Source organism: Gadus chalcogrammus, unplaced genomic scaffold (genome assembly GCF_026213295.1).
Source record: "Gadus chalcogrammus isolate NIFS_2021 unplaced genomic scaffold, NIFS_Gcha_1.0 GACHA120, whole genome shotgun sequence".
Lineage (NCBI taxonomy): Eukaryota > Metazoa > Chordata > Actinopteri > Gadiformes > Gadidae > Gadus > Gadus chalcogrammus.
Genome location: NW_026613555.1, coordinates 11,246 through 83,334, shown reverse-complemented (window position 1 = coordinate 83,334; position 72,089 = coordinate 11,246). Strand labels below are relative to the sequence as shown.

At 42.7% G+C, this 72,089-nt stretch overlaps 2 protein-coding genes across 3 annotated transcripts; both read left to right on the top strand.

The window, feature by feature from the left end:
* The first annotated feature begins 22,971 nt into the window (after nucleotides 1-22,971).
* On the top strand, nucleotides 22,972-27,296 carry LOC130378936 (uncharacterized). Of its 2 annotated transcripts, XR_008895009.1 has the most exons (6): nucleotides 22,972-23,209; nucleotides 23,479-23,621; nucleotides 23,972-24,086; nucleotides 24,267-24,424; nucleotides 24,698-24,830; nucleotides 24,954-27,292. XR_008895009.1 is itself a non-coding variant. In XM_056585541.1 (4 exons), exons 1-4 carry the CDS (start codon nucleotides 23,952-23,954, stop codon nucleotides 25,266-25,268), a joined length of 741 nt encoding a protein of 246 aa, XP_056441516.1. In that variant the 5' UTR covers nucleotides 23,634-23,951; the 3' UTR covers nucleotides 25,269-27,296. The 2 variants fall into 2 exon arrangements, 1 of the variants encoding a protein (XP_056441516.1); XM_056585541.1 differs by lacking the exons at nucleotides 22,972-23,209; nucleotides 23,479-23,621 and having other exon boundaries at nucleotides 23,634-24,086; nucleotides 24,954-27,296.
* A 17,567-nt stretch (nucleotides 27,297-44,863) lies between these two features.
* On the top strand, nucleotides 44,864-63,672 carry LOC130378935 (uncharacterized). The gene is made up of 8 exons (XM_056585540.1): nucleotides 44,864-45,153; nucleotides 46,134-46,326; nucleotides 46,713-46,799; nucleotides 49,210-51,172; nucleotides 51,312-51,437; nucleotides 51,561-51,638; nucleotides 52,320-52,358; nucleotides 63,365-63,672. Exons 4-8 carry the CDS (start codon nucleotides 49,426-49,428, stop codon nucleotides 63,670-63,672), a joined length of 2,298 nt encoding a protein of 765 aa, XP_056441515.1. The 5' UTR covers nucleotides 44,864-45,153; nucleotides 46,134-46,326; nucleotides 46,713-46,799; nucleotides 49,210-49,425.
* Nucleotides 63,673-72,089: the final 8,417 nt, after the last annotated feature.

The window sequence follows — 72,089 nt, the reverse complement described above, 5'->3', positions numbered from 1 at the left end:
ACCGATCAAACAAGGTGGCCTTCTCTCGAGCAAACTCCATGAAAGTACGATCAGGAGACTTTTTGCAACCCCTAAACTTTTGTCTATATGCCTCAGGCACTAACTCATACGCACGAAGAACAGTGGTTTTAACAATTTCGTAATCTAGACTGTCCTCCAACGAAATGGACGCCAACACCTCTTGAGCTTTACCAGATAGTTTACACTGAAGCAAAAGGGGCCACACCTCTTTAGGCCACTGCATAGAAACTGCGATGCGTTCAAACACACCAAAATAAGAATCGATTTCCGATTCCCGGAACTGCGGAACCAAAGCCATTTGTTTAGTCACATCCAATGTGCCAAATGAGCTAGCTAGTGGAGAAGAGAGGGTGGTTTGGGTTGAACGTGCCGCACTTGCAGCCTCCAATTCCAACCTCCGTAGTTTCACCTCCTTCTCTGCCTCAATCCGTCTAATCTCCAGTTGGTGCTCACGCTCCGCTTGCCTCTCTCCACGCTCAGCCTCCCTCTCTCCACGCTCAGCCTCCCTCTCTCCACGCTCAGCCTCCATTTGCAAGCGGGCCAACCTTACTTTCAGACGGGCGTCCTGAGACGACATTGATAACGTAGGTGACAACGGATTAAAGCGTGGTAAGGTAGCGGGTGGCTTAGCCTCTGCCCCAGCCTGAATGTCCTCCCTGGCATCACTACAAGGAGAAGCCACATTCACACCAAGCACCTCCTTGCCCACCAGCATATCCACGACACACTCCTTAAGTCTCGCTTTGAGCAGGGTCCCCTGAACTGGAAACTCAAAATGAGCCGCTATGGCATATAAATCAGCCTTCCGGCATCTGTCAATTCGATCCATAGACGGATCAGCCAAAAAGACACCCAAATCAAAAGCCTCCATAACGAGCCCTACAAAAACAACTACTGCCTATCCTATACACACAAACCAGCTACACTATGTGAACACCTGCATCGAACACCTCACAGCCAGCCCGACGTGGAGTCCTACAATGAGGATCCTGGACGAGCCCCCAAATATGTTACGGCTCCAGGATGTTAGCTTGCTACGTCTAGGGGGGGAGTAGGGGAACCATAACACATATAACTGTTAGGCTGACTGGGAGAACAACAAAACAGGGCACAACAGCAAACTGGATACGTAAGTGTGTTTATTTAGCTAGCGATCCACCAAGGGGAATAGGGAACTATAAGCGGAGCCAAATCAAAGAAAACAAGATAAAGTGACAACTAACTAGTGCACAAATACAACCTAGCTAATACATACAGAGGGTGGCCCCGCTTCTAACCTGATGTGATAACAGAGTAAATCTACGTGATGGTAGTGTAAACCCAAGGGTATCTTACCTATTCACCTAAACCCCTATGGCATCTTACAAACAAAAGGCAACAGCACGACACAGCCAACACACAGGCAGACAATGGCTTCCCCCATGGAGACAAACAGGTGCAAGTTATCAAGGCCTGATGACACTGATTGGCCAACAGACAGCTCCCAGATTGGACAGGGGGTTGGACGATGGTGGAGGAACAGCCAATGGTGTGAGACCTACAGAGAACGAGAGCGGAGACACAGGAAAACAACCACACACGTAACAGGCTGCGAGACGAAATGTTTTGGAGACAATGGAAGACTGTGAGTTGATGAAGAGATATAGGCTAAATCGTGAGGGTATTAAACTTGTTGTGGGGTTAGTGTGGGATGCAATAACATCCCCGACTAACAGGAATAATCAGATTAGTCCCGAAATAAAATGTTTGGCAACACTACGTTATTTAGCAACAGGGGAAATGCAACTTTGCAAAGCCCACGATTTAAAAATATCGCAACCATCAGTCAGCCGTGCCATAAACCAAACTATCAACGCGCTCTCTAGACCACATATCATCCAACAGTTTATCCGGTTTCCTTTGGACATTCAAAAATTAGCCTACACAGGATCAAAGCCAACTTCATGGCAATTGCAGGTATGCCCGGTGTGGTCGGTGCTGTGGACGGGACGCACATAAAAATAATTGCGCCATCAAGAGATGAGGATGTGTTTGTCAATAGGAAGAAAGTGCATTCCATCAACACGCAGGTTGTTTTTGATGCAAATTTTGACATAGCCTACTGGATGTTGTTGCAAAGTGGCCTGGAGCTACCCATGATTCGCGCATTTTAATCGAGAGCGGTCTGAGGCAGCTTTTTGAGATGTACCAGTTGGGTGTCACTTGCTGGGTGCCAGTGGCTATCCCTGCAAGACGTGGCTCGACACCCTACCTCAATCCACAACCGAGAGCACAGTTAAAGTATAACATGTAAGTGATTACGCAGATTACGCTTAGTCCTATGCATAAAACACATCGAATTGGCTCTTTGACGCCTTTTATTTGTTGAATCCATATTTATTATTGTTTACGGTTTTCCTCCATATATGCTAGAGCACACAAACATACACAAAATGTTGTGGAGGGAGGAATTGGGCAGATGAAACCGACGTTTCATGTCCTCCACGGCGAAATACGCAAGCACAGTCATCACTGTATGTGCCATTCTACACAACCTCTGCAAGCGGAGAAACATTCCACAGCCAGACGATGATGATGATGACGACGATGAAGAGGACGATGACCACGATGATGATGATGATGATGATGGCGATCAACATGACAAGGAATTTGGCCGTGTGGAACCGAGTGGACTGGCATTTAGGGATCACTTTGTGAATACACATTTTAGGTAAAGACCTTGGCACAAATCAGTTCATAACATTTATTTTCTTTAAATTTTTCAATTTTACGTATTTTTATTGTTTGCTTTCTCTCTCTCTCTTGAACGTGCAGGCTACAACGTCATTATCGTGGTCTGCACAAACTTGTCATCATGCGTGCAGTGGCGGTTTTAGGTACGGGCGAACCAGGCAGCCGCCCGGGGCGGCATATTTGTGGGGGGCGCCAAGTCACATGGGGGGCGCCACGAGCAGTAAAAAAAAAAATCGCGCTGCATAGCGGTTATCAATGAAGTAATACATAACATTGTGTTGGGAATAGGTATTTTGGCGCCCCCTCTGGCTGCAGGCGCACACCTGCTCGTTGAGAAGGTGCCGTGCGCAGACGGAATGAAACCCCCGAAACCGTTTCCCGAAAGCATCGTTGGTAACGAACGTCGTGAAAACGCTCGTAGCTAACGAGTGCTCCAGGGTACTCGTAGGACGCTAATCGGAGTATGCAATAATACAAATTATTCTAAAGAGGTCAGAGACTCCGTGCACAGCCCCGCCTTCCCCAGTGAACCAAGAAACCCCGCGCTGTAACGAACGGGGGATTTAACCCCCTCGGTTTAACACAGGAAACTTGAGATAAGAAGGTAAAATCGCCGGGCGTGCCAAGCTGCGACCGAACCGGCTCAACAGTGTAGAATGACCTATAGCCAGGGTTCGAGTTAGGTGGGAGCCAGTGGGAGCTGAGCTCCCAGAGAGGTCTGGCTCCCAGGAAAGCAGTAAACTCAAATATCTGTGGGGGTCTTGGAAAATACAGCAGCATATTATTGTAATTACCAATAAAGCTATTTTCTAGAGCTGTCAAGCGATTAAAATATTTAATCGTGATTAATCGCATTAATGTCATAGTTAACTCACGATTAATCGTGATTAATCGCTAATTATTTTTCTATGCTAAATATCCCTTGATTTTTCTGTCCCATAATTCTTCTCATTTTAATTCTCTTTTCAACATGGTGAAGTGCATCGGCTTGCCTTGTGCAAATGATTTTTTATTGATAACAACATTGGCATATACTGATCAAAACAGGACGAAACAAAAAAAGAGCCTATAGTGCAATTAAACGACTGCTTTGAACAAATGTCATTTGAACATAGCAGTCAGGCTACTGCTTCTTTGTTTTGAGCCAAAGAAATTTAATTTTTTTTATATATAAAATAATTGCGTTAATTGCGCGATAATTTTTTTAACGCCGTTAAAATTGGTTTGCGTTAACGCCGTTAATAACGCGTTTAACTGACAGCTCTACTATTTTCCCTTCCACATGCAGAGTTACATTGACGTTAAGTGGGATAATAGAACGCCGGTCATTATCGGGAAAATAAGCCCAGACAGGGCGAACCGGACACCGACTCGAAACGGAGGTGCTTCGATAATTTATTATTTATTTTCGATAATGAGCGGCTGCTTGCCAAACGAAAAAATAACTTCACAAGGTGTTTTTTTTTACAATTTATTTGCTACCAACTTACCATACGTAGTGTTGATCAGCAGAGAAATAGTTAGCCAAAGACGTTGACGTCGCTTAGCAACCAAAGAAGCTGGCGTTGTGAAGGGCCCATGCAAGTGAACGGAGCGTTCCACGGCATTGAGAAGAGCAGTGTCATAATAGCCCATATTTACGTCATATCCCCCCCCCCCCCATCAAATTTCAGCGCAAGGCCGGTACGGTCTCCCCCCACCGTCAACAACTTTAAGAGACCCCCACAGAGATGGAATCATAACTCGAACCCTGCCTATAGCCAACTTCATCCTGCCCAACAATATGGGCAGGATCCAAGCTCCCCTAATCGGGTCAGCAATAGCCGCGATTGAATGATAATGTATGAATGGAACGTTGCATTTTTAATGTCTACAAATATTCTATACTAGAGAGCCAATCAATGCAACCTTATGCGGAATCAGATAAAGTTGGCTCTCTTGCTGCGCAAAATATATGTTTTAAAAATCAGCACATTAAGATAAAGTAGTTGTCACACAAGCTATTTTGGATTTTTCTAAGATGGAATTATTTCAGGGGGGGAAATGCCGTGAATAAATGTATGCACAGTGCGTTCAGGATTAGGACTGATATATATGTCGGCCTAGGCTTAATCAATTGTGTTTTAATATCTTTAGCATTCATATAAATGCAATCCATTCTTTTCGTAGGCTACTCTGCTGTTGGCCTTGATGGGGAGATATTTTAACCCTTTTTAACCCCATTTTCCTGCGACATTCCTGCGTCTCCCCCTGCGTCATAGCCAGTTTCAGCACCATGTCAGTGGATAGGTACAATCCTACGATCGTCGTGAGTACAGCGAATGCGCGTTCACGTTAAGAGGAGTTTCGGGAAACGCTCCAAAGAAATTAACGATGGTTCGAAAGATCCATCGGGAGAATGATCGTACGAGCGAAGATCCATCGTTATCGGGAAACGGGGCCCAGTATGGTAAGGGAAGCTTAGGATCATGGTATCAGGGAATAGCCCAGGGGGTGTTGATAAAAACAGCTGTTTTGTAAATATCTATAGGTTGTGCACAAGGTGTGGGTATATATGTATTTGGTGATTGTTTATTTAGTGTCATGTTTATTTAGTATTCACACAATGTACCTTCTGTTCAGTTATGTAGGATTGGTAGCTTTAGGTAAAGAATGTTCCCCCAACTAATGGTCTGGCCCATATGGCCTTGATTGGTCCAATTGTCATTTCCCTATTTAAGGGCTGCCTCATTTGGTGTTTGGGGGCTGAAGGTGGTGCTGGCTTGACGTGAGGCCAGTACGAGAGACGTATGTTTTGGATAGGCTATGCTATGCTAGGTTATGTTAGTTTATGTTTGCTGACTGATGCAGTCATTTCCGTTTCTTTTGGAACGTTGCTCTATTTTTTGTGAATATTGGAGAGAATAAAACTTCACTTTTCTTAGTCCTGAGACCATTGCCCTCTTTGCTCACACTCTCAGAATCTGGTTGGCCGTATCCAAGATACGTGGGGCGACCACGCCGGTCCCTCACACTTAGTAAGAGTAGGTCTCAGCGGCTTTGTGAATAACTTTTAAGAAAAAACTCCTACGTAAAACGTTTTGGCTCGAGTTAGGAGCACTCCTAGTGGTAAGATAAAATGCTTTGTGAATACGGTCCCTGGTCCATTGTGGATAATAGACCAGGCTGTAAGTTTTCCCGCTGTGTAAAACTTATTCTGGTCCAGGGCTTGTAGATCATATGCAAAAAAAAAGCTCTCCAGGCCTCCCCTCAAAGATCCCTAGGGAGCTCTGTACCTCGAGCATCAGCAACCTGTAACAAAATGTTAAGGGAAATTTGTTTCGAATAGCGTACATGATAGGGTGATTGACACGATCTGGCAGATAGGAACCAAGTGCAGGACAAAATTAGCTTGTGAATCCAGACAAAACTTTACTAAACTAAGCACAGGAACAGATTGTGACAAACATGTAAAATGACCAAATGACAAGGCACAGGATTCAGGAAACTAACCAAGCCACATGGTAGAATCAATAGTTATTGCTCACCTAAAAAACTCCCTCCACGCCCGCCGTAGTCAGCTGCCATCTCAGAAACGAATTCAACTGACGGCTCTTTGTGCCAGCCAAAGTAGGTCTTTGAGAGTGCAGCACAGGCACTTCTCAGGACATATCGCCTCCTGGCAATCACTGTGAAGGTGCTGCCTGCGTCCAAGTTGTCCTGTGAGAATTCCCTTGATGTCCTCTAGGGTTGCCGCGGTGTGGACATTTTCACACCGAGTAATACGCTCGTGTCAACACCGGTATTACCGGTATTAACTTTGAAACTAGGTCAACCGCCATCTTCTCCGTCAACTCTCCTCTCACACTCGGTGACCGCGGCTGGCAGCACGCCAATTCTCGGCGTCTTATAACGTTCTTCTATACATAATAGTAATAGTATAATATAATTTTATATATCATATCACGGCCAAAAGCTCTGTGCGCCTCTGGATGGCCGTAGCGCGGGGAGCTCACGTAGGGATTGGGCTTTGCAGGGTTTGTTTACCGGCGTTGCTATGGTTTACGGTCTTGTCCATTCCAAAGGTTTATTAGGTATCCTATCTATTAGGACAAACAATAAACAGTAAAACAGTGCAAAGAACTTTTCTTTTTAGTAAATAGGCCTAAAGATGACGGCGACTTGCATGTGCCGCGGGCTGCAAGCCCAATTGCCACAACTATTTACATATCATATTTTTAATACACAGGGTAAAACAAGGTAAAATAATCAAACTCAATGTAACACAATTAATAAACGAATTGGCTACAATTAAATAAGCAAACAAGGCATATGGAACAAAAAGAAGAAACACAATTCTGCTTAATGCCAAACTCGAACTATTTACAAGTGTGACTAGTCTAGGTTACATGTTCTTTGCCAGGAAAACCAACATGTTCACCTTCTCTGGTTTGAGAAGCGATTTTGTGGGGGTGACAATGTTCCCTGCCGTGCTAAACACCCGCTCTGATGCGCAGCTCGTAGCACACATGCAGAGGTAATTTCTGGCGACCTTTGCCAGAAGGGGAAGCCTCGTTTGGTTCAATTTCCACCAGCCAAGAGGATCCTCCTCAGCATCGATGCAAGCGTTTTGACAGTAGCTGGCAATCTGTGCGGCTGCTTTTTCGGGGAGCATTAGTGGGGCTGAGGTAGGTGCGCCTGTTTTCCTCTTTAGCAAACTTGCCAAAGTTATTTTCTTGGGCTGGGGCTCGGCCGCGACTCCCTCTTCTTCATTATCCGCTCTCACTGGCTGCGCTGCTCGCCCGAAGATGGCTGCTTCTTCCTCAATCATTCTTTTTAACTCGTTAACATTCGAGTCATATTCACCCTGGTACCGCGGGTCAAGGAATGTTGCTTTGCACATGAGCTCCTGGCTTGCCTGCGGCAGGGCTTTATATTTTTCTTCCAGAACATGGAGGATGCCAGCTTTTAGCAGTTAATTTGGTGTCTCCAACAAAAGGGGCTAACGTTCCCTGTTTGACCAAATGCAGCACAGGGAGTAGAGACGATGCGGTCACATAATTCTCCCCGGAGAGAATGTCGGTGAAGTCGCTCACTGGCTTCAGCGTTGCCAGCAGCACATCTTCATCTTGCCATGTGATGTTCACATTGGTTTTCCGATCCTCTGCAAGCACTCTGTTGATAGCCTGCTTCTGCTCCAACATTCTATCGATCATTTTTTGCTTGGACCCCCAGCGTGTTGCACAATCCTAGGCGAAAAAAAAAGTTATGCTTAATATAGGCATATTGTATTTTATTTATATTTTACAATTTTTCCCAAAAATAATATGAGGCTTAGTTAACTTACTGTCACCAGCGAGTGCTGTGGGAGGCCACGCTCAACCTGGGCTTTCTGCAACTCCCGTCTCCTCCAGCTGTGAGAAAACATCCCGTTGATTGTGCGACAGACTGCAAGGGCACGGTCTGTTCGCACTCTTGTTTTTTCCAAAGTATTTGACACAGCAAGGTTTAGGTTGTGCCCGAAGCAGCTCAACCAGGGCCACCCTAGGTTCCGAACAGCTGCTTTTATGTTGGCTCCACTGTCGGTGGTGAGATAGGAGACTTTATCCGCGCTCAATTCCCACTCCCGCAGAGCGTCCTGCAGGGCATCAGCCAAATTAACGGCGGTGTGGTCCTCTGGCAAAAAGCTTGTCTGGAGGCATTTTGACACCAGCTTCAAATCCTGGTCAATAAAAACGCATGTCAGTGACGTATGGTGCCATCGTTGCGCTCGACCACAAGTCTGTTGTGAGGGAAAGATCTTCGACCGATAAAATGATACGTTGCAGCTCACTCCTGACACTGTTGTAAGCGCGCGGGATGGCTTTGGATGAACAATATGTCCGCCCTGGAACATCGTACTGGCGGTCAAGTGTCGCCAAAAGCTCCTTGAAGGACTTTTTTTTCCACCGTGTTGAAAGACACCATCTCCTTGCACATATATTTGGTGACTGCATCGGTACATGCAGTCCACCTCACACTGTCCTTCTTGTACTTTGTACATTTGGCAAACGCTCCACAAATTGATGGCTGTGTCGGCCGCTGTGTGCCCGAACTCTCCGGTGGAGGCCCCACTGCTGCAAGCTCCATTTTCGCAGCATCGCTCCTGTGGTGCAGTTTTAGGTGTGTGTAAATTTGAAGTGTTACATCCAGCTGCTGCCACCTTCTTGTTGCAGAGTCTGCATATTGCCTCGTTTGGGTTCTCCGGTTCCCGATTTTCGTTTGGTTTAAATCCAAAATGTTTCCAAATAGGCGCCTTTGCCTTAAACTTCGAAACAAGGTCAACCGCCATTATCTTCCCGTCAACTCACACTCGGTGACAGCGTCCGGAAGCATGCGAATTCTCGGCACGCCGATTCTCTTCCGCACAGAGCAGAAATGTGGCCTATTTTACACATTTTTATTTTCTTAATTATAATTATATTATTAATTTTGACTGAAAAAATAAATTACTAAAAAATAAATAAATAAAAAATCGGTGCTGCCGGTGTGCAACACCGAGTAATAGGTGTTGGCCTCAACACCGGTAATACCGTACACCACGGCAACCCTAATGTCCACATTGTCCTATAATGGAATCAAGCACTTTAAGTTTCACAAGAAATAAAAATTGTACATTGTATATTATTAACACAACAAAAAAACATTTCACATTGTACATTAACACAACAACAAACAATTTGACATTGTATAATAAGACAACATGCAGGTTTATGTGCTTACATCAGGATCACTCCTGTTGAGGGATCCAAGCAGGACTTCCTCCAACTCCTCATCTGATGAGAATGTGATGACATCCATGATTCATGTATAGACATAAATGTCAAAGACGTTCTCACAAATTGTAACTTTACGTGCATCATGTTATATCTGTAAATAAAGCAATACTAAAAACTAAATATAACTGTAGGTGGTGGCAATGGGGAGCTTGGGACAGATTGGGACAATGGTATTCTCAAAAAGTAGGATTCCCCAAAAAGTCATTTTACCCATTTGCCTTTATATCACGTATCTTTCTGTGTAGTATGTAGCCAATGATAATGACAGCCAACACCAAGACTCAAGGCTTCATTTATGTGTATGCCATAACAAGACATTAGAATGGAATTATAATCATTTGCCTTAGCATAGCTTCATGTTCTCCATTGACTGAAGATGCATTGCTATGGAAGGGGGAAAGTAAAGTTATAGCGGTCGGCAGATTAAAAAATATCCCAGAGGAACAGAGACTTTGTGATTGTCAAGAAGTGGACAATGAATCTCATTCTCTTTTATACTGTCCCTTCTATGATGAACTAAAGAGTACCTGGCCCTGCTCCGCCTAACACAGCAAGCTGTTCGCGACTCCCTGATCGCCGCCCCGACCAGCCGGCTCACCAAGCTTGGTCCGGAGTATGACGTGGAAGCCTACCTGGAGGTTTTTGAGCGGACCGCCCGGAGGGAGAGCTGGCCGGAGGACCAGTGGGCTCACATTCTGTCACCCTTCCTCACCGGTCCGGCACAGCAGGCGGGCCGAGACCGCCGGCCAGTACCCCGCCCTCAAGCAGGCCATACTGGCATACTACGGGCACAACCTCGCGGCGAGGGCTCTCCGGTTCCACGACTGGCGCTTCGACGTGCGGGGTCCGGTGCGCACGCAGATCGCGCAGCACGGTCGTCTGGCGAGGAGGTGGCTAGCGACCGGGGAGGGACGCGTGCAGGGTCCTAGCTCGCCACCATCCAGATTCGGTGGATGACCTCATACGTCAGCTGGAGAATTGGCAGGTGGCCCAACAGCTGAGCGCCAGCCCCAGGACTACCCCGCGATCGGCGAAGCCCCGCCGGGACCGTAGGGGACCCACGACCTTGCCGCGGACACCCCCACCAGAACTACCGGTGGTGACCCAGGAGGGTCGCAAGGGCAGGCGGTGCTACACCTGCTGCCAGATGGGGCATATAGCGCGGTTCTGTCCAGGAGACCGTGACGTGTCAATGCCGTCGGCCTATGCGGACGAGGGAACACGCCGACCCTGCCTACTGGCCACCTGTTGGGTGCAGGGGGCGCCAGGGACCCAGACGATTCCCGCACGATTCTGGACACCGGCAGCGTTGTGACCCTCCTCTGTCCCGACTTGGCGGGGGGGACCGATGGAGGTAGAGGGAACTACCCGGCCGGGCCAATTCGCCAGTGCGCAGCTGCAGGACGACGCTCTGAACACGCCTGGAGCCACGTCCTCGCGCATTACGGACAGACCCGGGACTCGGTGAGTCGCGCACCGCATCCACACTTCAGCACCAGGGGGGTCTGCTCTATAGGGTAGTGGATAAGGGGGGGGGAGGTAACGGAACAGCTAGTGGTTCCATGACCGTACGTCAGCAAGGTGCTGTACATGGCACACACACCTTCTGGGGGCGCATCTAGGGATGTACAAAACCCGTGACACGGTCTTAGCTAGACTCTACTGGCCGGGGGTGAAGAGGGACGTGGAGCGGCAAATGCCAGGGGTGTCCCGAGTGTCAGCGGGTGGCCCCTAGGTTCACGGTCAGGAACCCCCTTATCCCTATGCCCATCATTGAGACTCCGTTCGACCGCATAGCCCTAGACATCGTGGGTCCCCTTCCCAAAACCAGCAGGGGACACTGGTACATCCTGGTGCTGGTGGACTACGCCACCAGGTACCCAGAGGCCCTGCCCCTAGCTACCGCCAAGGCGGTAGCTAGGGGGTAGCTAGGCGGTAGCTAGGCGGTAGCTAGCTCCCTAGCTACCGCCAAGGCGGTAGCTAGGGAGCTTATGCTCCTGTTCAGCCGGGTGGGGATCGCCAGGGAGGCGCTGACCGATCAGGGGTCATGTTTCATGTCCCGGGTGCTGAAGGAGCTGCTCAGTCTCCTCCAGGTCAAGCAGCTCCGGACGTTGGTGTACCACCCTCAGACGGACGGGCTCGTGGAGCGATTCCACAAAAAGCTGACGCAGATGTTGAAGAATGCCATGAGCACGGACGGGAAGAACTGGGACCAGCTGCTGCCCCACGTGCTGTTCGCGATATGGGAGGTGCCCCAGGCTTCCACCGGGTTTTCCCAGTTTGAGCTCCTTTACGAGAGAAGACCACGGGGGATCCTGGACATCGCTAAGGAGGTGTGGGAGAGCCAGCCGTCGCCCCACCGCACCACGCTGGATCACGTGGAGCAGGTGAGGGACCGTATGGCCCAAGTGTGGCCCATCGTGCGGGACCATCTTCGGCGAGCACAGCAGGCCCAGGAGAGGGTGTACAACAGGGGAGCCCAGCTGCCCCTGGTCTTCCGACCAGGGGACCTGGTACCGACAGCCGAGTGCAGGGCCAAGTGGCAGGGCCCGTACGAGGTGGTCGAACGGGTTGGCGAGGTCAACTACCGGGTACGTCAACCGGGGAGATGTAAGCCCACCTAGCTGTACCACGTAAACATCCTGAAGCAGTGGAGGGGGGGAGCGGACCCCCCGGAACCGGCACCCATGGCGTTGGCGGCACGAGGCGGAATCCCGGCGGTACCGATGGGGGAGGACCTCAGCCCGGCCCAAAAGGACGACCTGGAGGACATCGTGATGCAGCACCGTGACGTGTTCTCGGAGCTCCTCGGGCGAACGACGGCCGCCTACCACGACATCCGGACGGCGCCGGGGGTTACGGTGAGAGTCCCTCCCTACAGGGTGCCGGAGGCTCGGCGGAACGCCATCCAGGAGGAGGTGGGCCGAATGCTCCAACTCCCCGTCATCGAGGAGTCACGCAGCGCCTGGTCCAGACCGGTCATCCTCATGCCCAAACCTGACGGGACGTTCAGGTTTTGCAATGACTTCAGGAGGCTGAACGAGGTGTCCGACTTCGACGCCTACCCCATGCCCCGGGTGGATGAGCTGATCGAGCGACTCGGGCCGGCCCGGTACCTCACCACCCTGGACCTGACCAAGGGGTACTGGCAGGTGCCATTGACCCGGACCGCCCGGGAGAAAACGGCGTTCGCGACACCGGGGGGCCTCTACCAGTACACCGTCCTCCCCTTCGGCGTTCACGGGGCGCCGGCCACCTTTCAGAGGATGATGGACCAGCTCCTGCGACCCCACAAGGCCTACGCTGCGGCCTACATAGACGATATCATCATCCACAGCGACAGCTGCGGCCCGTGCTGGGGGAACTGCGGAAGGCGGGCCTCACAGCCAACCCGGCCAAGTGCCGACTGGGACTGGAAGAGACGGCCTACCTGGGGTACCGGGTAGGACGGGGGAACATCCGGCCGCAGGAGAGCAAGGTGGCGGCCATCCGGGACTGGCCCCACCCCTCGACCAAGAAACAGGTGAAGGCGTTCCTGGGGCTGGTGGGGTACTATCAGCGGTTCATACCCGGCTTCGCGACGCTGGCCAGCCCACTCAACGACCTGACCCGGAAGGCCCTGCCCGACCGGATCAGGTGGTCAGAGGCGGCCGAGGAAGCATTCGGGACGCTGAGGGGGGCCCTGTGTGCGGAACTGGTGCTTGTAACCCCTGATTTCGCTTCACCCCTCATTGTGCACACAGACGCCTCGGAAGTGGGGCTAGGTGGGGTCCTGTCCCAGATCCGGGCAGGAGAGGAGCACCCGGTGATGTACATCAGCCGGAAGCTCCTGCCGAATGAGAGGAACTATTCCACTGTAGAGAAAGAGGCCCTGGCAATCAAGTGGTCTCTTGATAAACTGCGCTATTACCTCCTAGGTCGAGAGTTCACCCTGGTCACCGACCATGCGCCACTGAAGTGGATGGCGGGCGCCAAAGACACCAACGCCCGGGTGACGAGGTGGTACATGGCACTCCAGGACTTTCGGTTCCAGGTGGCCCACAGACTGGGGAAGGAGCATGCCAACGCGGATGCCCTGTCACGCCGGGACGCATGCCTGGGATGGAACCCGAGCGGCCGGTGGCTTGGTCTGACGGTGGAGGAGTGTGGCAACCCGCCCCCCTTCAGGGGGTAGTAGAGGGCGTGTACCGGCGCCACCCACGTGCCAGGGAGCGTTCTCCAGCTGATCAGGAGCAGCTGGATGGGAAACAGCCGGCGAGAGGAAAGCGTGGAGGGGATAAAGCAGAGCGGAGGACTGACTGCAGGGAGGCGACCCCCCGATAACGGAGTAGGAGACGCATACCCCCACGACGGCTACGAGGCTCACGGAGACCCTAGCCTAGAGACTCGATTGCTCGTACTATTCTCATTGTTAAATAGACGCTGTGACCGGCTTTATACTCGCCTCAACCGTGCCTAATTGCCGTGTAAACCAGCCTCTCGGCCAACCGGGGTGCCACCGTATGTTTGTATGCCTTTATGAAAATGAAAATAGAAACAAGAACATTTCATTCAGTCCTTCTAGTTACAGTTTGCTCGTGCTAGGCTAGCACGTGGCAACGGGCAATACTAGCCTGCTAATAAAACAGTCACCTGAGGCAAATCAACTATAACGCCTTTTTTCATCCGTTTTTTTTTTTTTTGACTGCACAGCGATCCGGGGTTATTCCCAAAAGATCCGGGGCTAAAGCCTTGAATGCAGAGGTCTAACAACGCACCTGGCCTACATCGTGACGAAAGAAACGGTAACAAAAGGTTTACGGTTAGTCAGTTGTCCATCGTGTAGGCTAATACACAAAAATACCTTACCTGTCCATGACTGAAGATCCCTCTGCCTGGACTTCAGTTATAATTCTGTTTATATGGGCATTCAACCTATCTCGCAGCTCAGTCATTCGGTGCCGGATTCTTGCTGGCCTCTCAGACATCTTGAATGATTTTTTAAACCGTCAAACGCCTTTAAATAGATCCAAATGTGGCGGGAGAGTGGATTTTCTCCGTCAAAGTGTCTGCGTCCAATAAGCGAACAGAGGGAGTCGCTGAGATCAATGACGTTGAAGTCAGTGATCTGATGACATCTTCACGCACGGTGATGTACACCTGTAATAATATAATAATAGATGTAAGACACGTCTCTAATGGCCAGTCTCGATCGGAGTGACAGCTTGGCAACATCCACAGTTAGTAACGAGAGATCGTTGAACACAAATAGTCCTGTTAACTAGTAGCTACATGCACAACGTCATGCAGGCTAATAGGCAGCCTGGGCACGTAACGTACCTATGACTAGGTAATTGAGCTAAGCTAGCAGCTACAGGCTGACAAATTAATTGCGTCAGTATTTAACTTTTCATTTGCTTGTTTAGCTGTGTATGGCAGTTAACAATGTTGGTGTAGGTCTATTACAAATATTTATGTGGGTAGGCTACTCCAACCTCGTTGCTGATCGATATGTAACCATTTATTTGTATAGAAATTATTGATAGCATTTTACATAGAATCTGTTTCTTAAGCAATAGCATTGATAAATATAGCTGTGAGCAGCAATGTGGGGTTCAAGCATAATGGGACTTGATAAAAAAAAATTGCTGGACGGAGGTAATCGGCTAGGTGGCTACATGACGACCGTCTCGGTAATCGGTAATACCGACAACCGGTGGGATGAGCATTATGCGAGTACGCGTCAATGTTTACCAAATGGGAAAATGACCCCACCTAGAAGTAAGGCAATACAGCCTACGCAATACAGGCAATACAGCATACGCAATACAGTCTGCCTGACAGAACAAATGTCACAAATAAATAGGGGTATTCGGAACAATATCCCTAAAAGAGACACAATGTAAACAAGCATCCGTTCTGGAGGTGGTTCATGAAGCATCTAATCCAGTGGGAATTGCAGTTTATATTGTAAGTGAGCGGAATGGTAAATGTAGTCATTGTTGCATTATACATTAAGTACCGCTTGTCACCACACGAGTGCAGTGCCTACCCATTAATGAGCGCTGTTCAGCGCAACTGACATTGATATAAATGAAGTAGTGTTCTGATTGTATGCTGTATGTCAGATTTACATGATGATTGAATATGATTGATATGTTATCAGTTTTATATAACACAGTGTATGATATGACCATGAAAAAATACATATTAGATTTTACTGACAATGACATTTATTGGCAAATGGGTATCACAATGAAAATATATTGAAGTTGCTTTCTAAGGGCTGGAATAGACCTTCTGCTAACAACGCACCCCTAAAAGTCATCACACCAAATTATTTGGGCATCATCAGGATAGGGTCATAAGACTATGACCCAAGTTTGGTTTGGATGCATAAAGGCCTTGCAGAGACATGAGCTCACTTCCTGTTTGACGTGCCCCTGAGGTCAAAGGTCACCAAATAGTTTGGATGTCCCCAGAATGATGTCATGAGTCTATAGCCGTTTCTCAATTCGCGTACTTGTGCGTGCTCGTGGACTCGTGAAACGTCATCAGTCGTTGCCCGAGCACTGTTCCAATTCGAAGCACGCATCAAGCGAGTACTGTCGTAAAACCCGGAAGTGTTCTGGATGCGTGCTCGATATCGCCGTTTCACCGAGCATGCATCGGAGGTGGCTCGTGTGTGCTTGCTCCCGCTATAAATCCCAGGATGCATTTCGCACTCGCAGCAGTACGAGGGCGGACAATATGGAGAAGACGCACAAGTTACAACTGTAGCTTAAGTTACTCTTAACTTATATATATATTTATATAATATAATAATAATAATAATAATAATAATATATAAATATATATATGTAAGGTCGTGTGTGTATAGCTTATACACATGACAGGACACTCATATCTTTTCAATTGTTATTCATTCAGAATATTTACATACTATTTGAAAATGAAAGAGGCTGGGATTTTGTTTTGTATCATTTGTTTATATTGTTCAGTAGTATATGCCTAAATGAGGCCGTAGCACAGTTAACGGACGAGCAGAGGTGGTGACGTCATCGAGTCCGCTGCTGTTCCAATTGCAGGTACGTACTCGCGTGCTCGCAAGTATGTGCTTGAAGTACAGACTTGCCAAGTACGTGCTTGCAAGTCATCGAGTCCGTAGTACGCGTGCTACGAATTGAGAAACGGCCTCTGTACCAAGTTTGGCAATGATATGTTAAAGAAGTGCTGAGAACAGGCTTACTTCCTGTTTGGCTGCTTTGCCGTCAAGTTTGATTGGCTGTCACGGCCAAACGGTTTTGAATTTCAGAAAGCTGTTTGAGACATTTGTTCAACATGGTCTGAAGATCATATAGGCCAAGTTTCATGAAGATTGGACATAATTTGTGGCCTGTGGAAATGTACAACTGATGACAACTTTGAACATGGCAGCCAAGTTCTGATGTTGCCATGAGAATTAATTTATAAGCTATATGGGGAGGTATGACAGTATCATCAAACATTGAAAATAAGTTTGAAATGTACTCATGTGAAGAGGAGTTAAAACACGTCTTCATTAATTCTAGCGCCCCCTAGAGGTCAATGGTCACCAAATTCATTGAGGTTCCCCATGATGATGTTTTGGGTCTATGTATCAAGTTTGGTTATGATATGTCAAAGGCTTGCAGAGAAATTGGCTTACTTCCTACTACTTTATTTGGCGGCTTCACAGTCGAATATGATTGGCTGTCGTGGATATTTCTGCAAGAAATAATATATACTAGTTATATAATATGGGGAGGTCTGATAGTATCACCAGACATTGAAAATAAGTTTGAAATATACTCGTGTGAAGAGAGAGGAGTTAAAACACATCTACGGAAAATCCATCATGGTGCAAAATGACGTCATAGGGTGCTAACAACTCGGCTTGGACCAAGGCTTCCACTGATCCCTTGTTTGTGAATTTTGGACGAATGGGTCGAAAGTTATAAACATGAATGCATGTCCAACTTTGACCCGTTGGTGGCGCTAGAGTTGATTAGCCAGCGACCTCAAATTTGCCTTATAGGCTAATGGGACTGTTCTGAACCAGTGTGCCAAATTTCACAACTTTTCACCAAGGCGTTCTATGGGCTGCCATTGACTCCATTGACTCGCAGGAAAATAATAAGAAAACGTACGAAAACAATAGGTTGTCTCGCAGCTTCGCTGCTTGACCCCCAATTATGAGCCTTTGATTGATATCCAGTCATTTTTTGCGGCGACACATTCCTGTTCCCCACTCGTATTGGAGTGAACGGAGATATCTACTTCTGGGCCCCTTGAATCGAGGGACCCGTCCACAGCCCGCTTAAACAGCTGCAATACCAGCTGAGCACTGGTGGATTGCGGAATTATGCACTGTTCCTGAGGGCTTGTACCATAGATATATATATTCATATATACATCTATGGCTTGTAGCCTACGACATTGCCCAGTTTTTATAGGAATGAATGGGCGCCATTTTGGAATCCGCTGTCCATTCTGTCACGGCCCGGCTCTTGGCCATAACAAATATGGAGACACACCATGGTTTAGACTGAAAAGTAACCATAATTTATTAACAGACAAAAAGTTTAACCAAAAATAACGTGTCTGGAGAGGGAGAGAGCCATGGGCAGACTGGTGAGCCTTTTATCTGCCACTCTCTGATTGGGGTTGATTGGGCAGCTCCACCCACCCGGAACCACCTGAGAGGAGAGACCTGGGGAGGAGCAGAGGATCTTGCCCAGGTTACCTATAAACAGTCAGAGGGCCGTCACACCCCCCCCCCCCCCCCATAGGAAAAGGGTTCCAATGGAACTCTAGTAATCATAGTAACGTTTAATATATCTCTCATAAAAAATTAATTGAATAAATAAAAAAAAAAACTTGACTAGTTCCTACATGTCTGCACCCAGCCACTCCTCCAACCTCAGCAGCAGGATCCTGCGAAGCGATTTAAGAGGAGAGTAAGAAAGGAGGAAGATAACATGTACAGCACTATCAACATTAGGCTATTTAGCAGGGTGCTCGGGACAACGCATCTGCAACTACATTGTCCTTCCCTCTAATGTGACGTATGTCCAAAGTATATGCCTGCAAAAATAAAGACCAGCGCACGAGTCTTTGATTCGGACACTTCAGCGATTAAGGAAAGTCAAGGGGTTATGATCTGTATACACAATCAAAGGGGCAAGGCCAGACATAATGTACACCTCAAAATGAACTAAAGCCCAGACCAAGGCGAGAGCCTCCTTTTCAATGACGGAGTAGTTCAGCTGGTGCGTATTAAATTTCTTTGAAAATAAGCTAACTGGTTTGTCTATGCCAAGCTCATCGGCCTGGAGGAGCACAGCCCCTGCGCCCACCTGACTAGCGTCTACCTGGAGCTTAAAAAGCTCATCCATATGAGGAGCTGCCAACACCGGAGCAGCACAGAGAAGGGACTTCACATTTTCAAAAGCCTGCTGACAGACATCACTCCAGATGTATTTAGCATCACCTCTCAACAAATTAGTGAGAGGGGAAACGACAGTGGAAGAATTCCTGCAGAAACTGCGGTAATAACCCACAAGGCCCAAAAATCGCTGCAGCTCTTTTTTGGTTGTGGGTCTTTGGTACATGTCTATTGCCTCTACTTTGGCACGCAACAGCGACACTGTCCCATGTCCGACCAATCGTCCGAGGTAGGTCACCGACACCTTTGCAAACTCGCATCTCGCAAGATTGACTGTGAGGCACGCGTCAGCCAATCGGCTGAATAAAGCATTGATACGCTGCAAGTGAGTTTCCCAGTTGTCAGAGTAGATGACAACGTCATCTAAATAAACTGCACAGCCCTCCAGGTCACGCACAACCATGTTCATTAAACGCTGAAACGTGGCTGGAGCATTTCTCAAACCAAACCGCATCACCGTGTAGGAATAAAGGCCGGAAGGAGTTATGAAAGCAGATATTTCTCGAGCCCTCTCGGACAATGGCACCTGCCCAGATCCTTTCAACAAATCAAATTTTGAAATAAACGTTGCAGAGGAAACTTGGTCTATGCAATCATCCATACGTGGAAGTGGGTATGAATCTGGCTTTGTCACGTTATTAACCTTGCGCAGGTCTTTGCAAAATCTTGGCGTATTATCAGGTTTTGGAACCGTCAAACATGGAGACGCCCAGCTGGACGATGACGGAACTGCAATGTTATTTTCGAGTCCATCTGTTTACGTTTTTCTGGATTCAACCTATAAAAACGTTGACGAATGGGCCTTGCATCACCTACATCAATATCATGTTCGATTAAAGTTGTATGTGAAGGAGTATCACCAAAAAGAGATGGATAATTATGGATGAGGGTTATAAGCTGAGTGCGTTCAACCTCCCCCAAATGGCACAACGAGCTGTCAAGGTTAACAAGTGATTCAGAATTCTTCAACCTCCCATTTAACAGGGATTGGTCAGGAGTGGACAACCCATCCTCCTCAAGCTCTGCCACCGCATGAGGGATGGAGTCCACAAGGACTGTATTAGCCAAACACGCCGGACGGGGGCATACTGGAGAGGACACACGATCATAATAAGTCTTCAGTAAGTTAATATGACAGAGTTGGTTAGGTTTCCTACGCAAAGGCGGGGCAATCAAATAGTTTGTCGGAAACTTTCTTTACAACTGTATGTGGACCAGTAAATTTAGCCTGAAAGGGGGAACCGACCAAAGGCAGTAGAGCGAGAACTTGATCACCCGGGGAAAACTTGCGTTGCTCGGATTGACGGTCATAAAGACGCTTCATTTTATGTTGGGCGCCTGCAAGTTTCTCTTTAGTTAGCTCTCCAGCAGCATATAGACCTTTTTACAGCCAACGTCATCAAATAGTTGCGTGCGCAGGCCGGCAACAGAAGTGGTGTTGTTTCCCAGTCGTTCTGACTCACACACGAGGTAGCAACTGGCTAGCAAGAGTTTAAAAGTGGATAAAAAACAGTTTCCAGCATCAAAATGTCTGGTTGTTGCGTATATGGTTGTCAGAATCGATATTCCACCGGCGGACTAAAGTTTTATAGGATTCCGACAGGATCACAACCATTTAAGAGCAACCAGTGGCGTCTGTGGCTGCAGGCGATTAAACGTGTTGACTGGAATGAGGACATAATAAAAAATGCTCGGGTCTGTAGCGCCCACTTTATATCAGGTAAGGTTATCTATCTACTCTTTGATTTTACAGAAAAGCTTGGTTTACATTAGTGATTGTATTTACAATGTAGAATAATAATCAAATGCAGCTAAAGTTTGATAAGCTGGCGTTAGATTTGCTGTTTGCATGTCCCTTGCTGTAAACTCGTGGTCATTGTAAGTGAGGGAAACTACAATGCCCTTCAAGTGTAAATAAAGGTTTGAAACTAGATTAAAAGGTGTTTTATTTGCAGGTGAGGCGTCATTGGACTCTAGTAGCCCCGATGTTGTGCCTTCTGTGTTTGTGTACACAAAACAAAGCCGTGAACCCCGATGCAAAGATGGACAGGTACGATTTGAGTTGCCCTCCTCTTAGTCGTTTTTTAGTTTATTTTCCATAAGCTTTGGTGCATACAGCTGCTGTTTGGAGATATGGATCAGTCCAACTATATATATATCCTATGGTACTGTAGGTACCATAGGAAAAGGAGGAGAGAGAGACCTAACAGACCTAACACTGCAGCAAATCCTCCGGTTCCATCTGAAACACCTGAACAAGAATGCAGCATGGATCATTGTTCTGGTACGAATATATTTAATCTTACAATTAACTGATTGTAAGGGTTCCCACCGTCATGTATTTCCAGGAGAAATGATTACATTAGAACAGTTTTCCAGACCTTGAAGTGGCTTTGGAATTAACTGTTTATGAAAAGGTGTGTGTGTGTGTGTGTGTGTGTGTGTGTGTGTGTGTGTGTGTTTGTTTCCATGAAAAGTTGGGACAAATGTCTGGACAAACACCAACAAAGTCAGGACGTGTGGAAAAGTCAGGACAAAATCATGGTCCTGACTTTTCTGACCACGCTAAAGTGATCTGCAGTCTTAATTTCAACTGCAGATACAAAATATTTCCGGAAATCATGAACATTTAGGACAAGTGAGATTCTTACACTAGATGCATTATTTAAGACTCTTAAATAAGGCATCTAGAGTAAGAATCTCACTTGTCCTAAATTTTCATGATTTCCGGAAATATTTGTGTAAGTGTGTGTAGGTTTTTGCTCAACTGTGTGAACGCCAACTAGCGGTGACATTTAGAACTTTCAAACACTTTGCGGTCACGTGACTTTATGTCCTGCCATTTCATGTTTTCCTGATCACACACTCCTTTTATAATAATAATAATAATAAATAGATGTATTATTATTATTTCATTTAATTTATTTATATATATATATATATATATATATATATATATATATATATATATATATATATATATATATATATTAAATGAAATAATATATTATACATAGATTATACAAATTATACAAAGGCTAAATATGCCTATTGGTCTATCCATCTATGTTTAATTAATTTTAAATTAACTTTGTAATACAGTGATGTGTACACATTTATATTGATTATATTGTCTATCAATATCTAAGCTATATGTGTATATGTATATATGCTATATCAGAGAATGTCTAATCTTCGTAGACGGGCTCTGGCTATATGTATATATGTGTGTACGTTATAGAGTGGCGAAGTCACGCCCCTTCCGGTAGGGCTCATGGGACCTATGAGATCGAAAAATATGAATGGGTGTCAATGGAGAGAAAATAATTATTTTCTGCTCCCGGTCTTTATATGCCCTGGATTACACATATGTTGTTTGTGGATTTAAAGGATAATTTTTAATGCAAAGAGTTCGACCGTTTATTGTGCAATTGTTCAGATAAAGGCTGTAGAGAAAACACAACGAGAAAGACTACACGGCTCGTATGTGACGTCACGCTCCCTGCGACTGGCGTGGTGGAGAAGACCGACAATCTTCCCATCGACATAACTGAAACTCTGCACGTGCCCCGATTTATAATGGTTTTCACCTCTTTCGATGCTTTTATCCTCCCCTTGGAAAAAGCGGTGAAGTGGGGCAGAGAGATCGCCATCTCTGTGCCCAGTTCCAAGGGCGGGTGTGGTGACGTATATCATATCCGTCGAGAGCAGCGAAGAGCTGTAGTTCACAAAGCGGCCTCACATAAAACCTAAAATTATCAAACTTCTTCACGAACATTTTTAGTTTTCTTTGCATTAAAAAATTATCATTTAAATCCACAAACAACATATGTGTAATCCAGGGCATATAAAGACTGGGACCAGAAAATAATTATTTTCTCTCCATTGACTCCCATTCATATTTTTCGATCTCATAGGTCCCATGAGCCCTATCGGAAGGGGCGTGACTTCGCCACTCGTGACGTAACACCCTTTCAAAGTAAAACTTCCGGGTCCAACCGCTCCGTCGAACATAAAAACAAACCACAATGGCTGAACCAGTGAATCTTTTTACGATTACTTCTTTCTTCAGTTAGTCACCTGAAAGAGTAAAGAAAGGATTGAATTCGTTTTACTCCAACAGAGTGGTCAGTGTAGCTGTTTCGCCTCGGGGAGTTATCAAGGGTAGCGTCCGGTCCAGGCATCACAGAAAAATAAAGTTTACGAGGTTGAGGTGAGTTGGAAGTTAGCCGTTGACATCTAGGCTAGTTGACATCTAAGTTAACGTTAAAGATTATACGTTATTCCATGTTCTAAATTAAGTAATGCTCAACAACATTACAGGACTGGTAAAACGTTGAACTTAAATGAAGATGAAACTAAAAATATATGTCATGTTTTGCAATGTAATTTAGGAAAGTTGACATAAATCTGCCAGCCCCTAGGCTAACATTAGTATCTTTGAGATGAGTTAGTGTGAGGAGCGAATTGTGTTCAATATAGGTTCATGCTGAGGGACAGACAGTGAAGTACAGCAGCTGCCAGTGCCACCATATGGCGGTGTGCTTGGAAGAGGGCGAAGACACCGAGCACCGACCAGATAGCAGCAAAGAGAGTGTCTGAGATGACACCATCCACAACACAAGGTTAGTCATTAATTTGCAAGTGATGCTTTCTGTTACGTTATGCGGTGTAATATTAATAATAATGTGTGTAGCAATTTTCAAACCAGAGAGCAGAAAGAAACTGATAAATAAGTAAATAAAACAATTAAAACAATGAGAAGGTAAATGTCAGTCAAACAAGGTAATTATATTTATCAAATTAAAAGCAGCAGAGAACATTTCAAAGCTATTTAAATGCTAGGCTAAAGATGTACGTTTTAAGTTTTCCTTTAAAAATATCTGTCGAACTGGCTTCTCTGATGCAATGAATCATATTTATCAAACAGTGCCACCTTACACTCATGCTTTATCATGTCATGTTCTAATTTCAGCTGGAATCAAAAGTCCTGTTACTCAGGAAGACAAAGACTGGGTGCAAGCAACCCTGTCCCAGCTTGGACATTTAACGGGATTGGATGGATTCCAAGAAACTCAGAAACTCCTCGGGTAAGACTTATGTGTTAGGTGGTTTGTTTAGGGATGGAATGATACACTGAACTTCACAATTTAATTCGATTTGCGATATAGAGTTCACAATCCATTTGTCCACCTTACTGAAAGGTAATTGTCTAGAAAGGAATTAAAGTATGTGCATTCCTAAAACTGTTTACTTTACTTTGAATCTAGACTCTCCCTATCAAGACATTTGAGGGGCTAGTGACCAACCCCGACTACGCTGAAGCTGAGGACAAGGCTCTTCATTTGCTGTCATCATTTGTGGTCACCAATAGGGAGAAGCAGCAGATCGAAAGAGCCACTGTTGGGCAAGCAAAGAATGCATTATGGTATGAAACTGCATTAACAAAAACAAGAGATACAACCTGAAACAATACAAAACTAGTTATTTACAACTCACTGTTCTGACACTTCCTTCATTCACTCTTCACATTAAGATGAAAACATACTCAGAGTATGTTGAAGCAAACCTGCCAGCGAGCAGGTTAGGTTTGCTGAGTCTGTTGCTGCAGTAACTGACTCAGAGTTTCCACATAACCTGCTTTCTGAAACAGACCCCAGTCTACATGAACTATCTCTTATTTAGTTTTTCTTTATAACAGGTCAGCATATCGGCAAAAAAGGATCGCAGCAAGCAACTTTGGTTTGGTGTTGGCAGCAGTCAAGCGGAAGTCCTACCCTCCATCCTTATTTAAAACACTGCTTGGCCAGTACAACCTCAAACAAGGATCGAAAGTAAGTTTTAGGTAGTAGGGGATTATTTAAATTGACAGCATCTGTGTTCCTAAGAATACACTTAATAAAACAGCAGGTTTGGTGACTATATAATACAGTTTTTTTTGTTTCTTCTTTTCCAAGGCATGTGATTGGGGAATTCTCCATGAGCCAAGAGCAAAGCAGCAGTATATGGAGAGCACTGGTGTCGTTATCCAGGAGAGCGGTTTGTTCCTTTCGGACAATGGTATGCTTGGTGGATCTCCAGATGGGGCAGTGTCTGACAACTGCATTGTGGAAGTGAAATGTCCATGGTCAGCCAGAACAAAGACTATCCGACAGGCAGCAGAGAGTAGGGACTTTTATCTTTACTTGGACGAAGTAACTGATACCCTGACACTAAAACCGACACAACTATTGGCATCAAATCCAGGGCAACCTACATCTGACTGGAACTAGCAGCTGTCACCTAATTGTATGGACTCCTTTGGATCTTGTCATCCTTCCCATCCTCAAAGACCCATTATGGGTTATTAACATCAACACTCTGGAGACATTTTATAAAGAGTGTTTCCTTCCATATGTTCTGTCAAGTCAACCATCACATATAGAGCAATGACGGGTTCATTAATGATTTGTAGTTCTAAATTTGTATAGAGATTAATTAATAATTTGTAAATAGTACGTACATTTTATCTACATTTTCACTACTGAAGCTTAATTTGATGCTTATGTACAGTTATGATAAATTAAGTAACACAATATGTTTGACAAATAAAATGTTTATTTATACAAACGGTAAAAAATGTATACTGTATTACTTTTGATATGTTTGAAGGGGAACACACTAGCAAAAATCAAGAACAGGAGGATTTTTTCAGTTGAGACATTGATATATTTAACTCAACCTAAAACATTCAGTGCAGTAGCAGGGTTTGACACCCATACAGCATAGTCATCCACATTTTCTTTTTAACACATTGACTCATTCAATTTCACGGAGAATGGGTGTTTGCAGGTTAGTAAGACACACACATAATTTCAGTACCTTGTTGATGTTTGGTCTGAACTGGTGTGGAATGTGTCGCAAAATGTTAAACAGTTTCAGTCTCTGGATAGAACGCTCCACATGTATCCTTGCACAGGAGATTAGCCTGCTATTAAAAACAGTCTTACCCACTCCACAGTACACCCGAGGTAAATCAATTATAACGACAGACTATAAATCTAAATGTCTGTTTAAAGAATAATGTTAGAAATAAAACCAACCTTGCATATATTCCTGTACGTAGGCTACGGCAGCGGCGGACTGATACCTATTTACCTGCCGCTGTCATTGCTACAAACGCAGAGTACAGTGAACGAAGGAATTATACAAGCGTATTAAATTAACAAGATATGGCCACGTTTGGAGGAGTTAGCGATGCATCTGCTTTTGAAGACGATTATGAGGAATTTGTTGTATCCAACGAACCGTACATTTACGAGCCGGTGTTTTAATGTCAAAGTCAGCAGCACGAAATCCGACCTTATTAATATTCCCCCCCCACGATAGTATGAGTTCGAATCCCGTAATGTATCATATTTTAAGCATTCGTTTTTCATTTATTTCGGCTTTAAACGGTCCTACGTGACAAGTTTCTTCCAATTATAGGCTACTCCAAATACGAATGAGATGGGAATGTTTTTGACATTTTATTGAAAGACAAATCAAAGAGGCATTCGCAAGGACAGCTACGTGTCTGGCCCGATTTCCAACAGCTGTTAACACGGTCACGAGTTGAACTTAATAATAATAACAGACTAATGAACTCCTTTGTCCATCGTGCCATCACACTCCACAACTCCGCACTTGGAGGGAGGAAGGGGGGGGCAGCAGGAGGAGTACAGTGGATAAAGGGAAATAGAAATAGGATAGACTGATCGAGCTTGCTGCTAACATCTGCTGCTGCTTCTTCTTTTTAAAATGTAGTTATTTATTTAGGCCTATACAATGTCTTGTTGCATTTTAGCTTGTGTTTTTCTTGCTTGTTTATGTGTCTTGTCTGTACTACCGCTGCTGGAATTTTTTGAATTTCCCTGAAGGAGCATTCCCAAGGGATCAATAAAGTGTCTATCTATCTATCTATCTATCACGACTATACAATGGGTGCCCGGTCATTCAGCTGTTCAGCACCCAGGCTCTGGAACTCCCTCCCCCACACATAACAGACACCATTACAACCTTCAAGTCACAACTCAAAACCCACCTGTTCAAACTCGCACACAACATCTAGCCTAACTGATTTTTTTAGTCTTGTTTTTGTTTTATTTATTTATTATTCTTTTTTTCCAGAATGTCTTGTTTTTAAACGATTTACGATGACTTAATGCTCTGTAAGGTGACATTGGGTGCCTTGAAAGGCACCTCTAAATTAAATGTATTATTATTATTATTCTGTTTGATTCCCGGGCATACACTCTAAAAAATGTGACCATTGGTTACTTAAAAAAATTATGGCAACAAAGTGACACGTAAAACAATTGAATAGATTTTAATTGCTACAATTTTAATTAATAAGTATTGAATAAATTAACTATATTCAAACTAAATAAGTAAGTAAATTGTGGTAACAAAAAATGTGTTGGATTTAGTAATAACTTGCCAAATACATAGCAATATAGCACAAATATTTAGTAAATCTAAATTAATTTCCATCTACATTTACTATATATTTGGTGTAGATGTATCTACATTTACTATATATTTGGTGTAAATTGATCTACATTTACTATATATTTGGTGTAAATCGATCTACATTTACTATATATTTGGTGTACATTGATCTACATTTACTATATATTTGGTGTAAATCGATCTACATTTACTATATATTTGGTGTACATTGATCTACATTTACTATATATTTAGTGTAAATTGATTTACATTTACTATATATTTAGTGTAAATTGATTTACATTTACTATATATTTGGTGTTAATTGATCTACATTTACTATATTTTTGGTTAAAATTGATTTATATTCACTGAATATCTGGTGGAAATCTTTTTATATTTACTGAATAAAAAATATGTTGACTCATATTTGAGCACATTTCTACTCAATTCCAACACATTTACACTGCTATAGTTACTGATCCATACCTAAACCAAATGTTTTAATTCCACTATCAATTGGCATCACAGGAATAGAAATCGTATTAATTGTCACTTTGTTGCCATCATTTTTCTATGCATAATCCACTCAATATCATGCATTTACTAAAGAAGGGGTCAAAAGATACACATGTATAACAATAAAAGCATGTTAACATTTATTTCTGGAACTTTGTCTGAACATGTTTATCTAACATTTTTCAGGTGCAATAAATACATTTTTTTTAAAGAGGGGTTATTTGGAAAAAGGCAGAAATTTAACAAACTGCAGGGTGTATTTTTACATGCACCAAACGAAATTCAATTTGCATTCCTTTACAGTGAACAAAGATTAAGAACAACGGCCTTTGCCAACTCTAAGTAAAAAACATGCCACTCCCCTGAAATGAGTATGGTTATTTGGATTTTTCAGAACAATCAACTACAGCACAGAAAATCAGGCATTGAACAGAGCCTTCAGTCCGCATCTCAAGCTTAAACTAGTAGCTTATTTTTGAGGCTGTTCAATTTTGGGGACAGCTTCGAACTATCCAGCTCTAGAAAGAGCTTCTGGAAGGCCTCAAATGTGTACCTAAGCTCCTTGGGATAGGGCAGATTCACTGCGTATGCTAAGGCAACGAGCATGGAGCAAGCCCTTGGCATGTTACTGAGAGCGCTCAGAACTTTGACACCATCCACCACGATACCAACGTCGGGATCTTCCGATGTACTAGTCTTCAAAGTGTAGATTCTCATCTTTTGTAGAGCCAGGTCCTGTGACACAACGTCTTCGTCAGCATCCTGAAATAGCAAACACATTACAGCAAAATATTAATGACCAAATTGAACATCTCCTAAAATGCTTCAAACCCTTTGACAATTAAAAGGCAAGACTGTCCGTCTATTTTGCCATTTGTCACTTTGTTATCCAAGATTAGTTAAAAAAGGATCCAACCAGCTTATTAACAAATGATATAGCACTGTGAGCTCATTCTTGAAGCTTAAAGTCATCCTAAGCAACTTATTTTAGAGGGCACTTCAGTCTCTCCGTAAAAATGTCTCTCAACTGTTTTGTGAGTTCTCAGGAAGAATAGAAAGAGATAGGGAGTTTTAAGTAAAACCTATTTCTGCAGTAGTAATTTAAAATTGCCAAAGTGTATTGACATGTTGTATTTACAGCATGTACTTTTACTTACATCATACTCTTTTAAGAGTTCATCTGTCGATTCCCCAAGGTACACCATCAAACATCGAATGACAACATCTCTGGTCACGTGGATGCTTCGATTGCTTGGAGCCTGAAATGAAAAAATAAGCAGGATTCAACTTCATGGTGCAAAAATCACTCTGACCTTAACTTGTTAAAGCTGCATTTTCTAACATTAAATAATTGTTAAAATAGTCCCTCTGAACTGCTGTGTCAGGGACCAGCCTAATGAAAAGTTTTTTGTAATTAATAATGTTTCCTGGAACCGGAACTGATTCTGGAAAGTCCTGTATCCCAGTAAATTGTCCCAGTAGAGAAGTAGTGCTTAGTAAATAAACTCTGATATTGTTCAGTTTAACTGCCTCTTTTTTCCGGGACGGTAGTTAAAATCCACTCCGGTGTCTCTCTGTGTGAATAAGCTAATACCTGCTTCCTACGGGCATTGCCCCTGTGTGATGGAATAAAATACTAACTGAAGGATACCTTGAGTAGGATAGCATGCAACCTCAATCCCATGGTTCCTCCCTTGGACTGGAAGAGGCTCAGAAGCTTGGGAGTGTATTCATCCAGCTTGGACATGAACTTGGATTCAAGGTTCACCGTTGTGATTCTGTGAAACTCATCCTGAATCTAGAAGACAAACAATGAAACCAGTATTAAAGCCTAAAATATTATAATAACCCTAACCCTAACCCTAACTCTTTAACTCACTTGAGATGCCTCAAATAAAGCGGGCCACCTGGCTTTGATGTCCTCGATGCTGGGTGATAGGTTGACAATTTCGTTTCTTCTGTGTGCAAATGTTTGGGCCATTTTTTCTTTTATCAATGTGTTGTTGTCTCTTTTCCTTACTTCAGTAAGCAACTGAAGCCTCTCTTGTTCCTGGCTTTTTTCATCCTCTCCTGCTGGGTAAGGGGGAAGATAGTTCACTTCTGCCTTTCTAGGCTTTTTTACACTTTTTGCAGGCTTCTGGTCTGCAGGGCTCTTGCGTTTCAATGCATTGCACATCACCTCAGGTACACCATAGCCTCGGAGTTTAGTGCGATAATTTGCCATCTTGTATTTGATGCTTTGTTGCCAGCCATAGTAACCTGCGAAGGAGCCGGGTTCTTTGAGACATGGATATTGGTTTACAAGTGCCTCAGCAACTAAACTTATCTGTGCACTTGATGGATAGGCTGCATATGCATAAATAGTTTCGGCCAGCTTCTCAAGAATATCTGCCTTAACTTTTGAGCAAGTCAGAAGTGTTCCATTCTTCTTGTAGTCTTCAGAGGCTCTTTCAAGGTATATCTTAGTTTCATATGCAAATGGTGGAATGGGGAACTGCTTTGGCCATGGCTGATATCGTTCTGTGGTACTTTGCTTAGGCAGAATAATGGTGTCCTGTGAAGAAGACGATCCGGTAGATGATTCTGCATTTGATGCACATGACTCTGCATATGAGGCAGATTCATAATCAGTTGACTTTTGACTCAAGGGACTGCCCAAGCTTTCATCAAGCGGAAGGAAGGTAAGAATAATTGGGTCAGCCTGAACAACCTTTATCGTGTCTTTGTGTTTAATTTGGTCGCTTGCATGAAGAGTAAAGTAATCTTCAAATTCAGAGTCCAAATACTGAAGACTGATCTCGTCTGCAATTCCAAAGGTGTCCTTCACAACAGTTTGCAGCTCCTCTACAGTGGGGGGAATTCCTAATGGAAGGACCAGCTTCTCAATTCGGTCTTTTAGTAATACTCTGAGCTTTGCTTCCATCTTTGCCAACCTGGCAAGAATGGGAAGAAATAGACAAAAGTTAAATATAATAACAAGCATAGTCTTATAGATGAGAATAGATATACAAGGAATAAAGAAGAGTCTAGAGTTCCACCAGAATAAATTTAGTAAAAAAGAAAGAGTAAAAAAAGTGTGTATTGGTAATAAAAAAAAAAGAAGAATTTACAAATTATTATTACTCATTACAAATTGTTGTAATCTTTGAAGATAAAAGTTAAAAACTTGTTCTTTCAATTAAATTAAAAGTTTTATCAGCAGAATGCCAAGTAAATAAAGGAAATCTAACTGGCAATTTAGTTGTGTTGCCATGTTTATTGTGATTTAAAAGAATAAAAATGGGAAAGTCTATACGACAGGCAGAAACATAAGATAAAATAAACCGATTAACAAAATTCATTTGAATTACCTAAAATTAGCAACATATGTGATGTTTGAGTACAACCAGGCGTTTTCCTCCCACACTGTATGCAGCCAAGGGGTACACATCATCAAGCTTCTGCTGCTCCAAAACAGCCATTTTCCCAGTGTCTTCCAGTTGAAAGGATCTTAGATGGTCTTCATACCACGCAGCAAGTAACTTCACAATAAAATGTACACAGCTATCCAAAATGGCTATCTGAATAATCTCAGCAAAGTCTGGTAGTCCACCAGTAGAGCCATGTGTCAAGATCATCCCTACACTGTACCTTGTTCCATAGTATGTGACAGTGTTAGTTAACTGCACAGTAGAAAGTGGGGACGTTTCTCTTAAAGCTCCCTGTATGTCTGAATGCAGCACTTCTAAAGGCAATTCAGATATTTTTGTTACACACAATGCCTGTTTTCCAACATCCGTGTGCAAGTGGTATGCCATAAACAACTGATGTCTAGTAGAAAGGGTCAACAAAACATTTTTGAAATTCTTAGAGTGCCTCACAATTTGCTTAAAAAAGCTGTGTTTCGCTTCAAAGCGCATTGTCCAAACACCAACCAGAGGCCCATATTCTTCAATCAATGCAGGGTAATGTTCCAAAAAGTGATGTTTGGGTATCAATTTTTGTTCTGGAAATAGTGCAAGGAATCTGTCACGATGTTCAGATATTTTAAAGTCAAGGTAAGCAATAGTTTCAACTGTGTGCACAGGTGCAACGGCCAACTCAACTATGTCTTTTAATGTCATGAGAACCTGCCAGGCAGAATCACTTTCAGGTACCCGTGAACCAACAATGAGAGGCAGCAACCGTATTAGGGCCCAATTTTCATGGGCATTTCCGCCTATAGTTCTGCGCATAGCTTATAGGGATAGCTTGAGGACTGTTAGCTTTGTCTGTGCCTTTGTAGGGAAAACTTGCGATTAACTCGTTCAGTACAGCCAAACTAAAGTACTTCTTCTTGATAAAAATTAGGAAACACAACGCAAGTTCCCTTGGGACGATGCCTTCAAACAGGTCGTGCAAAATATCCGGTGGATACCCACAGACAAAGTGAAAGTGTTTCAATTTGTCAGTCAGTGGACATGAACGCTTTACGCCAAAACAATGTGTTAAATTTGGAGTTTCTCGCAAAGTTTGTAGATGCAAACTATGGTCCTTCTTTGTCCGAGGTGGAAACACTCCAGTCCGCACTTCGCGTGTCTGGTACTCTGAAGAATGTCCAAGGCAAAATCTACAGATGTACGGCCCTGTGAAACTTTCAACCAATCCACTGATCGAATGTGCACCAAGGTTATCAGCTACAACACAGTGTACCGTTCCTTTAATATTTTTTCCAACACTAGAAATGAAAATCCCTTCCTGTTCAAGAATGGCAAGATCTTTCAAGAGTGGTTCCAAAACTGCTTTGTAGTCAAACTGTTTGTCATCAACCGCTTTGCAAAGTAAAGCTAAATGTACTGATGTTAATGTAGATTGCAACCTGGATGGCACATTTGCCAAAAGCCAATAAAAAGCTGTTATTTTGTGTTTTTTTCTCGAAGTTCCAAGTGGGTTGCACACCTCAAAATCGTCAACATAAAGGATTATAGAGAGTCTTGTTTCTCCCCCGGAATAGAAGTCATTTAGTTTGAAAGTTTTACCATCAAAAATTGACTTAATATAGTTAGTACTGTTTGAATGTCCGGTTAGGATTCCGTCTGCAATGTCCCTATTCTTCAAGAGTGCCTGCAAAGTCTTGAGTACAGGCACATATTGAAAAGTCTTGTTCTTTTGAGAATCAAGAATATATTCAACAGGATCAACACACTGGAAATGCTCCTTAAACCACCTTCTTCTCTTAAAAGCAGAACCAAGTGGACCACTTGCCCCAAGCGCTGTACTAAGGGGATGCAGCTTACACAACTGTTCTGCCAAGTCAGTTATGATGGCCTGGTCAACAATGCATTCATCAGACTTTAATGTTGAATCAAGTATGTTTCTAACAACTGCAACAGATGCTGAAGATGAGATGAAGTGGAGGTCTTCCACTAAGGCATCAATGCAACTCACTGAGGCGTTATATATGCTTTCTAGCTTCAGCAATAGTAAGCCAATCCTTTGAAGAACTAAGTATGCCACACTTTCCTGATCAACATTTGAACTAGTGCCCTCATCATCACTGGCCTCTGGTAAATCAGAATGGTCAACAGTTTGATTATGTTGACTATCATACACGTCTGGCTTAAAATCACTCAAAGAATAGGATATGTGTCTTCTGCTTTTGTGTTTCAAATAAGTATTGTATATATTGGTCCTAAAGTTGCAGCCTTCAAATACACAACAGACAGTTTCATGGCTCTTCAGATGAATTCCAATATGCTGAAAGTAGTCCTTCTCGGTATAACAACAAACATCACAAACTAAACACTTGAAAGCAGAGCTAATTCCTGGCTGTAAACTTTGAGCTGCGTGGTATCTTGACAAATGTGTGCGAAGGGCAGTCTGCGTTTTAAATGTGCAAGGGCAACCGGCATGTAGACATGGCTGGGATTGCCCACGACCGAAGGTTGCGTGTTGTAGTCTGTAATGCTTTAGGAGATTCCCCTTAGTGGCAAACACAGACTTGCAGATCTTACACTGCCATCCCATAGGAGAAAACCTAAGGTCATAAGAAAGAAGTAGCCTACATCAGTAATAGATCTAACAATTAAATAATGAAATGTGCTTTGCCCTTTTTTTAGTATTTGTTGTTTAACATTTAAACAACTCAATTATGGACGTAATCCATAAGTGAGCCTCAAGTTTAATTGATAGACATTTGATAAAATGAATTTAGACTAAAATCCTTTTTTCCACTGGTACATTATTATAAGAAGACAATTTGATTAATTAGTGTAAACGTGATAAAATGAATGTAAATAGTAAGTAACCATAGGTTATGGAAAAGTACGTACAAACCATGTCAGTTTAGCTTAATTACATGTCTATGAGAAGCATAATCAGTATTTCAATATTTTCTACTGCTTTAATTTCAGATTCAGGTTGGAACTACAGGTTCTGATCATCAGTGAAAAAAAAAAACTTTTGCAAATCTGCTTTTATGCCAGCCAACGTTTATGCAAAATAGCAATAATCACATTTTCTATTGCAAACAAACAGTGTTTGAACATTTAGGCTACATATGTTCTGGATGTGAAATGATTACAGCACGTTGTGTTATGCATGTTAGTGCGATAATACATACCTATTGACAAGTGTCAGTCAATGATTCTTCATGCACCTGGAATGAAATTCATATTTTCTTTAATTCGATTGGATGAATTAGAATTTTGACACTCGCACAACAGCAATCAATTAAAGTAACTAAATAAAACGCAAAGTCTGCACCTTCCCGTGCAAAAAAGATAGAAAAGTTTGCATATTTCAGACAATCAAAGTAGGAAACTTGTAACTCGGCCTATAGGAACCCAAAGTGGCACAACAGTCTTGTTCCAGTTTTGTTTACTTAGTGTCTGTGATAACATTTGTATGCTAACATTAAGGATGCATACATCTCCTCTTCTCTCCCCCCTCTGGGCAGGTCAGATCATAACCTGGTTCACCTCAAACCCTGCTATGTGCCGCTGGTGAAGAGGAAGCCTACGACCACAAGGACTGTGAGGAGGTGGTCGGGGGAGGCTTATGAGGCACTGCAGGGCTGCTTTGAGGTGACTGACTGGCCTGCACTCTGTGAGCCCCACGGGGAGGACATTGATGGGCTTACAGAGTGCATCACGGACTATATCAACTTCTGTGTGGACTGCAATGTCCCTGCTCGGACTGTTACCTGTTATGCCAACAATAAGCCGTGGATCACAAAGGACATTAAGGCCATCCTGAATGAAAAGAAGAGGGCGTTCAGAGATGGCAACCGTGATGAGGTGAGGAGAGTACAGGTGGTACTCAAACTTGCAATCAAGGAGGCAAAAGGCAGATACAGGAGAAAGCTGGAGAATAAACTCCAGCAAAACAACACGAGGGATGTGTGGAGTGGTATGAGAAACATCACTGGGTTCCAGAAGACTGGTGGCATGGGGTTGGAGGGCTGTGTGGACCGGGCCAATGAACTGAACCTATTTTTCAATAGGTTTGATACAGCGGCCCCTCCCCCACAAGACTCTTCTGCTTGCTGCCAAACACCTACTGCCACTCCACCTCCCCCTACTCCTTCTCCTTACAGACCTCTTGTCTGCCCCTTGACACCTCAATTCACTCCTACCTACTCCACCCCTCCTCCCTGCTCTGCATCATGTCCTCTACAACCTGAGGACCTCACCCCTCCCCCAACTGTCACCTCTACAGTGTCCTTCACGCCTGACCTGGTGAGAAGACAGCTAACAAGACTCCACTCCGGCAAAGCTGCAGGCCCCGATGGTGTGTTGCCCAGGGTGCTTAAAGCCTGTGCCCATCAGCTGTGTGGAGTACTGAGTCTGGTCTTCAGCCTGAGCCTGCACCTCCAGAGGGTCCCCGTGCTGTGGAAGACGTCCTGCCTCGTTCCTGTACCTAAGAAGCCGCGTCCCAACGGCCCTCAGGACTACAGACCGGTGGCCCTGACGTCCTATGTCATGAAGACCCTGGAGAGGCTCATCCTGGAGCAGCTAAGGCCTATGGTCAGGCCCTTCACTGATCCACTACAGTTCGCCTACCAGCCCCGCCTGGGAGTTGAGGACGGCATCATCTACCTGCTGAACAGAGTCTACACTCATCTGGACAAGCCGGCAAGCACTGTGAGAGTCATGTTCTTTGATTTCTCCAGTGCCTTCAACACCATCCGTCCGGCTCTACTGGGTGAGAAGATGACTGCGATGGAGGTGGAGGCCCCCATCGTGTCCTGGATTGTTGATTACCTGACGGGCAGACCACAGTACGTACGCCTACAGAACTGTGTGTCTGACAAGGTGGTCAGCAACAATGGGGCCCCACAGGGGACTTTCCTCTCTCCCTTCCTCTTCACCCTCTTCACCTCAGACTTTAACTATTGCACTGAGTCCTGCCACCTTCAGAAGTTTTCTGATGACTCAGCAATAGTTGGCTGCATTGAAAAGGGGGATGACCGTGAATACAGGACTGTTGTGGACAACTTTGTCACTTGGAGTGAGCTGAATCACCTGCAACTCAACGTGACAAAGACGAAGGAGCTCATTGTGGATCTGAGGAGGGAGAAAACAGCAGCTGTGACCCCTGTTTCCATACAGGGGGTCCCAGTGGACACTGTTGAGGAGTACAAGTACCTGGGGGTGTACTTTAATAACAAGTTGGACTGGTCTAGAAATGCAGAGGCTGTCTACAAAAAAGGCCAAAGCCGACTCTTTTGCCTCAGGAGGCTGAGGTCCTTTAACATCTGCCGGACGATGCTGAGGATGTTTTACGAGTCTGTTGTAGCCAGTGCAATCTTCTTCGCTGTCACATGCTGGGGCAGTGGGATGAGGGTTGCAGACACCAACAGACTTGAAAGACTGATTAGGAGGGCCGGTGATGTTGTGGGGGAGGAACTGGACACCCTGACGACCGTGGCAGAGAGGAGGATGCTGTCCAGGTTTCAGTCCATCTTGGACAATGTCTCACACCCTCTCTATGACACACTGGCCCTGCAGAGGAGCACCTTCAGCAGGAGATTCCTCTCACCCAGATGCACCACAGAGCGCCACAGGAAATCTTTCCTGCCTGTGGCCATTAAAATTTACAACGCCTCCCTTAGAATGTCAGACACCGTCCCTCTCTGTAATCTCTGACCTCAAACAAGGACTATAATTCTTGCACCTTTTGCACAATACTGTACAATTCTTTTTGTACAGTGCTGTCTTTTGTGTATGTATGTATGTATGTATGTATGTATGTATGTATGTATGTATGTATGTATGTATGTATATATATATGTATATATATGTGTATATGTATGTATGTATGTATGTATGTATGTATGTATGTATGTATGTATGTATGTATGTATATGTGTATATGTATATGTATATATATATATATGTATGTGTATATATGGTGTTGTATATATATTTATATTGTCCTTAAATTTTTTATTTTGTTTTTCTTAGGTTGTATCTTTTATCTTTTGTGTATGTATGTGTATTTATGTTGTATGTATATGTATATGTATATATATATATATGTGTGTGTGTGTATGTATATATGTATATATATGGATATGGATATATATGTTATATTTTATATTTTATTCTTAATATTTATTTATTTATTTATTTGTGTATGTATATCTGGAGTTCGTGACAAAAATAATTTCCCTCTGGGATTATTAAAGTATTTATCTATCTATCTATCTATCTAAACCATCAAACACTACTCATTATAATTGATAATTTGTTAAATATATCCCAGGCCAATAACTTATTAAAAAAAAACTTCACCTTAAATTGCACTGCTCTGATCTTCAGATGTGCGAGAAGCAGAGATGGAGAGCATACTTTATTAAGTTTAACTTTTTACTGATTTTGGGGGCAGCAGGCATTTCCCCGTCTTCTTCCTCTCCCAACCGGCCACACTGTCGTTCTGTCTTGTTGGATGTTACATAGTAGTTGATAGTTTATTATGTGTGATAGTAAGGGTGGACTGCCAGTTTTGTTTACGGTGTTTTTTCTTGCTTTACTTAGATAGGGAGGTAAGATTTGTAGTTTGTTTTCTTAGGGCTATTTTCTTACCTTTTAGATAGGATTGTTTTATTTGTTATTTTGGCCTTGGTCCGCCCTGAATTTTATATTATATATCTATAGGTTTATTTAATAATGTGTATAAATAAATCTTTCCTTCACTCAAATTGTGATTTGGGTTGTGGCTATTTGGGAGTTGGGGAAGACGGGGGCTAATTCATGTTAGGCCCTAGGCACCCCTGAGACCTAAAACAAAATGGAAACGTCCTAACTGGCTGATCTCTATTAAAAATAAATATGAAGACATATTGTTAATGAACGTTAAGAATTGGGGGGGGGGGGGGGGTTAAGTTTGACGATACAGTTTAACTGTATCGTCAACCTACGTACTTCAGTGGGGGTTTCACTCCGTCTGCGCACGGCACCTTCTCAACGAGCAGATGTGCGCCTGCAGCCAGAGGGGGCGCCAAAATACCTATTCCCCACACAATGTTATGTAGTACTTCATTGATAACCGCTACGCAGCGCGATTTTTTTTTAACTGCTCGTGGCGCCCCCCATGTGACTTGGCGCCCCCCACAAATATGCCGCCCCGGGCGGCCGCCTGGTTCGCCCGTACCTAAAACCATGATTGTATTCTGACCCTGGACACGGCTGTTTCTGTCTTGTTGAATATGCACCAAACACAAAACTATTTCCAATAAAAAAAATAAGGCCAAATTGATCAAACAGAACGAGCTAACAGACAAACATTGTTTTGAAATGTAACGAAATCCATGGCCTAAATAAAATATTAATAGAGACAATGACAGTAAACCGGGCAAAATGGCTTACCTCTGAAAGCAAGAATCCTTTGGTCTCTGAGATTAGCTCCTTGCTAGCCAGCTAGCCAACGTGGTTGTTGCGTGATCCAGGGCATGGGTGAGCGAGAGGGAAGGGCGAGGAAGGAAAATTAGTATAAGTAGATCATTTGACGTGTCTTAAAAGAGCATTAAATAGCATATAACAGGAAAATAATTAAAAAGCTCAACATAATTGTCGCATTGAGCAGACCACTTTGTCCTTTTGGTCGAGGCAAACCGGCCTCTGCATTGTAGGCTACGACGGAGTATTAGGGCCACACGTGAAGAAAAAAAATATTTTTGCCGTGACGAGATTAAAATCGACACGTCGACTTTAAAGTCATCATGTCGACATTAAAGTCATCATGTCGACATTAAACTCGAAATGTCGAGAATAAAGTTGAAATGTCATGTCGACTTTAATCTCGACGTGTCGACTTTAAACTCGAAATGTCGAGAATAAAGTTGAAACATCATATCGGCTTTAATCTCGACGTGTCCATTTTCCGTTCCTCTGTCAGCACGCAGACACTCCGGGCATCCTCCCAAGCGTGCAGCGGATGACACGAATTGCATTGACGGTTTTAGTCGCTATATTGTTTGGATGGAGGCCTACTCCACAAACAATGACCCCAGGGTTATTGCCGACTACTTCGTGTCATCCGCTGCACGCTTGGGAGGATGCCCGGAGCGTCTGCGTGCTGACAGAGGAACGAAAAATGGACACGTCGAGATTAAAGTCGATATGATGTTTCAACTTTATTCTCGACATTTCGAGTTTAATGTCGACATGTCTTTAAAGTCGACGCGTCGATTTTAATCTCGTCACGGCAAAAATATATTTTTTCTTCACGTGTGGCCCTAATACTCCGTCGTAGTACTGACTTCGAATCACAGCAACAAAGCTTAATTTTGACGTTACAGCAGAGTAAGGTTGACATTATTGGTAACAAACGCGAAACAATGTTCACATGCTACTGCATCTTGGTTTAACAGTATCTGTTAACGAATATAATGAAAAGTTATTTACCTTCTGGGAAGTGGCAGTCCCAGAAATGTGCTGACTGCATGTGCTGACAGACGTCCATGTGGCGCAAAATGCCCGCTCGGCGGAAGTGTAAGGTTATAAGAGCCAAAGACCAGTGCTGATAAAATATAATTAAATACTACCAAGGGGATCACAGCAGATTTTTTACGGACATAAATAGTAAAATACAATTACCTAATAAAAAACATTAAATTGATTGAATTCAGCTAAATGTGTATCCAAACTGCTTTAAGTCTTTTTTATTATGTAAAGGTTGCTACTGTTTATTTATCAAATATGAATTAACCCTTTTCCCTTTTTTTTACTGTGTAAAATGATTAAAACCAAAGATCTCTGAATGGGTCAAATTTATAGATTTTATGGAACTTTGATCTTCCTCATAAAATACAATTAAATACTACTAAGGGAATTACAGCTGATTTTACTCCATCAAAAAATAGTAAAAAACAATTAATAAAAACACAAAAGGTATTGAAAACCACTCAATGTGATTCAAAACTGCACAAAGTCTTTTTTTATTACATAAAGGTTGCTATATTTTATCGATTGAATATTAATTAACACCAGTCCCAGTTTTTACAGTGTAGGCGTCTTGCATTTTCACATTTGCGCGAGGCTGATTTTAGGAAAATTCCCCGGGAATATATTCGCGGGGAAATTGACTTGCCTTACATGTCCCGGGCCGCATAGACGACAAGACTAGCATCCTTGACTTTGCCCTAGGGGAGAAGCAGACGCCAGAACAAGTGGAGGTATGTAAGGTGACTTTGGGTGCCTTGAAAGGCGCCTCTAAATTAAATGTATTATTATTATTATTATTATTATTATTATTATTATTATTATTATTATTATCATTATACTTGTGTTGATGTAACTATGCAAGCAATACGTTGGTCCAATATTTCGTCACCTCAACCGCAATTTGTATGTATTACCGCGTTGTCTGATTACAGTTTAATTATTCTCTCACAATGTAGGCCAGCTCTCGTTGTGAAGTATAGTCACCGCGCCATTCGTTTCAATGGGAATCTCGACGTTCTATACTTTCAACATAAAGTGTAGGCCTACATTATAGCCTAATTCGAAATTCGTTCCAGCTGTTATACCGCAGATGGGTCTATAGCATATAACCGCGTTTTCTTATTACAGTTTAATGTAATTAAAACCGCAACTGCAAATTAACCACACGGAGATAATACGACGGAGTATTAGGGCAACACATGAAGAACATTTTTTTTTTTTGTCGTGACAAGATTAAAGTCGACCCGTCGACTTTAAAGTCAACATGTCGACATTAAACTCGAAATGTCGACAATAAAGTCGAAATATTCGACTTTAATCTTGATTTGTCGACTTTAAAGTCGACATTAAACTCGAAATGTCTCTCTGTAAGGTGACCTTGGGTGCCTTGAAAGGCGCCTCTAAATTAAATGTATTATTATTATTATTATTATTATTATTATTATTCTGTTTGATTCCCGCGCATAGGCGTCTTGCATTTTCACATTTGCGCGAGGCTGATTTTAGGAAAATTCCCCGGGAATATGTTCGCGGGGAAATTGACTTGCCTTACATTTCCCGGGCCGCATAGACGACAAGACTACACCTTGACCTTGCCTTAGGGGAGAAGCAGACGCCAGAACAATTGGAGGTATGTAAGGTGACTTTGGGTGCCTTGAAAGGCGCCTCTAAATTAAATGTATTATTATTATTATTATTATTATTATCATCATTATACTTGTGTTGATGTAACTATGCAAGCAATACCTTGGTCCAATATTTCGTCACCTCAACCGCAATTTGTATGTAGGCTACCTACCGCGTTGTCTGATTACAGTTTAATTATTGTTTCACAATGTAGGCCTACCAGCTCTCGTTTAATCTTGATTTGTCGACTTTAAAGTCGACATTAAACTCGAAATGCCTCTCTGTAAGGTGACCTTGGGTGCCTTGAAAGGCGCCTCTAAATTAAATGTATTATTATTATTATTCTGTTTGATTCCCGCGCATCGGCGTCTTGCATTTGCGCGAGGCTGATTTTAGGAAAATTCCCCGGGAATATGTTCGCGGGGAAATTGACTTGCCTTACATTTCCCGGGCCGCATAATAATAATAATAATAATAGATTCAATTTATATAGCGCTTTCACGTAGCCTACTCAAAGCGCTTGATTTGTCGACTTTAAAGTCGACATTAAACTCTAAATGTTCAGGATACAGTTGAAATCAGTTGGGAGAGATAGCAACCGCTCCACAGGGCATGCACTGAATCCTATGGCTGGTGTGGATAATTTGGTAAAATTGTATTTCAGAATCGGGTTTAACAATAAAGAGATCGTCGCTGTTTTGGCGCAGAGCCACATTGTGGTGGTTAGTGTAAGGACGCTGAAAAGGTGCGGAAAAATTCGTCTGTTCAGGAGGAGGACCTGAACAGACGTGATAATTAACTAGTCGACGTGTCGACATTAATCTCGTCACGGCAAAAATATTTTTTTTCATGTGTGGCTCTAATACTCCGTCGTAGAGATAACCATGGCAACCGGTCAAACAAACAATGTTGACGGTCCAAATGGGGGGGGGGGGGGGGGGGGGGGGATGTATCCAATGGCGAGGCGCACACAGCCTTTAGCCGTGTTCTGTAAATATTCTAGAACACACGGGAGGCATGTCGCAGTTCATGTAGTCTACTTCAGCGAGTCAAAGCCAAAGTTCCTTTCCCCCAATTCCTTCTCAACCATGGCTCAGATAACCCCCACTACAGTCTCGTTGTGGAAATACAAGAGACGTCAAAGAACCGACAAGAAACACTTGCGTTACAGTGTGTGTGTTCACACACACATGTGGCGCTCGCACGGTCGTGTCTCATTGGTGGGCCAACGTCTCTGGGCGGGCCAGGCAGAGTAAGGGGAGGAGCTTAGATGCTTTGTGACTGACCTAAAGACATTCCAAATCAGCGCGCTTGAGCCTCCGTTTTTTCAAAGGCGAGCAGAACAGCTATAGGGCTCGTTTTACACCAAACGCAAGTTTTAACCACTGGGGTACCATAGGCACATTGTATTCCGCTGTGTCTCTCTGTAAGGTAACAGAGAGCTGTAACCGCTGCGCGTCGGGGCCGGACAACGCCCCTTAACAGTGGTATAATGAGCACATACCACAGCCTGGCGTAATCTATTGCTTAAATGTAGGGTGCTCGCCATTTTGTAGTGAGTTCGAATTCTCAGTGGTTAATTTCATGGACAATATAATGCACTTGAAATACCCAATGAATAGTGAACGATTTCGAACACGGCTCATGTTTCGCGATTTCAAAAAGTGACGTGAGTCAGTGGAGGGGGGGGGGGGGCAGGCAGAGACTGTGTGTGGGAGCCGGAGGCAGAGCGGGAGAGACATATAAAGCAGAGTAACGAAATAGTTATTTGGAACAAATGTGCTGTAATTTCAACGCAAATTAAATAATATCGATATTGACGATATGGTCTCGTTTCATATCGCGTTTGAAAAAATATCGATATATTTTAAATATCGATATATCGCCCAGCCCTAGCGCGCACAGCTTTTGGCCGTGATAATATATATTATATGATATAGATATCTATGTAGGCTATATGATAATATTTAGATATAGAGCTCCAGGACTCACGTGTGTTCTAGAATATTTACAGAACACGGCTAATGACTGTGTGCGCCTCGCCATTGCGATACATCCACTGTAAACAGAGCGCATGGTACCGTGGCTGCAAGCTGCTCAGGGCCACACCCCCACCCTCCTCCTTGTCCTGCCTCGCTCCTCCTCATTTGCATTACAGCTACAGACACCAAAATAGCGCATGTGGGGGAAGCTCAATGTGCGACTGGCTCGGAGTGGCTGTAACTCTGCACCACGAATTTTTCCGCACAACCTTTTCAGCGTCCTTACACTAATCACCATACTGTGTCTCTGCGCCAAAACAGCGAGGATCTCTTTATTGTTAAACCCGATTCTGAAATACAATTTTACCAAATTATCCACACAAGCCATTGGATTCAGTGCAGGCCCTGTGGAGCAGTTGTGATATTTCGACATTTCGAGTTTAATGTCGACTTTAAAATCGACAAATCGAGATTATGTCGAGATTTCAACTTTATTCTCGACATTTCGAGTTTATTCTTGACATGGTGACTTTAAAGTCGACGTCGACTTTAATCTCGTAACGGCAAAAATATTTTATTTTATTCATGTGTGGCCCTAATGCTCCGTCGTAAGTAATTGATGAGCCTTTGAGTTAAGGAGGTAAATAAAAGGGGAATATTGAACGTCAAATTCAATTAATCGTTGCGGATATAATGTGTAGGCCTATAACTTCCCTTTTTCTTTAACAGATGTGATACATTAAATATCTCTTAAACCAATCAATTTTGACGATAGTCTGATATAAAAAGGTGTTTTATCGGACACTACTCAGAGAGTAGGCTGCGATCTAAACTCTGCGTTACTTATAGTTCGGGTCGTAGCTGATAGGCCTGTGACTTGATAAATAGATGATATATAGTATATCATACTAACGAGCGCAGTGTAGCTGCGAAGTAGGCCTAATTGTTAGAAAAATAGTGACATTATATTAGGCTGAATATTTTGCCTGTTCTGCAATTTAATTTGGCATATTATTTCTTCCCGCTAGAAATTCTGTACCTAATATGGCAAAAAGAAGACAACGTCTTACTCCGGAGAAGGATGCTTCAGAACATGTCAGATCTGCCATTGATAAACCTTTCTTGGAGGAGAGGTTCATTGACATCCAGAAAGGTTGGTGACATTCATAATTTAACATTTTCTATTACTGTTCTCTTATCTGTAGGGATCAGAAATGGATTTCAGTACTTGTGCTATTGAGCTGTGCTCTATATCATATTGATATATCTATAGATCCTCTATACCTTATCCTATTTTAGCCTTAGCAATTGTAAGGAATTTCGGGAAGTTATAATGCCATGGAAATTATCTGTAAAACAAGTCATTGTGTGCATAACAGACAATTACTTGTAAACATAAATGTAAATGTAAAAATGGTTTGATATAAAAAACGTGCATGTCAGGGACTTGTTTTATACTAAACTAGTGAATACTTGTATGCCCTTTTAATAGGAAGAGGTGTTTTTGCACGTGTACCCATTGAAAGTGGGTGTTTTCTAGCCGAATATCGAGGGGAACTTATCTCACAGCATGAGTGCAGTGCAAGACAAAATAAATTCTCGGACAAAGAGAAAACCTTTTTGTTTGATTTTCAGTGGAACGGTGGTTACTGGTGGTAAGTTGGACATCATCAGCTAAAACAATATTCAGAAAATATAAGAAATAGATTAGGTTAGATCTTATAGGCCTATCCTCTGTAATTGGTAGAGCAGCCATTACAGCGCAAGAATTTCAATAACTTTGATGTTCAAATGTTACCTAGAAGGAAGAACTGTGATCAGGGCTCCAGACTGCGACCACAATTTGAGAGTTTTTTTTTATTTGTACACGTTAAACGGGGAAGGGGCCCGTCAACGAATCCGGAATCTGTGGCAGGCCAATGGGTGTGAGAAGGATAGGGAATTGCCACCGTTAGTGGCTAATTTATGGAGGGGGAGGGTCCTAGGGCTTAAATTTCGAGCGCGCTTAAAAGTCTCTGTGAGACCTGCTACATGTGTTAGAACAATACGCAAACTATTGATTCGTTCACCCATTTCATCCAAATTGTGCGGGTCACCCGTCGGTTACCAGCGGGTACCCGAACCCGGTCAGGACTTCATGTGCCATAAAGGGAGGCGCCTGCTAATGCATTCTCAATGAAGAGGCGAGCGGGCAGAGAGGAGGCGCAGCGTCCTGCGGCATGGCAAGCGGGCGCACTCCCGTGAAACTGTCGCTTCCGTACTCGTCGAACGCATATGCGCGCACACGTGGAAACAGTTGGTATAGATGAGAAACACAATAAAATGTAACACTGAATATGAAACCGCACATTGAAATGTCTGCATTCATTATCAAAATATTTATTAGTAATACAGTGAAAAAAATGATGTTTTATGGTGTGTACCCCTAAAACTTCTGGTAATGCCCCTACATTATTCAGTTAGGGGCTACAGTGCTACTAGTGAAAAAGTTAGTCTGGAGCCCTGGAATGGATCGTGAAAGATGAATTGACTTACATTAGACCTTGGGAATACAAAAAAGGGCAATATGTATTCTATCAGGCATTTAGGGAATTTGTCTCACTGAACATTTTTCTATATATAATCTCCCTGTTAGCATTGATGCATCAAAGGAAGACGGATCAATGGGACGGCTGTTCAATGATGACCATAAATCGCCCAATGGCAGAATGAGAATAATCCTTGTTGGAGGCAAACCTCATCTCTGTTTATTTGCGATTGACAATATAGCCTCAGGGTCAGAGATCCGATATAGCTATGGGGATTGCAACTGGCCATGGCGTACACTTGTAAGTAAATGTTATATACATACAGCAATTGTATTTATACACAAATATGACTATTTCTCGAATTATATCAATCTTTAGGGATCAGCCTTAGAGCTACCCTTCTGGAGGGCCACCATCCTGCTAGTTTTCACTCTAACCCTAACACCAGTGAGAATTTGAAGGATGGTGGTTCTCCAGAAGGAGGGCTTGGCAGGGCATAATATTGAGATTGAACTCACTGAAGTGAGTGTTTGAAGTGTAATGAAGTGTTAATGTTAAAGGGAGTGGGTTGATGGGCTGTTATCAAAAACCTAAATACAGCTACTTTCACAGTATAAAACTGTGACTGAATTTTTTGCATGCTAGTGGACTTGGCAATAAATTAAACACATTCTCCTCATGAAAAGCTGCCAAGCCCTTTGCCTCAACCTGCGTCCAGCACGTCTGTCGAGACCCATGGATCCCTGATCTCCTAACCTCCAGCAAATGTACAGGTATGATCTCCTAATAAGTAGGACTATATAGGAGTACACACATTATTTCACTGCTCCCCCCATGTTATTCTTAGATCCTAGACACATTCTGTCCAGCATTGTTTAACCAAGGATAGTGTGAGATATTTATGTTTATGTCCTGAAATTGTTTTGCAATGAAATGTCTATGGCATGGAGTCCTAGTTATTCACAATGGTCTGACTACTACTATTGCTACTATTACTATACTTCTACTATACTGCACTAATATTGTTACTACTCCACTTCCATGTCCCAATATTGTTCAACCGAGGATTGTGTGAGTGTGAGATATGCAAGTTTATGCCTCATATCATTTGGGCATCAAATGTTTATGGCATAGAGTCCTAGTTATTCACGTTGTCCTGACTACTACTACTGTGAATAACTAGTAGTGTAGTACTTCTACTGCTATGCTATTAATACTACTACTGTTCCTACTACTTCTACTACATTTGATGTTACTGCTACTACGGCTACCGGTGCCAAATTATTCTGATGTCCAAATATTGTTACCTCAAGGATTGTGTGAGCATGCAAGTTCATGTCCTGAAATTGTTTTGCCTTGAAATGTCTATGGCATGGAGTCCTAGTTATTCACGTTGGTCTGACTTCAAGTTTAAAAGTGTATTTATTATTGAACTGAGTATTTTCTGTTTGAATAGTTGGTGTGTACTCCTTTAATTGGATTCATCTTTTGCTAAATAGATTGCAAGCTCCCCTCTTCATCCAGCCAACAGCAAGGTTGGAGAGGAGCATCGTACATCTTTTTGTGAAGTCGTTAGCACACCACATATCATGGAAGTACAGGTAAGGATTGATTTGAGAATGGTGGTTCTGTGGTTTGAATGCCATCTTAATTTTGATGCCTCTAGCTTGTGTTTGATGCTGAGATTGCATACAGGCTTCATCAGTGTGTGTGGGATCACATGGTGGAAGTGATCTGGATTTTGTGAAGGAATACAAGATTTTATAAAGAGGAGCAACCTCCATTGAATAATGTTGATGAAAAGATTACACAATCCAATCACTTGGTCCACAATGATCAACTGTGTGAAGCTGGTGTCTATTGCACTAAATCATCATATTCTCCTCATGAAAAGCTGCCAAGCCCTTTGCCTCAACCTGCGTCCAGCACGTCTGTCAAGACACATGGATCCCTGATCTCCGAACCTCCAGCAAATATACAGGTATGATCTCCTAATAAGTAGGACTATATAGTAGTACACACATTATTTCACTACTCCCCCATGTTATTCTTAGATCCTAGACACATTTGTCCAGCAATGTTTAACCAAGAATAGTGTGAGATATTTATGTTTATGTCCTGAAATTGTTTTGCAATGAAATGTCTATGGCATGGAGTCCTAGTTATTCACGTTGGTCCGACTTAAGTTTATGTCCTGAAATTGTTTTGCCATGAAATGTCTATGGCATGGAGTCCTAGTTATTTACGTTGGTCTGACTTCAAGTATAAAAGTGTATTTATTATTACATACTAATACTATACTAATGCTACTACTAGTATACCGCCGCTTCTACCTCAATTTTTACTACTACGACACTACTATGTCCCAATAGTCAGTGTTGGGACACTAACTAGGGTTAGATATGTACATTTTTCCTGAATTTGTTTTGACATGAAATTTCAATAGCATTAAGTCCTAGTTATTAACATTTGTTTGACTACTCCTACTAAAACTAAACTACTACTATACTCCTGCTGCTACTTCTAACATAGTATTACTGTTACTACTTACCACTAAAATTACTATTGAAATTGCTACTGCAGCTAAATGAATGTTTGAGTGTGTATGTAACATTATTTCCTAAACTGTTTTCGACATTACATGGATTACAAAGATTGTGTAAGTGTGTGAGATATGTAGGTTTATGTCCTGGAATTGTTTTGACATGAAATGTATATGGCATAGAGTCCTAGGTTTTCACATTAGTCCAACTACTACTACTGCTAATACTAGGACTACTACTACTAAAACACTGCTACTACTTCACTACTATGTCCCAATTTTGGCACAGCCAAGCATTGTCTGAGATTGATATCAGTATGTTTAAATCCTGAAATTGTTTTGAAATGAAATGTCTATAGCAGGAGAGTCCTAGTTGGTCTGATTTCTACCACTTTTACTAATACCATATTAATACTGCAACTACTACTAATGCTACTACCACTACTGCTACTACTAATACTACAACTGCCACTACTATACCATTGCTAACGCCACTGCTGCTGCTACTATACTACTGCTGATTTACTACCGCTACCTCTGCTGCCTCTGAGTCCTAGTTATTCACGTTGGTCTGACCTCTGCTAGTTTTACTACTGCTACTACTATTGCATCTGCTAATATACTACTGTTTTCTTCCTTAGGTGTCAGGTGACCTGGATATCTCGGATGACTATAGTGACAATAGTGACTATAGTGACAAAGACTACATCCCAGATGCAGATGATGACTCTTCAGATAGCTCTCATAGCAAAGAGTTGAACGTTATTAATCCTGTGGGCCATAAAAGAGCAAGAATTGCATCACACAATCCAAAGGCCAATATATCAGTAAGCTTGAGCTGTCCTTCTTCAGAACCCATGGATAGTTGTAGCCCACCAGAGAAAAGCTTACCTTCTGTCACACCAATGCCAAAAGGGTCACCAACAAGAGCAAAGTATGGAAGATACAACAAAAAGCAATTCTGTCTTTACTGTAAGAAGCCTAAATCTAAACTAGCAAGACACCTTGAGCATGTCCATTCCAGGGAGCCTGATGTGGCAAAAGCATTTAGCTTCGACAAAAAATCGCACAAAAGAAGGGTGCTTTTACGCATTCTGACAAGTAGAGGAAACTTTTTACATAATGCAAATGTGTCAAGCACAGGGACAGGAGAGATGGTGGCACGACGGCGGCCCATCAAAGCAAAAACAGCTGATGATTACAAGCACTGCATTCATTGTCAAGGCATGTATGCAAGAGAGACATTGTGGAGACACATGAGATACTGTCCTTTGAAACCTGAAACTAAAGAACCACAAACTGGGAAAAAGAGGGTTCAGTCACTCCCTTATTTGTCCCTACCACCACCGGAGGATGTAAGTCAAGCTGTATGGAAAATTGCCTGTGAGATGAATAATGATGAGGTTGCATCCGTAGTCAGAGGGGAAAGATACATTTTACTTCTTGGACAGCAGATGTACAACAAAAGCACAACAACTTCTGGAAGAAAAGAAAACATACGTCAAAAGATGAGAGAATTAGCCAGACTAGTCATCACTGCGAGATCTGTGACACCCTTGAAGAACTTACGAGACTTCATCATGCCTTGCAACTTCCGTTATGTAATAAATGCAGTGAGATCTGTGGCTGGATACAATGAGGAGAGCAACTTATTCGGAATTGGGTCATTGGCAGTTAAACTTGGACATAGCTTAAAGAAGATTGCGAACATCATACAATGCAGTGCACTCATGGTAGGTAATGCCGAGGTTGCAGAGTCTGCTCGCAACTTCTCAACAATTTATGACAAACAATGGAATGAGTGCATTTCATCTGGGGCACTGAATACTCTTGCTCAAGCTAAATGGAACAAGCCTCAAGTCTTGCCTTTCACAGAAGACGTCAAGAAGCTCCACTCCTTCCTTGCCGCCAAACAGAAAAATGCAATGAGTGCCCTGCAGGTTGAGCCAAATTCCAGGAACTTTGCCATTCTTTCGAAAGTGACATTGACCCAGGTCATTCTGTTTAACAGGAGAAGGGAGGGTGAGGTTTCAAAAATGATGATGAAATTATATGTTTCTAGGGATCACACACAGATGCATAAAGACATTGCTTTGGGACTCAGTGCCTATGAAAAGAAGCTTTGTGACTACTTTCAAAGGGTGGAAATACGTGGGAAAAGAGGGCGAAAGGTCCCCGTTCTGTTTGCCCCTCATATGGTTTCTGCCATAGACATCCTCATTGAGGAAAGGGCAAAATGTGGAGTACCCATGGAAAATGAGTACCTGTTTGCTCGTCCAGCTGCTCTCACACATTATCGAGGTGCAGACTGTTTTCGTGAGTATGCAAGGGCCTGTGGTGCAGAAAACCCAGGTACCCTCTCTTCTACCAAACTACGCAAGCAAGTTGCCACCTTATCTACCATGCTCAATATGAAAGAAAATGAATTGGATCAACTCGCCAGCTTTCTTGGGCACGACATTCAAATTCATCGGGAGTTCTACCGTCTCCCAGAGAGCACTCTTCAATTGGCCAAAGTCAGTAAAATCCTCATTGCCATGGAAAAGGGAAGACTGCCAGAGCTGCAAGGGAAAGGACTAGATGACATAATCATAAACCCACAAGGTAATTTTGGGGGGAAATATGCCTGATTCTCATTTCTAGTTTACCTTACTTTAAAATGATACTATACATAAAGTCATATCAAGCCTAAAACTTTGTGTAAGTGTCACTTAACAAAGCGGCCTGTGCTTTGTCAAATTAGATGAGGTAGACATGTCCAGTGGTGTTTCCAGCGATGAGGAGGGGTTTTCTGGCCTACATCAGACCCAGAACAAAATTAATCAAGGATCCTCTTCAATGCCGCATTCCAAGGATGACAACCTGATTGGTAATCAAAACGTTTTTGAGCTACATGTAATTGGTATTTGTCTATTTGAGAGGGTAAAGGTCTAACTTAAGGTTTTCAGTTAAATTGTGCGACGCCATCTTATGATCCTATTTGATGTCTTAGATTCTTCCAGTGATGAGATGGAGTTTGCTGACCTGCGTGCGATGCACAGTGAGAGGACTCAAGGTGTAGGGCGGAAACGTGAGTTGGGGAGCAAGTCTAGGTGTAAACCCCAAGAGCTGGTATTCTGCCTAGTAAATGTTGAGAGGCCCGGTCTTACATAGTGTTACTTGAACTATAGAGATAATATATTTGGGGCGTAATCATGAAGGGGGGGGGGGGGGGGTCATCATGATAGTGACTGACTTAAAGTAGCAGATTAAGTTATAACAAGGGAGTCCTCCTCACTGCTACAGAGTATAGATGTACCAACACAAATTCTACTCTTCAGTTATTGTATGTGTTTCTAACATAAATATATACGCAAACAGGATACAAGGTTCAAAAGCTATGTTGAAACAATTGTATGTTTAACATTCAATAATGCACATCTTGAGTTAAAGATTGAAACTTGGGCCATATTTAGGGTAAGGAAATGTACCTTACCCGAAGGTACAAGGAAATGTACCTTAGGGTAAGGGAATGTACCATATCTATTCACAGGGTCCCAGAAAAACCTTGAGAAAAGTCCTGATTCCACCCTACAAACCACCATGAGCCACACAAAACCAAGTAACAAAATACATTCAGAGTAACAGTGACAGTTGTTTTAGAAATTGAAAGAGGTCAATTGTATATTATGGCTTTGAATGATCATGGTCAATTGAGGTATCTACAGAATTCCAGTGAAAACATTCTTGTTTGTTGTATGTTTCATACCAGGTGCAGATGTCAACTTGAGGAGGAAGTGGGAGAAATTCGGCCTCATAAAATCCTACCACCCAACCCCAACCATGATCCCATGATCCACCCCCTTCCCCCGTGAGGTCGATTTTAAAAGTCGTCCAATGTTAAAACTTGGGGCTCCAAATTGCTCCAAATTTCTAGGGGATGTAGAGGGGACCAAGGGCTACCACTGGCACTAGTCAGAATTCCCATGATCCAATAAAAAAAAAAAAGCTTCACTTTTAAACTTTAAAATCGAAATTGCAGTTCGTTCGTTCGTTCGTTCGTTCGTTCGTTCGTTCGTTCGTTCGTTCGTTCGTTCGTTCGTTCGTTCGTTCGTTCGTTCGTTCGTTCGTTCGTACGAATTTTTAAAACAAAACCGTTAGTCTATCGGTCATACCGGTCGATGGAGGCAGAGGTATTTTTCTTAACACGGTCTTTTGGGAACCATCGAAAACCAAAGACGACGCTGAAGAATACCATACAGGGTGAGTAGTTGCTCCAATAGCAATTCTAGCTTATCCAAATTTAAATCCTAAGCTTAACCTTTAGTCTTATTCCCTAACCTTAACCCGAGTGGCTATCCCGACCACTGATCTAAATCCTAACCTTAACCTTTAGCCTTATTCCCTAACCTTAACCCGAGTGTTTATCCCGACAGCTAACCCTAATCTTTATCCTAACCTTAACCCAATCTTAATCCTAACCTTAACCTTTAGCCATATTCCCTAACCTTAACCTGAGTGGCTATCCCGACCACTGATCTAAATCCTAACCTTAACCTTTAGCCTTATTCCCTAACCTTAACCCGAGTGTTTATCCCGACAGCTAACCCTAATCTTAATCCTAACCTTAACCCAATCTTAATCCTAACCTTAACCTTTAGCCTTATTCCCTAACCTTAACCCGAGTGGCTATCCCGACCACTGATCTAAACCCTAACCTTAACCTTTCGCCTTATTCCCTAACCTTAACCCGAGTGGCTATCCCTACCACTTGTCTAAATCCTAACCTTAACCTTTAGCCTTATTCCCTAACCTTAACCCGAGTGTTTATCCCTACAGCTAACCCAAATCTTAATCCTAACCTTAACCTTTTACCCTATTCCCTAACCTTAACCCGAGTGGCTATCTATACAAAGAAAAGGTTCTTGATGGTTTATGGAACATGACCCGTGAGTTGATCGACCTCGGGTGGGCCTCCCTTGGGTGAGAGTGTCTCGTGATAATGGTTGAAACGCTCGATGATCCCAAGGTCCACGACTGATGAACATATCCTGCAACCCTACAAGGGAATTTTCAACAAACATAATGTTAAGAGGAATAACATTTCCACTAATGCCTAGCCTTGGCTCCAAATGGTCCTCCAGACCTTTACGGAATACCATCCGAAACAATCCGGGGGTTCTTCTATAACAGAATATGAACAACAATTCTATTAATGCCCAATATTGGCTTCAAATGGTCCTCCAGACCTTTACGGAATACCATCCGAAACAATCCGGGGGTTCGTCTATAACAGAATATGAATAACAATTCTATCAATGCCCAATATTGGCTTCAAATGGTCCTCCAGACCTTTACGGAATACCATCCGAAACAATCCGGGGGTGTTCTACAACAGAATATGAATAACAATTCTATCAATGCCCAATATTGGCTTCAAATGGTCCTCCAGACCTTCACTTAACACCATCCGAAACAATCTTCTAAAACTTTTTTGGGGGTCAAAAATGCATGTGGACATCTTGACCATGAATGACAAGCGCCGGCCCGTGCCTTGCCTTAGATCTCTATTTAAACCGAGGAAGTCGTTGGACGACCCGGGGAGACCTATGGGATACGGAGTTTCACCTAACCTTGCCAGAGCCCTCGGACAAACTGGTCTTGTTTTGAGCCTTATTTGCATTTTTTGACCCAACCAACTTTTACAGTTCGAAACTCTCCCTCTCTCCCTCCCCCTCTCTCTCGTCCCTCACCATCCTACCACCACTCTGCCCTTTGCCGGGTTTGAGGAGGTGAATAGGAGTTGGAAAATGCCTAGGGCGGCAGGGTAGGATGGCGCGGTAGCCACCGCACACCTACTTACTTCCGACATCCCCCTCTCTCTCTCTCGTTCGTTCGTTCGTTCGTTCGTTCGTTCGTTCGTTCGTTCGTTCGTTCGTTCGTTCGTTCGTTCGTTCGTTCGTTCGTTCGTTCGTTCGTTCGTGCTCGCTCACTCGCTCGCTTTTTGGATCCAACTCTACGAACAAAAGGACAAATTTCAATCAAACCTCTCCCCCTCCCCCCCTCTCTCTTGTCCCTCACCATCCTACCACCACTCTGCCCTTCGCCGGGTTTGAGGAGGTGAATAGGAGTTGGAAAATGCCTAGGGCGGCAGGGTAGGATGGCGCGGTAGCCACCGCACACCTACTTACTTCCGACATCCCCCTCTCTCTCTCGTTCGTTCGTTCGTTCGTTCGTTCGTTCGTTCGTTCGTCCGTCCGTCCGTCCGTCCGTCCGTCCGTCCGTTCGATCGTTCGTTCGTTCGTTCGTTCGTTCGTTCGTTCGTTCGTGCTCGCTCGCTCGCTCGCTTTTTGGATCCTCCAACTCTACGAACAAAAGGACAACTTTCAATCAAACCTCTCCCTCTCCCCCTCCCCCCCTCTCTCTTGTCCCTCACCATCCTACCACCACTCTGCCCTTCGCCGGGTTTGAGGAGGTGAATAGGAGTTGGAAAATGCCTAGGGCGGCAGGGTAGGATGGCGCGGTAGCCACCGCACACCTACTTACTTCCGACATCCCCCTCTCTCTCTCTCTCTCGTTCGTTCGTTCGTTCGTTCGTTCGTTCGTTCGTTCGTTCGTTCGTTCGTTCGTTCGTTCGTTCGTTCGTTCGTTCGTTCGTTCGTTCGTTCGTTCGTTCGTTCGTTCATTTCTAACCCTTCGCTTTCTCTCGAATCATCTCTTGATCCTACAAAATTAAAATATTTTTAAAACAAAACCGTTAGTCTATCGGTCATACCGGTCGATGGAGGCAGAGGTATTTTTCTTAACACGATCTTTTGGGAACCATCGAAAACCAAAGACGACGCTGAAGAATACCATACAGGGTGAGTAGTTGCTCCAATAGCAATTCTAGCTTATCCAAATTTAAATCCTAAGCTTAACCTTTAGTCTTATTCCCTAACCTTAACCCGAGTGGCTATCCCGACCACTGATCTAAATCCTAACCTTAACCTTTAGCCTTATTCCCTAACCTTAACCCGAGTGTTTATCCCGACAGCTAACCCTAATCTTTATCCTAACCTTAACCCAATCTTAATCCTAACCTTAACCTTTAGCCATATTCCCTAACCTTAACCTGAGTGGCTATCCCGACCACTGATCTAAATCCTAACCTTAACCTTTAGCCTTATTCCCTAACCTTAACCCGAGTGTTTATCCCGACAGCTAACCCTAATCTTAATCCTAACCTTAACCCAATCTTATTCCTAACCTTAACCTTTAGCCTTATTCCCTAACCTTAACCCGAGTGGCTATCCCGACCACTGATCTAAACCCTAACCTTAACCTTTAGCCTTATTCCCTAACCTTAACCCGAGTGTTTATCCCGACAGCTAACCCTAATCTTAATCCTAACCTTAACCCAATCTTAATCCTAACCTTAACCTTTCGCCTTATTCCCTAACCTTAACCCGAGTGGCTATCCCTACCACTTGTCTAAATCCTAACCTTAACCTTTAGCCTTATTCCCTAACCTTAACCCGAGTGTTTATCCCTACAGCTAACCCAAATCTTAATCCTAACCTTAACCTTTTACCCTATTCCCTAACCTTAACCCGAGTGGCTATCTATACAAAGAAAAGGTTCTTGATGGTTTATGGAACATGACCCGTGAGTTGATCGACCTCGGGTGGGCCTCCCTTGGGTGAGAGTGTCTCGTGATAATGGTTGAAACGCTCGATGATCCCAAGGTCCACGACTGATGAACATGTCCTGCAACCCTACAAGGGAATTTTCAACAAACATAATGTTAAGAGGAATAACATTTCCACTAATGCCTAGCCTTGGCTCCAAATGGTCCTCCAGACCTTTACGGAATACCATCCGAAACAATCCGGGGGTTCTTCTATAACAGAATATGAACAACAATTCTATTAATGCCCAATATTGGCTTCAAATGGTCCTCCAGACCTTTACGGAATACCATCCGAAACAATCCGGGGGTTCGTCTATAACAGAATATGAATAACAATTCTATCAATGCCCAATATTGGCTTCAAATGGTCCTCCAGACCTTTACGGAATACCATCCGAAACAATCCGGGGGTTCGTCTATAACAGAATATGAATAACAATTCTATCAATGCCCAATATTGGCTTCAAATGGTCCTCCAGACCTTCACTTAACACCATCCGAAACAATCTTCTAAAACTTTTTTGGGGGTCAAAAATGCATGTGGACATCTTGACCATGAATGACAAGCGCCGGCCCGTGCCTTGCCTTAGATCTCTATTTAAACCGAGGAAGTCGTTGGACGACCCGGGGAGACCTATGGGATACGGAGTTTCACCTAACCCTAACCACGCCTCCACTTCGTCCATTAATTCCTGCTAATTGACACCTCAAAGGGCATTATCCCGCTTAACTCCCGCTTATACCAAGGTCACTTACCAACGGTGACCAAATTAAGACCAAATTAAGACCAAAAAAAAAAAAAAAAAAAATCTCCATTTGGATTGGTTTTAAGTTATTTTCTCGGCCTAGGAAGGGGCTAGAAACATAATTCCTGCAGATTCAGGGTCGGACCGAGCCCAGCAAAATAAAAATTCGCCGCCAATAAAAATAAAACTTCACCAAACCAATTAAGTGCAATAACCGCCTCTCCATGCATTGTCAATGGGGGAAATCTATTTTGGGCAAAATTACGTCGGACTCAGTGCAGACTGACTCAAGGGGCTCTAAAACACTCTCCAAAAATGTTTTGAAGCCTCTACCTGTCTCCCTTCTATTTTTAATAACCTAAACATACGTCAATTAATTTGGATCGGTTTTAAGTTATTTTCTCGGCCTAGGAAGGGGCTAGAAATATAATTCCTGCAGATTCAGGGTCGGACCGAGCCCAGCAAAAAAAAACATTAAAAAAAAAAAAAAAAACCCTTACCCAAACAATTTGACCCAGTGAATGGGTCATGACATGACTTGAGCCAACACAGACACCCGATCGACTATCAGACAACTTCACCAAACCAAGTAAGTGCAATAACAACTTCACCAAACCAAGTAAGTGCAATAACCGCCTCTCCATGCATTGTCAATGGGGGAAATCTGTTTTGGGGGAAATGCAGCCATGGGCGGCGCCATCTTGAAAAAAAAAAAAAAAAAAAGAATTGAATGAATTTTCAAAATTCGAATTAGAAAAGCAACAAAAAAATTGAATGAATTTTCAAATTTCAAAAAAAAAAAAAAAAAAAAAATTTAATGAATTTTCACATTAAAAAAAATAAAAATAATAAAGACTCGAAATGGCCTAAAACGTGCTCCCAGACACTTTCTGTGGGAACTTATTTTTTTACTAACAAATTTTGTTGACTCCACACTTCCACATAGAAAATCCCATTTTCTATACCAAAACAAGCCACCAGGTGGCCAAAATGTTGCACAAAGGTCGGCCTCATAAAATCCTACCACCTAACCCCAACCATGATCCCATGATCCACCCCCTTCCCCCGTGAGGTCGATTTTAAAAGTCGTCCAATGTTAAAACTTGGGGCTCCAAATTGCTCCAAATTTCTAGGGGATGTAGAGGGTACCAAGGGCTACCACTGGCACTATTCAGAATTCCCATGATCCAGTCGAAAAAAAAAACGCTTCACTTTTAAACTTTAAAATCCAAATTGCAGTACCCAAAAAAAACACCAGGGGCGCCACATTTTTTGAGCAAGTCCGCTGGGCCTAGACCTATCCGTGGGTGGTAAAAGAATTCCCATGATCCACTCGGTTCTCGAACTAGCCCAAAAATACCGTTTTTAAAAAGTGGTAAGATGCTCTTAACCTAACCCTAACCCTAACCCTAACCCTTGGCTCCAAATGGTCCTCCAGACCTTTACGGAATACCATCCGAAACAATCCGGGGGTGTTCTATAAACGGAATATGAATAACAATTCTATCAGGGCTCAATATTGGCTCCAAATGGTCCTTCAGACCTTTACGGAATACCATCCGAAACAATCCGGGGGCCGTTTATAAACGGAAGATGAATAACAGTTCTATCAATGCTTAATATTGGCTCTAGATGGTCCTTCAGACCTTGACGGAATACCATCCGAAATAATCCGGGGGTCTCCTATAACTTCTTTAGGGTCAATGCATGTGGACACAGTGGCGGCGCCAGGGGGGGGCTAGGGGGCGCTAGAGCACCCCCTAGATTGGACATAGCACCCCCATAGCACCCCCAAGAAAATAATGGTTTATTTATTATTGTTATTTAATTTCATTCTGAGTTCTTAATAAAATGTATTGTGTGATAATAATATTTTAATCACAAAAGAAAATAACAGATTGAAATAAACAGATTGTTCACGTAGCACGACACAGACACGTTGCGTGCGTGAACGTGATTGTTCAATGAGTAGTAGGCTAAGTAACAGTAATCCTGGCGATCGGTCAATTTTAAATCAAGCGTTCACAAAATCATACACTTTTTGATCTCTTATTATTGTGGTTTTGAGTGCCTACTGTTTGGTTTCATTCATGTTTTGATTGTGACCTAAAATAATATACTCTTTTTGAAAGCATTTCTGACTCTTTGCCTGTTTAAGTTAATTCTGTCTGACATTCTAATCTGCCGTCTTTAGTTAGAAGTGTATTGAACTTGGTATGTTTAGTTTAATTTGTCGGTCATGGTAGTGGTGACCTGTTAGTCATCTGGCGCAAACTTGAATCCACACAGTACTTGGGATTACGTTATCTATAACATCTCCATTTTAACCGTCGGAGATGAACGCGGCTTTGTGCGCGTCCGTCAGAAGTAGCCTAATGACAATAATAATACGATCGATTTGAATGGCGCTTTTTTGTACCCCAAAGACCCGTTAGAGAGCAAACGTGTAAACATATGTGACGATATGGTGGGGAGGTGTTGTAGTAGAGAAAAATGAGACTCATATGCTATCACCCTAATTTCATAGCACCCTCAGTAAAACGCCGAGCACCCCCATAGCACCACCAGAAAAAAATCTCTGGCGCCGCCACTGTGTGGACACCAGACCATGAATGACAAGCGCCGGCCAGTGCCTTGCCTTGGATCTCTACTCAAACCGAGGAAGTCGTTGGACGACCCGGGGAGACCCATGGGACACGGAACTCCACCTAACCCTAACCCTAACCCTAAAAAATTTTGGTTTTTAAAAAGTGGTAAGATGCTCTTAACCTAACCCTAACCCTAACCCTAACCCTAACACATTGTTGGTCAAAAAGTGATTCTAATCGCTCTGAAAAGAATTTTGCCGGCATAAAAATAATAAATGTTGGTATCTCTGTCAATTTCAATGCAAACGTGTTACTAAGCTTACCAAAGGGTAATAGGGCCATACTCCACCATTTGGAAGGGGAATACATTAGTTTTGAGCAAAATCAACAATAAAAGGTCAAAGACACATTGTTGGTCAAAAAGTGATTCTAGCGCTCTGAAAAGCATTTGGCACGCATAAAAACAAGAAATGTTGATTTTTCTGTTCATTTCAGAAAACATGTCGAAAACACATTGTTGGTCAAAAAGTGATTCTAGCGCTCTGAAAAGCATTTTGCAAGCGTAAAAACCAAAAATGTTGATATCTGTCAATTTCAATGCAAACGTGTTATTAAGCTTACCAAAGGGTTATAGGGCCATACTCCACTATTTGGAAGTGGAATACATTAGTTTTGAGCAAAATCAACAATATAAGGTCAAAGACACATTGTTGGTCAAAAAGTGATTCTAGCGCTCTGAAAAACATTTGGCACGCATAAAAACAAGAAATGTTGATATTTCTGTTCGTTTCAGAAAAACAAGTCAAAAACACATTGTTGGTCAAAAAGTGATTCTAAGCGCTCTGAAAAGAATTTTGCCGGCATAAAAATAATAAATGTTGGTATCTCTGTCAATTTCAATGCAAACGTGTGACCAAGCTTACCAAAGGGTTATAGGGCCATACTCCACTATTTGGTAGTGGAATACATTAGTTTTGAGCAAAATCAACAATATAAGGTTAAAAACACATTGTTGGTCAAAAAGTGATTCTAGCGCTCTGAAAAGCATTTGGCACGCATAAAAACAAGAAATGTTGATATCTCTGTTCGTTTCAGAAAAACAAGTCAAAAACACATTGTTGGTCAAAAAGTGATTCTAGCGCTCTGAAAAGCATTTTGCCGGCATAAAAACAATAAATGTTGGTATCTCTGTCAATTTCAATGCAAACATGTTACTAAGCTTACCAAAGGGTAATAGGGCCATACTCCACCATTTGGAAGGGGAATACATTAGTTTTGAGCAAAATCAACAATATAAGGTCAAAGACACATTGTTGGTCAAAAAGTGATTCTAGCGCTCTGAAAAGCATTTGGCACGCATAAAAACAAGAAATGTTGATTTTTCTGTTCATTTCAGAAAACATGTCGAAAACACATTGTTGGTCAAAAAGTGATTCTAGCGCTCTGAAAAGCATTTTGCAAGCGTAAAAACCAAAAATGTTGATATCTGTCAATTTCAATGCAAACGTGTTATTAAGCTTACCAAAGGGTTATAGGGCCATACTCCACTATTTGGATGTGGAATACATTAGTTTTGAGCAAAATCAACAATATAAGGTCAAAGACACATTGTTGGTCAAAAAGTGATTCTAGCGCTCTGAAAAACATTTGGCACGCATAAAAACAAGAAATGTTGATATTTCTGTTCGTTTCAGAAAAACAAGTCAAAAACACATTGTTGGTCAAAAAGTGATTCTAAGCGCTCTGAAAATAATTTTGCCGGCATAAAAATAATAAATGTTGGTATCTCTGTCAATTTCAATGCAAACGTGTTACTAAGCTTACCAAAGGGTAATAGGGCCATACTCCACCATTTGGAAGGGGAATACATTAGTTTTGAGCAAAATCAACAATATAAGGTCAAAGACACATTGTTGGTCAAAAAGTGATTCTAGCGCTCTGAAAAGCATTTGGCACGCATAAAAACAAGAAATGTTGATTTTTCTGTTCATTTCAGAAAACATGTCGAAAACACATTGTTGGTCAAAAAGTGATTCTAGCGCTCTGAAAAGCATTTTGCAAGCGTAAAAACCAAAAATGTTTATCTGTCAATTTCAATGCAAACGTGTTATTAAGCTTACCAAAGGGTTATAGGGCCATACTCCACTATTTGGAAGTGGAATACATTAGTTTTGAGCAAAATCAACAATATAAGGTCAAAGACACATTGTTGGTCAAAAAGTGATTCTAGCGCTCTGAAAAACATTTGGCACGCATAAAAACAAGAAATGTTGATATTTCTTTTCGTTTCAGAAAAACAAGTCAAAAACACATTGTTGGTCAAAAAGTGATTCTAAGCGCTCTGAAAAGAATTTTGCCGGCATAAAAATAATAAATGTTGGTATCTCTGTCAATTTCAATGCAAACGTGTTACTAAGCTTACCAAAGGGTAATAGGGCCATACTCCACCATTTGGAAGGGGAATACATTAGTTTTGAGCAAAATCAACAATATAAGGTCAAAGACACATTGTTGGTCAAAAAGTGATTCTAGCGCTCTGAAAAGCATTTGGCACGCATAAAAACAAGAAATGTTGATTTTTCTGTTCATTTCAGAAAACAAGTCGAAAACACATTGTTGGTCAAAAAGTGATTCTAGCGCTCTGAAAAGCATTTTGCATGCGTAAAAACCAAAAATGTTGATATCTGTCATTTTCAATGCAAACGTGTGACCAAGCTTACCAAAGGGTTATAGGGCCATACTCCACTATTTGGTAGTGGAATACATTAGTTTTGAGCAAAATCAACAATATAAGGTTAAAAACACATTGTTGCCCTTCATAAGTAAAATCATTGAGAAAGTTGTCCTCCAGCAACTTAATCACTTCCTGGCATCAACTGGTTGTTATGACACCTTCCAATCAGGATTTCGACCCCTGCACAGCACTGAGACCGCCCTCATTAAAGTTGTAAACGACATCCGTCTTAACACAGACTCTGGCAAAACCTCAATACTAATGCTACTAGACCTCAGTGCTGCATTCGACACTGTAGACCATACAATACTCTTGGACAGGTTAGAAAACTGGGTGGGGCTTTCAGGCACAGTCTTAAATTGGTTCAGATCCTACCTACAAAATAGGAACTACTTTGTTTCCATCGGCGACTTTGTATCAGAATCAACCAACGTGATGTGTGGAGTCCCACAAGGTTCGATCTTAGGACCCTCTTTATTCAACATCTACATGCTCCCACTAGGGCAAATCATGCATAATAACAATATTGACCATCATTGCTATGCTGATGACACACAAATCTATGTATCGCTATCACCAAATGACTATCGGCCCATAGATCTGCTGTGCCAGTGCATTGAGCAAGTGAAAGACTGGATGTGCCGAAATTTCCTTCAGCTAAATGAGGATAAAACAGAGATAATTGTATTTGGTGCTAAAACGGAAAGGCTTAAAGTAACCCAACACCTTCACTCTCTGTCCCTGAAAACCTCAATCAAAGCCAGAAACCTAGGGGTTATCATGGATTCTGATTTACATTTTGAAAGTCACATCAAATCAGTTACAAAATCTGCATATTATCACCTTAAAAATGTAGCAAGACTTAGAGGGCTCATGTCCACAGAAGACTTACAAAAACTTGTACATGCCTTATCACTAGTAAGCTTGATTACTGCAATGGTCTCCTTACAGGTCTCCCAAAACAAACTCTAAGGAAGCTTCAGCTTGTTCAGAATGCTGCTGCTAGAGTATTAACAAAGACCAAAAAATTTGAACATATTACACCAATTCTTAAATCGTTACATTGGCTTCCTGTAGGTCAGAGAATTGATTTTCTACATCTACCCCTCAACTACCGAGACCTAGCCGCGTCCCGCTACCACAACGCCCACAACGCTTACCAGTCACCAGGCCACGTCCTCCTCCGGTCGACCCACCGGTGCGGACCCCCTCGCCAGTCGTTGACCCTTCTTGCGTCCTGGAGACGAGCCTTGGTTCTCCCACACCGGACCCTGAGCCCCCAGTCCCCACCCACACTTCCTCAGCCCCTAGAATCAACCGTCTCTCCCTCGCAAGAGCCGCGGCCCGGATACGACTCTGTTCATCGTCCTCCTCGCCGTCGCTGACCACTCCACCTCTTGGTCAGGCGACACCACCCCCCATTACAGTGAAAAAGCAGAAGTCTAACGTACTCACAGTTTCTGTGGAGATTCACCCCTGCCCCCTCATTCCTCCTCTGACCACTCCTACGGTCGTTACTCTGACCCCAGTGGGGAAAGGTCCGAGTCGCCAAACCACGACTTCTCCTTCCCTTTTCTCGTCCCCCAGACTTAGTGGTTCCTTCCAGCAGCCCTCCATACACCCCCCTACAAACCGCAAAGCCACCATGTGGTCCCTGGCTATTAGAAAAGACATAATTTTCACGGGCGACTCCAACCTGGCCCGAATCCCGAAAAGGAAGATGGACGACATACAAATTGATAGTTTCCCAGGAGCCACGCTAAGACATTTAACGGCTATCCTTCAGAAACATACCTCTCCCAGGCCCGAAACGAAGCTAGTTCTGTTGTCTATTGGCATAAACAACTGCCTGAGACAACAGACTCCCCTCACAATAATTAAGGACACACGACGTCTAATTAGGACGACCAGAGAGACCTTTCCTCAGGCTTGCATTATAATTCCCTTGCTAACGATATCCATCAAGCTATCCGCCACCCAAATCCGCTGCGTCAAATCATTTAACGACTTTGTGAGGGATAACATCGAGAGGGTAGACTCATGTGCGGGCTTTCTCAACACCTTGTCGACGCTAAAATTCAAAACTACAAGTGATAATATCCATTGGACTCCTGAAACAGCAAATTTTATGCTTGATGACTGGTTAAACCAATTGGGTTTTATTTCCTTAACATAACCTCTTCCCTCCCCCTCTCCTAACCCTAACCACTCATCCTATATTTTATTCCTTTCATTTATTTTATTCCTTTTATGTATTTTATTTCATTTATTTTATGGTTGTAAAAGTTTAATAACGTGTTTTAATTGCTTGTGCCCGTGCCCTCCTCTCCTCTAGCCCCATGTAGTTTTGCATGGCGCTTGAGGGAGCGCCCTAACCCAAACCTAACCTTGCCAGAGCCTAGCTGAAAGACGTTTTAAACTTTTTACTGTTCCATATTATTGTATATTATTTGTTGCCTTTTTACCCAGTCACCTGTTAGGCCCAACCCACTCCTGGCAACCTTCCAGTCCACGACATCTCCTCTTCATCCCGCCCTGGTGGATGACACAAAGCACTCCCATTGGCTGAACAAAAGAACTGATTGACACCCTTCAAGCCCCGCCCTGATGAATGACACGGAACCTACCCATTGGCTGAACAGAACCATTGATTGACACCCTTCAACCTACTTGTGTTTCTTACCTTCTATAAAATGTTGTTTTGTCCTCCTTTTCACCTATCCTCTGACGAAGCCTAACCGGGTGAAACGTTAGGAACGCTCCCTCCTTTCCTGTGGATGTAAAGTCAGTTAGTATGAGGAACTGTTGTTTTTAGCTACTTTGGAGTATTTTAATTTGGATGCACTTTACTTTTATTCTTTTACTTTATTTGTTTTAATTTACTTTTAAACAAAGTCTTTATTCCTTTACCTGTTCAAACCTGCATTGGAGCGATTAAAACTTTATACCTTTTTCAAAACAACCTGTGGAAATTACCTCATTCCCTTTTTGGTCTTTTAATCTCCTTCTAAATGCTCTTTTGGCTGGTGAGTATGGAACTTCTACGTGTTCAGCTTTTTTCGATTTTTTGGACCCTTGGACTATAGTATTATCTTTGGGACGTTCTGCAACCCCATCGGGCGGATTGGCAAGCACGGCCTACCTCCCAGCTTTAACCTACTCAACGAAACAGATTGGGGAAATCAAGTTTTTGCTAAGCTAACCATGCCTCCTAGCTAAAAAACTTACATCAGCTGACCGGATATAAATTCTTTGTTTTGTTTACTTTATGGTTTTAAACTGCATCTATTGTTTTAAACTCCATTGTTTGCGAACTATAGTTTTTACCTTATTTCTATTTAGTTGATTTTACATCTTTCTTTTATCATTTCCTTTTATTCTCTATGTTTTCCTTTTTAAACTCCAATTCCCAAACCCCCTCCTCTTTCTTTTAATAGGCCTGGACCTTTTTTGTTTTCATTCTTTAGTTTCTACGAAATGGCTAGTGGATATAGAAACAGGTTTAGCCTATTGGGTAGGCCCACTCACCTTACAGACCCACAGAGACTCATAAAATTGACTCCGGTCGACATGAGCTCTTCAACCGATCTAGACCCGAAATTAATCAAACAGTATTTCCAACTATTACAATCTATTCACCATACGGAAATCCTAGAAGAATCGATCAGAACAGGTATCCCACCATTAGGGATGCATAGGAAAGTGACTCAACTCTCAGCATTTATTAAACCGGCGGCACCTGACGATCTGGTCTTAAAGCAGATCAAGGATAACACATTGAAGTATATGATTATAAACTTAAAAACTTTAATACAGCATTATACACACACAATAGAAAAGATCCGTACTCTCCTGGGGCCATTTAATAATGAGGCCCTCGACAGAGCCCTCCGGTGGGCCCACCAGCGTTATGGCAGACGCCTAACTCCGTCTTCCATCTCCGCACTTCGGCTGCTGCTGTCTGCCCCTGATCCGCCACCGCCTGCCACTCCGCTGCTCCTCTCGGACCTTGGGACTTTTCCACCGCTTCCCAATCGATCACGGTCCACCATAGCACCTTTTAAACATCGTAATACTTTAATGCTACCCTCCAGGCCATTAACTATTCCTTCCCTTCTTACCCTTCCAATTCCATTCCCTAACTCAACCCTAACCCGTTTTTCTACATCTACCCCTCAACTACCGAGACCTAGCCGCGTCCCGCTACCACAACGCCCACAACGCTTACCAGTCACCAGGCCACGTCCTCCTCCGGTCGACCCACCGGTGCGGACCCCCTCGCCAGTCGTTGACCCTTCTTGCGTCCTGGAGACGAGCCTTGGTTCTCCCACACCGGACCCTGAGCCCCCAGTCCCCACCCACACTTCCTCAGCCCCTAGACTCAACCGTCAACCAGTCACCAGGCCACGTCCTCCTCCGGTCGACCCACCGGTGCGGACCCCCTCGCCAGTCGTTGACCCTTCTTGCGTCCTGGAGACGAGCCTTGGTTCTCCCACACCGGACCCTGAGCCCCCAGTCCCCACCCACACTTCCTCAGCCCCTAGACTCAACCGTCTCTCCCTCGCAAGAGCCGCGGCCCGGATACGACTCTGTTCATCGTCCTCCTCGCCGTCGCTGACCACTCCACCTCTTGGTCAGGCGACACCACCCCCCATTACAGTGAAAAAGCAGAAGTCTAACGTACTCACAGTTTCTGTGGAGATTCACCCCTGCCCCCTCATTCCTCCTCTGACCACTCCGACGGTCGTTACTCTGACCCCAGTGGGGAAAGGTCCGAGTCGCCAAACCACAACTTCTCCTTCCCTTTTCTCGTCCACCAGACTTAGTGGTTCCTTCCAGCAGCCCTCCAAACACCCCCCTACAAACCGCAAAGCCACCATGTGGTCCCTGGCTATTAGAAAAGACATAATTTTCACGGGCGACTCCAACCTGGCCCGAATCCCGAAAAGGAAGATGGACGACATACAAATTGATAGTTTCCCAGGAGCCACGCTAAGACATTTAACGGCTATCCTTCAGAAACATACCTCTCCCAGGCCCGAAACGAAGCTAGTTCTGTTGTCTATTGGCATAAACAACTGCCTGAGACAACAGACTCCCCTCACAATAATTAAGGACACACGACGTCTAATTAGGACGACCAGAGAGACCTTTCCTCAGGCTCGCATTATAATTCCCTTGCTAACGATATCCATCAAGCTATCCGCCACCCAAATCCGCTGCGTCAAATCATTTAACGACTTTGTGAGGGATAACATCGAGAGGGTAGACTCATGTGCGGGCTTTCTCAACACCTTGTCGACGCTAAAATTCAAAACTACAAGTGATAATATCCATTGGACTCCTGAAACAGCAAATTTTATGCTTGATGACTGGTTAAACCAATTGGGTTTTATTTCCTTAACATAACCTCTTCCCTCCCCCTCTCCTAACCCTAACCACTCATCCTATATTTTATTCCTTTCATTTATTTTATTCCTTTTATGTATTTTATTTCATTTATTTTATGGTTGTAAAAGTTTAATAACGTGTTTTAATTGCTTGTGCCCGTGCCCTCCTCTCCTCTAGCCCCATGTAGTTTTGCATGGCGCTTGAGGGAGCGCCCTAACCCAAACCTAACCCTAACACATTGTTGGTCAAAAAGTGATTCTAATCGCTCTGAAAAGAATTTTGCCGGCATAAAAATAATAAATGTTGGTATCTCTGTCAATTTCAATGCAAACGTGTTACTAAGCTTACCAAAGGGTAATAGGGCCATACTCCACCATTTGGAAGGGGAATACATTAGTTTTGAGCAAAATCAACAATAAAAGGTCAAAGACACATTGTTGGTCAAAAAGTGATTCTAGCGCTCTGAAAAGCATTTGGCACGCATAAAAACAAGAAATGTTGATTTTTCTGTTCATTTCAGAAAACATGTCGAAAACACATTGTTGGTCAAAAAGTGATTCTAGCGCTCTGAAAAGCATTTTGCAAGCGTAAAAACCAAAAATGTTGATATCTGTCAATTTCAATGCAAACGTGTTATTAAGCTTACCAAAGGGTTATAGGGCCATACTCCACTATTTGGAAGTGGAATACATTAGTTTTGAGCAAAATCAACAATATAAGGTCAAAGACACATTGTTGGTCAAAAAGTGATTCTAGCGCTCTGAAAAACATTTGGCACGCATAAAAACAAGAAATGTTGATATTTCTGTTCGTTTCAGAAAAACAAGTCAAAAACACATTGTTGGTCAAAAAGTGATTCTAAGCGCTCTGAAAAGAATTTTGCCGGCATAAAAATAATAAATGTTGGTATCTCTGTCAATTTCAATGCAAACGTGTGACCAAGCTTACCAAAGGGTTATAGGGCCATACTCCACTATTTGGTAGTGGAATACATTAGTTTTGAGCAAAATCAACAATATAAGGTTAAAAACACATTGTTGGTCAAAAAGTGATTCTAGCGCTCTGAAAAGCATTTGGCACGCATAAAACAAGAAATGTTGATATCTCTGTTCGTTTCAGAAAAACAAGTCAAAAACACATTGTTGGTCAAAAAGTGATTCTAGCGCTCTGAAAAGCATTTTGCCGGCATAAAAACAATAAATGTTGGTATCTCTGTCAATTTCAATGCAAACATGTTACTAAGCTTACCAAAGGGTAATAGGGCCATACTCCACCATTTGGAAGGGGAATACATTAGTTTTGAGCAAAATCAACAATATAAGGTCAAAGACACATTGTTGGTCAAAAAGTGATTCTAGCGCTCTGAAAAGCATTTGGCACGCATAAAAACAAGAAATGTTGATTTTTCTGTTCATTTCAGAAAACATGTCGAAAACACATTGTTGGTCAAAAAGTGATTCTAGCGCTCTGAAAAGCATTTTGCAAGCGTAAAAACCAAAAATGTTGATATCTGTCAATTTCAATGCAAACGTGTTATTAAGCTTACCAAAGGGTTATAGGGCCATACTCCACTATTTGGATGTGGAATACATTAGTTTTGAGCAAAATCAACAATATAAGGTCAAAGACACATTGTTGGTCAAAAAGTGATTCTAGCGCTCTGAAAAACATTTGGCACGCATAAAAACAAGAAATGTTGATATTTCTGTTCGTTTCAGAAAAACAAGTCAAAAACACATTGTTGGTCAAAAAGTGATTCTAAGCGCTCTGAAAAGAATTTTGCCGGCATAAAAATAATAAATGTTGGTATCTCTGTCAATTTCAATGCAAACGTGTTACTAAGCTTACCAAAGGGTAATAGGGCCATACTCCACCATTTGGAAGGGGAATACATTAGTTTTGAGCAAAATCAACAATATAAGGTCAAAGACACATTGTTGGTCAAAAAGTGATTCTAGCGCTCTGAAAAGCATTTGGCACGCATAAAAACAAGAAATGTTGATTTTTCTGTTCATTTCAGAAAACATGTCGAAAACACATTGTTGGTCAAAAAGTGATTCTAGCGCTCTGAAAAGCATTTTGCAAGCGTAAAAACCAAAAATGTTTATCTGTCAATTTCAATGCAAACGTGTTATTAAGCTTACCAAAGGGTTATAGGGCCATACTCCACTATTTGGAAGTGGAATACATTAGTTTTGAGCAAAATCAACAATATAAGGTCAAAGACACATTGTTGGTCAAAAAGTGATTCTAGCGCTCTGAAAAACATTTGGCACGCATAAAAACAAGAAATGTTGATATTTCTTTTCGTTTCAGAAAAACAAGTCAAAAACACATTGTTGGTCAAAAAGTGATTCTAAGCGCTCTGAAAAGAATTTTGCCGGCATAAAAATAATAAATGTTGGTATCTCTGTCAATTTCAATGCAAACGTGTTACTAAGCTTACCAAAGGGTAATAGGGCCATACTCCACCATTTGGAAGGGGAATACATTAGTTTTGAGCAAAATCAACAATATAAGGTCAAAGACACATTGTTGGTCAAAAGTGATTCTAGCGCTCTGAAAAGCATTTGGCACGCATAAAAACAAGAAATGTTGATTTTTCTGTTCATTTCAGAAAACAAGTCGAAAACACATTGTTGGTCAAAAAGTGATTCTAGCGCTCTGAAAAGCATTTTGCATGCGTAAAAACCAAAAATGTTGATATCTGTCATTTTCAATGCAAACGTGTGACCAAGCTTACCAAAGGGTTATAGGGCCATACTCCACTATTTGGTAGTGGAATACATTAGTTTTGAGCAAAATCAACAATATAAGGTTAAAAACACATTGTTGCCCTTCATAAGTAAAATCATTGAGAAAGTTGTCCTCCAGCAACTTAATCACTTCCTGGCATCAACTGGTTGTTATGACACCTTCCAATCAGGATTTCGACCCCTGCACAGCACTGAGACCGCCCTCATTAAAGTTGTAAACGACATCCGTCTTAACACAGACTCTGGCAAAACCTCAATACTAATGCTACTAGACCTCAGTGCTGCATTCGACACTGTAGACCATACAATACTCTTGGACAGGTTAGAAAACTGGGTGGGGCTTTCAGGCACAGTCTTAAATTGGTTCAGATCCTACCTACAAAATAGGAACTACTTTGTTTCCATCGGCGACTTTGTATCAGAATCAACCAACGTGATGTGTGGAGTCCCACAAGGTTCGATCTTAGGACCCTCTTTATTCAACATCTACATGCTCCCACTAGGGCAAATCATGCATAATAACAATATTGACCATCATTGCTATGCTGATGACACACAAATCTATGTATCGCTATCACCAAATGACTATCGGCCCATAGATCTGCTGTGCCAGTGCATTGAGCAAGTGAAAGACTGGATGTGCCGAAATTTCCTTCAGCTAAATGAGGATAAAACAGAGATAATTGTATTTGGTGCTAAAACGGAAAGGCTTAAAGTAACCCAACACCTTCACTCTCTGTCCCTGAAAACCTCAATCAAAGCCAGAAACCTAGGGGTTATCATGGATTCTGATTTACATTTTGAAAGTCACATCAAATCAGTTACAAAATCTGCATATTATCACCTTAAAAATGTAGCAAGACTTAGAGGGCTCATGTCCACAGAAGACTTACAAAAACTTGTACATGCCTTTATCACTAGTAAGCTTGATTACTGCAATGGTCTCCTTACAGGTCTCCCAAAACAAACTCTAAGGAAGCTTCAGCTTGTTCAGAATGCTGCTGCTAGAGTATTAACAAAGACCAAAAAATTTGAACATATTACACCAATTCTTAAATCGTTACATTGGCTTCCTGTAGGTCAGAGAATTGATTTTAAAATCATGTTGCTAACCTATAAATCCCTACATGGTTTAGGCCCAAAATATTTAACTGATATGCTTCCACTACATAAGCCTTCTAGAACACTAAGATCTTCTGAGACCAATCTGTTAATTATCCCCCGAGTAAACACGAAACATGGGAAAGCAGGATTTAGTTACTATGCAACAAATAGCTGGAATAAACTCCCTGAGGATTTAAGACTTGCCCCAACTCTGAGCACCTTCAAAACAAGATTGAAGACTTTTATGTTTGCTTTAGCTTTCTGCTAAATCTTAAATACTTTAGCTTTATTTTACTAAAATGCCTTTTTAACTCACTTTCAATTTTACTTACTAAAAAGCCTTTTTAACTTTCTATTTTACTCATTTCTTTGCATATGTTTTCTTTTCTTTTTTTAATGTATAACAATGTTTATATGTGAAGCACTTTGAGTCTGCCTTGTGTATGAAAAGTGCTATATAAATAAAGTTGCCTTGCCTTGCCTTGCCTTGCCTTGGTCAAAAAGTGATTCTAGCGCTCTGAAAAGCATTTGGCACGCATAAAAACAAGAAA

Excerpts from the sequence above, each read along its gene's own strand:
- LOC130378936 (XM_056585541.1), top strand. The coding sequence starts at position 23,952 with ATGTCATGTTCTAATTTCAGCTGGAATCAAAAGTCCTGTTACTCAGGA. Across the intron at positions 24,087-24,266 it reads GAAACTCAGAAACTCCTCGG|ACTCTCCCTATCAAGACATT; the intron begins GTAAGACTTATG and ends CTTTGAATCTAG. Across the intron at positions 24,831-24,953 it reads ACCTCAAACAAGGATCGAAA|GCATGTGATTGGGGAATTCT; the intron begins GTAAGTTTTAGG and ends TTCTTTTCCAAG.
- LOC130378935 (XM_056585540.1), top strand. The coding sequence starts at position 49,426 with ATGGATAGTTGTAGCCCACCAGAGAAAAGCTTACCTTCTGTCACACCA. Across the intron at positions 51,438-51,560 it reads CAAGGATGACAACCTGATTG|ATTCTTCCAGTGATGAGATG; the intron begins GTAATCAAAACG and ends TTGATGTCTTAG. Across the intron at positions 52,359-63,364 it reads GAGGAAGTGGGAGAAATTCG|GTCAGAGAATTGATTTTCTA; the intron begins GCCTCATAAAAT and ends GGCTTCCTGTAG.